Source organism: the organism of the source record quoted next, unplaced genomic scaffold, assembly GCF_019419815.1.
Source record: "Pyrus x bretschneideri cultivar Hongxiangsu unplaced genomic scaffold, Pyrus_bretschneideri_v1 Contig57, whole genome shotgun sequence".
In the NCBI taxonomy this organism is placed as follows: Eukaryota; Viridiplantae; Streptophyta; class Magnoliopsida; order Rosales; family Rosaceae; genus Pyrus; species Pyrus x bretschneideri.
The window spans coordinates 1,812,877-1,874,293 of NW_025999795.1; the positions used below are offsets into that span (position 1 = coordinate 1,812,877).

The 61,417-nt window shown below is 36.8% G+C and overlaps 6 protein-coding genes, 1 long non-coding RNA gene and 1 other non-coding gene across 14 annotated transcripts; 1 reads left to right on the forward strand and 7 right to left on the reverse strand.

Moving 5' to 3' along the window:
- Positions 1–14,136: 14,136 nt before the first annotated feature.
- TRNAW-CCA lies at positions 14,137–14,208 on the reverse strand. Its single transcript has one exon. It is a non-coding gene; the product is annotated as a tRNA-Trp (tRNA).
- A 565-nt stretch (positions 14,209–14,773) lies between these two features.
- LOC103943391 (histone-lysine N-methyltransferase ATXR6) lies at positions 14,774–17,075 on the reverse strand. The gene is made up of 6 exons (XM_009353690.3): positions 16,669–17,075; positions 16,449–16,529; positions 16,131–16,360; positions 15,367–15,467; positions 15,070–15,282; positions 14,774–14,983 (listed from the first exon to the last, which is right to left on the reverse strand). Exons 1-6 carry the CDS (start codon positions 16,943–16,945, stop codon positions 14,824–14,826), a joined length of 1,062 nt encoding a protein of 353 aa, XP_009351965.1. The 5' UTR covers positions 16,946–17,075; the 3' UTR covers positions 14,774–14,823.
- Positions 17,076–17,803: 728 nt separating this feature from the next.
- LOC125471106 (protein TOPLESS-RELATED PROTEIN 2-like) lies at positions 17,804–19,256 on the reverse strand. Its single transcript, XM_048571055.1, has 3 exons — positions 18,769–19,256; positions 18,505–18,635; positions 17,804–18,370 (listed from the first exon to the last, which is right to left on the reverse strand). The coding sequence occupies exons 1-3, from the start codon at positions 18,895–18,897 to the stop codon at positions 18,310–18,312; spliced, it is 321 nt and encodes a 106-aa protein (XP_048427012.1). The 5' UTR covers positions 18,898–19,256; the 3' UTR covers positions 17,804–18,309.
- Positions 19,257–27,130: 7,874 nt separating this feature from the next.
- Positions 27,131–28,875, forward strand: LOC103943390 (dof zinc finger protein DOF4.6). The gene is made up of 2 exons (XM_009353689.3): positions 27,131–27,292; positions 27,766–28,875. Exons 1-2 carry the CDS (start codon positions 27,269–27,271, stop codon positions 28,702–28,704), a joined length of 963 nt encoding a protein of 320 aa, XP_009351964.2. The 5' UTR covers positions 27,131–27,268; the 3' UTR covers positions 28,705–28,875.
- A 3,323-nt stretch (positions 28,876–32,198) lies between these two features.
- Positions 32,199–35,368, reverse strand: LOC103943519 (cyclic nucleotide-gated ion channel 1-like). The gene is made up of 8 exons (XM_048570971.1): positions 34,889–35,368; positions 34,692–34,789; positions 34,192–34,579; positions 33,824–34,069; positions 33,456–33,742; positions 33,244–33,358; positions 32,874–33,119; positions 32,199–32,715 (listed from the first exon to the last, which is right to left on the reverse strand). The coding sequence occupies exons 2-8, from the start codon at positions 34,727–34,729 to the stop codon at positions 32,329–32,331; spliced, it is 1,707 nt and encodes a 568-aa protein (XP_048426928.1). The 5' UTR covers positions 34,730–34,789; positions 34,889–35,368; the 3' UTR covers positions 32,199–32,328.
- Positions 35,369–35,509: 141 nt separating this feature from the next.
- LOC103943387 (protein yippee-like At4g27745) lies at positions 35,510–37,549 on the reverse strand. 2 transcript variants are annotated; one of them, XM_009353684.3, is made up of 4 exons: positions 37,424–37,549; positions 36,905–36,934; positions 36,652–36,785; positions 35,510–36,001 (listed from the first exon to the last, which is right to left on the reverse strand). In XM_009353684.3, the coding sequence occupies exons 3-4, from the start codon at positions 36,742–36,744 to the stop codon at positions 35,774–35,776; spliced, it is 321 nt and encodes a 106-aa protein (XP_009351959.2). In that variant the 5' UTR covers positions 36,745–36,785; positions 36,905–36,934; positions 37,424–37,549; the 3' UTR covers positions 35,510–35,773. The 2 variants fall into 2 exon arrangements, with proteins under 2 accessions (XP_009351959.2, XP_009351960.2); XM_009353685.3 differs by lacking the exon at positions 37,424–37,549 and adding an exon at positions 37,232–37,379.
- A 3,150-nt stretch (positions 37,550–40,699) lies between these two features.
- Positions 40,700–44,105, reverse strand: LOC103943388 (cyclic nucleotide-gated ion channel 1). 5 transcript variants are annotated; one of them, XM_048571228.1, is made up of 8 exons: positions 43,957–44,105; positions 43,764–43,871; positions 43,178–43,616; positions 42,823–43,053; positions 42,394–42,689; positions 42,190–42,295; positions 41,335–41,589; positions 40,700–41,232 (listed from the first exon to the last, which is right to left on the reverse strand). In XM_048571228.1, exons 2-8 carry the CDS (start codon positions 43,799–43,801, stop codon positions 40,807–40,809), a joined length of 1,791 nt encoding a protein of 596 aa, XP_048427185.1. In that variant the 5' UTR covers positions 43,802–43,871; positions 43,957–44,105; the 3' UTR covers positions 40,700–40,806. The 5 variants fall into 5 exon arrangements, with proteins under 5 accessions (XP_048427185.1, XP_048427186.1, XP_048427188.1 ...); XM_048571229.1 differs by having other exon boundaries at positions 42,394–42,582; positions 42,673–42,689; positions 43,764–44,088; XM_048571231.1 differs by having other exon boundaries at positions 43,178–43,587; positions 43,957–44,004.
- Positions 44,106–55,933: 11,828 nt separating this feature from the next.
- LOC125471131 lies at positions 55,934–60,261 on the reverse strand. Of its 2 annotated transcripts, none has more exons than XR_007253397.1 (8): positions 59,868–60,261; positions 59,431–59,507; positions 58,946–58,999; positions 58,554–58,615; positions 57,749–58,271; positions 57,212–57,354; positions 56,855–56,940; positions 55,934–55,957 (listed from the first exon to the last, which is right to left on the reverse strand). It is a non-coding gene; the product is annotated as an uncharacterized LOC125471131 (long non-coding RNA). The 2 variants fall into 2 exon arrangements; XR_007253398.1 differs by having other exon boundaries at positions 57,212–57,384.
- Between the last annotated feature and the right edge of the window lie 1,156 nt (positions 60,262–61,417).

A 61,417-nucleotide genomic window follows, 5' to 3' on the forward strand; every position in this document is an offset into this window, starting at 1 on the left:
GCAACCAAAGCTCCTGGTCCGCATGAGCATAAAAGGCGACAACCAAAGCTCCTCGTTCGCACGAGCCTAAAAGGTGACAACCAAACGCTCCTTGCCTGCACGAGCTGAAACTGCAAACGGCACCAAACGCTCTTTGCATGCACGAGCTGAAACTGCAAACGGCACTAAATGCTCATTGCCTGCACGAGCTGAAACTGCAAACAGCACCAAACGCTCCTTGCCGATCATCCAATCCTAGCTGATTGGAAAATCTCAGACGACTTGCCTGACGAGGAGGTGTTCTACATCAACATCTTCCCAACATGGACGATGTTCTTCGACGGATCCGCACGAGCAGACGGAGCGGGGGCATGAGTAGTATTCATGTCGCCACAAAGGCAAATACTATCTTACTCATTCCAACTGAATGAGCTATGCTCCAACAATGTTGCTGAGTACCAAGCATTGATCATCGGGCTCCAAATGGCGATCAACATGGAAATCACAGGTCTTGAGGTATATGGCGATTCCAAGCTCATAATCAATCAACTCTGAACTGAATATGAGGTGAGGAAAGATGATCTCGTCCCATACTTCCGGCTAGCGACCCAACTGCTACAAAAGTTCGAAGCTGTGACACTGGAACATGTGCCAAGAAAGGAAAATCAAATGGCAGACGCTCTCGCCAATCTAGCCTCGAGTATGACACTAGGAAAAGATGAAGTTGCAGACGTGCCAGTTTTCCAAAGATGGGTGATTCCGCTCGTTAATGAAATGTCACTAGATGATACAAATGTCATCTCAGTACTTCCAGTCGATGCTGAAGAGTGGAGACAGCCGCTGATCGACTACTTAGAGCACAGAAAGCTTCCAGATGATCTAAGACACCGTTCTGAAATACGTCGACGAGCACCTCGCTTCCTTTACTACAAAGGAACACTCTATCGACGCTCTTTTGAAGGAGTGTTCCTGAGATGCCTAGGTGAGGAAGAAGTTAATCTAGCCATGGAAGAAGCACATTCAGGTGTGTGTGGGGCACATCAGTCTGGACCAAAGCTACATTTCCGGCTTAAAAGAATGGGTTACTACTGGCCGAGCATGGTGAAGGACTGCCTGGAACACGCCAAAAGGTGCCAAGCCTGCCAATTCCACGCCAACTTCATACATCAACCGCCTGAACCATTACACCCTACAGTTGCTTCATGGCCGTTCGACGCATGGGGATTGGACGTTGTAGGACCAATTACGCCAAAGTCATCTGCAGGGGAAGCTTACATCCTAGCTGCAACAGATTACTTCTCCAAGTGGGCTGAAGCCATCCCTTTAAGGAAAGTAAAAAAGGAAACTGTTGTTCGTTTCATCAAGAAGCATATCATCCACCGATATGGGGTGCCTCGCTACATTATCACTGACAACGGAAAGCAGTTCTCCAACCGACTCGTGGACGAGTTTTGCGACAAATACAAGTTCAAGCAACACAAGTCTTCCATGTATCACGCTCCTGGCCCGCAAGAGCATAAACTGTGTACGGCAAAATCATCATCAAAACCATCACTCATTTGAACTACGTCATGACTTGATCCCTCCTCAACCAAGGGTACGTAGGCAACTTGAAACTTCAAAACTTCAAGTACAGTCACATCATCAAAATAAAAAAAAAAATAAAAAAAAGGGAAAAAACACATCTTGGTGATATATATGTTTTATCTGTATTTAGCACAATACACTGAATAAAATAAAGCATGTACATTGATCTCCGAGAAATTACAAGTGTGTACAAAAAAAAAAAAAAAAAAAAAAAAAAAAAAAAAAGATGAAGCTTTCACAAAGGATGTGTACGTGAAGCCCCACTACGTGGCAACACTCTCGGAGCAGGAGGCATCGGAGCAGGAGGCATCGGAGCAGAAGGCATCGGAGCAAGAGGCATCGGAGATAGAGCATTCGAGGCCTCAATACTTGGCGGAACGCTGGATGACCCAGGAAAAAGGTGCCTCTGGAAGAAAGACGCAAGCCTTTGACGGTCACTTTGCATTCGACCTTGAGATTCTTGCATCTCATCAAGCTTCCTCTTCATGCCCGACGAATAGTTATTTGCAAGCACATGCAAACTTCTATTCTCGTACTTAAGCTGTTTAATCTCCTGCTTAAGATCTTCCACCTCTGCCATCAATGATTCCACTTGACGAGACCGAGCAAGCAGGCGTTGGCCCATGTTGGACACAGAGCTCGCACACTGAACACTGAGAGCGAGGGACTCTTGAACGGCCAACTCATCGGACCGTCCTGAAAGCAGCCTACTATCTTTTGGTGTGAGGAGGTTCCTAGCTACTATTGTAGCTGTTGTTGCATTCTGCATCACTGAGTCTTCACCTGTAAGAGGACCGTTAGAAGATAAGAAAGACGGGCACCATACATTACCTTGACGCGGCGCAACCGGATCACTGCTGAGACTCAATTCTAAGCTAAGGTTCGATGGGTTAGCCATTTTTCAAAGGTGTTAAAAGAGATGGGTGGATGGAGTTAAAACTCAAAAGGCCGGAGATGATTTTCAGGAATGAGCAAACTTCAAAGTGTGCATGTTAGAGGTGATCAATACCTCTATAAAAAGGAAGAGGCGCTTGCTCAGAAATCGAAGGGTCGCTTATTCAAAAGTGAAGAGACATCGCTCTGCAAATCTCAAAAGCTGGATTTTCCGGCATAAGTTGACGACGCTTTCTCTGCTTTTCAGAAAACGCGTGCAGCTTTGTCAAAAGAGGCGCTCGTTCAGAAATCGAAGAGGCGTCGTTCAGAAATCGAAGAGGCGTATTCAAAGATCGAAGAGTCGTCACTATTTCAAAAAGCCAGATTTGCGGGATCAAAACGTTTGTCGACAAGGGTAAAAGAACAGTACCACCACTTGCTATTGGGAAATCCCTATATATGTCGACCTTCATCTTTTATGGCAAGGCAGACCTGCAAACAAAAAAAAAAAAAAAAAAAAAATGCCCAACTCTTCCTCACCTCCGAGAGTGCACTCCCAGCCCTGCTCTCAAGTACTCATCTTCAACTATTGATGTACCCCCAAAGAAGATACCAGATGCCTGGAATACAGATGAGGCAGGAGGAAACGGTAAATCGAAGCATGTGGAGACAAGCACAACAAATATATGTGTTGATTCATTCGCTGCTTCTTCAAAGGCAAAAGTATCTCATATCATCAAGGGCGAAAGCAAAGGTATCTCATATCATGCTTTTCCCCTATCTTTTCCTTTGCCCTTGTTCTCACCTGCCAAGACAAGGACAGAGAAAGCAATATGTCGGAACCTCCACTCAAACTTGCGCTGCCACCAAGAAGTGATGGTCCATTCAAATGCAAGGTTTGCATTCAACTCCTGCATCAGGAACAAATACTACAAGAGAAGATGCTAAACCTGCATAAGGAAATACCACTTCTGCAAAGGGGAGCAAGTAAGGCAAGTGAAAATGATACATTGAAGCATGTGGAGACAAGCTACAACTGCATATGCTGAGCTATCCTCTAACCCTCTTCAATACGAATTGGAGAGATTGAACAAAGAAACAGAAAAAAGGAGTAAGTTCAGACCTTCGGAGGAGACCAAAAGAATCCTCCAGCCCAATTCAAGATCAAGCCTCGATGGCCCTTGAAGAAATCACAAGCCCGATTCGAAATCAAGTGTTCTCCACCCTTGAATCAAATTCAACTCCAGATAAAAGGAGTAAGTTCAGGCCTTCGGGGGAGACCAAAAGAATTTCCAGCCCAATTCAAGATCAAGCCTCAATGGCCCTTGAAGAAATTTCCAGCCCAATTCAAGATCAAGCCCCAACGGCCCTTGGGTTGACATCTACATTAAGGGACTTCAAAACGCATCTTCTACATGTGACAAGCACATGTCTACGACGCGCCTTGAAGTGGGGGCATTTGTAGACATCGAAATTTCGGTGAAACAAATGTTCACCAATGCATTAAAGTTTTGACGTGTCAAGGCATACATGGCATACGCCACGTGTTGTACAAATTGTACACATGGCGTGTGACTCAACAAAATAGGGAGAAATACCCTTGAAGGATTAAACAAGTTTTTCTTCTCATTTTGGGCAATGACAAGGCAAGTACATATCAATCCATTGAGGATCAAAACAAGTTTTTCTTCTCATGTTGGGCAATGACAAGGCAAGCATACTTCAATCCATTACGGATCAAAGCAAGTTTTTCTCATTTGGGCAATGACAAAGCATACACATTTCAAGTTTAAAATGGTGTTAAGTGGGAAATTAAGCCATAAGTTACACCACTTCAAGTTTAAAATGGTATTAAGTGGGAAATTAGGCCATAAGTTACACCACTTCAAGTTTAAAATGGTATTAAGTGGGAAATTAGGCCATAAATTACACCACTTCAAGTTTTAAATGGTATTAAGTGGGAAATTAGGCAATAAGTTACACCACTTCAATTTCAATATTGCATTAAGTGGGAAAATTAGGCAATGGTGCTTGGAAAAGAAAAAAATATTTTGTGGTGGTGATTCATTCTCAAAGCCTATAAATAGGCTTCTCCATCAAGGTATCAAGCATCAAGGAATTCACAAATACATTTCTCTACTCCAAAATTGGGAGAGAATTCCCCAAATCCTTGAAGCTTTGAAACTCCAAAGCTCTCAAGAAAATCCCGAAGGATCAAGAAAGCACTCTTCATTCTTCGTCAAATCCTCCTTCAAGATCAAGCCCCAACGGCCCTTGAAGAACTTCCACCAACTCAAGATCAAGCCCCGACGGCCCTTGAAGAAAGTGTTCATTGTTCATCATCCGTTCATCCTAAGATCAAGCCCCAACGGCCCCTTGGATCAACAAACAAATCCACACATCCAATCAACCTTCAAGATCAAGCCCAAAAGCCCTTGAAGAAATCCACACAACCATTATTCAAGATCAAGCCCCAACGGCCCTTGAAGAAAGCGTTCATCATTCATCATTCGTTCATCCTAAGCTCAAGCCCCAACGGCCCTTGGATCAACAAACAAATCCACACATCTATTCTTCAAGATCAAGCCCAAAAGCCCCCTTGAAGAAAACCAACTGTTCATTCAAGATCAAGCCTCAACGGCCCTTGAAGAAAACCAACCGTTCTTCAAGATCAAGCCCAAAAGCCCTTGAAGATCCGCTCATCCATCAACATTCAAGATCAAGCCCTGAAGGCCCTTGAAGAAACTTCCATCAACCTTCAAGATCAAGCCCAAAAGCCCTTGAAGAAATCCACACAACCATTATTCAAGATCAAGCCCCGACGGCCCTTGAAGAAAGTGTTCATCCGTTCATCAACTGTTCATCCTTAGATCAAGCCCCGACGGCCCTTTGGATCAACAACTCATCCACAAACCTACACCCTACGAAGATAGAATCAGAGGACCAAATTTGAGAGAGATCGTAACCCCAAAATCATCAAACAAAATATTATTTTGTACACGTTATTCTTGTTTCTTGTTTCAAGGAATTTTCGTGTTCACAACGATTTCCATGCGATTATCCATTAATTATGCAGATTTACTGCATATTTAGGTTAAAAATTTAATAAAAACATGAGTATTTAGGAAAATGATTTAGTTTTTATTGCATGCACTCTTAGAAATCACGTTAATTAGTTCCAGTTAATTACTGCGGATTTGCAGGTGGGTAATAATTATTTAATAATAAATATAGCGTGATTGAAAAATGAAAAAGAAATAGGATTAGTACAAATCAAGTGGCTTTGCATTAGGTTATGTCGCTGTTAAGGCCATACAGACTCTTAAAAGTTAAAAAGTAAAAGTCGGCTTGTTTCCGTTAAACCAGGCAGTTTACTTAAAAAACTATTTCATGTGTTTCAGTTTGTAGCTAAACAAACCCTAGTAGTAGTCGGGAGGCAGCACAGCCTTTGTTTTATTTGCATTGATATCCTAAACTCTTTGACCATGTCTTAATTAACGTGCAATAGGGTAAGTTTTTGGCCTTCTGGTTGCGGTCACTCTTCTTTCTGAGAATGAGAGTTTTTGTAACGGTTATGTTTTACTATGGAACTTTGGATTTTCAAGTGACAACTGTTGTTTAAATTTGAGGTGGTGTTTTTGTGATTTGTGCACTTAGTAATGATTATGTGTAGAAAACTCGATATTTGTTGGAGTTGACTCGTAATATAGTTTTTTGTGGAGGATTGCAAGATCATCAAAAATGGTGCGGTATTTCCTTTGTGTGGTCGTTGCAATGGTTCGAGGGGTACACAATCATGCTTTCTTGTCGTTGTAAGGTCTTCAGGTGATAATACGTGTTTACCTTGTGTGTTTTGGCGGTGCTAGGTCTAGCTTATAGGACTTAGGGCTTGTGAGCTTATATTTTCCGTTGGTTTGGTGTGAGTCTTCCGTTATTAAAGAATTGTCCATTTGAAGAGTTTATTTGTGTTGCGTCATTTATTTTTTATTTTGTTTTGGTTGTGCTTTTGTGTTTGTTCGACTGATAATTAAAGGACTATAAGGACATCTTCATGATGTCTCATAATTGGGCTTCTTTCCCAAGGTTCTAAAAAAAGCTAGGCGCTAGTCGGGCGGTGGGCTAGCACCTAGCGTCTAGGCGGATTTAGGTAAATTTCTTGTATATCTTGTAAATAAATGCATATTGACACTTACAAAAAATTATACTATATGAAATCCATGGATAAGATAATAAAAGAATGATAAAATGCAAAAAGAGTATCCAACAAGTCCAAATTTTAAAAACACATTAAGCATGTATGTCATATAACCATAGTGAGGAGTATTGTAGGATGACACATGTACAACAAGTTCACAATTTAAAACAACATAAAATGGAAAATAGGAGGAAAATAAGGAAATTTAGTAATGTAAGATACTTATTTTTAGCATCCCGGAATTTAAGTTGATACACAACACACCTATTCTATAAAATTAACAAAATTTCAAGGTATAATTAGAACTTAGACTTTAAACAAATTTCACAAAAAAAAAAAATATATATATATATATATATATAAAATAAAAAAATTAAAAAACACCACCCAACCGCCTAGCACTGCCTAGCCCGCCTAGAGCCACCCCGATTTTTCCAGCTGTTTTGCCCAAAATCACCTCGGTTCCAAGGCGCCTAGCGCCTAGGCGGCCGCCAATGGCGTTTTTTAGAACACTGTTCTTTTCCCAAAGAGCGTCGTTTTTTGCAAGTTCATCATAAAGTGACGCAAAAATTTATGCTCGTAACGTCATCTTTCTATTTGGTTAGGAGTACATTTTTGCTCACCACCATTTAGTGTAGTGTATGCTCATCACCCTATTTATCACCGTTAGATGAGTTTGAATTTTGAGATTTGTGCCTATCCACTACATGAATCTCGAAATTCAAACTCATCTAACTGTGTTAAATATGGTGGTGAGCAAAAATTATATGAAGTATGTTTTGTATTGTCTTTCTATTGTGTTTATAATCATATAAAATTATATTCTTGATAGAAGATATTCTTCATTTTATTTGACTAATGAAATATTTTTTCTTAAAAAAAAAATAACGTGCAAGAGGAGAGGCTTCTTTTATAAATTAACCTGCAAATTAAATGAGGAAAAAATGATAAGTTAACTAATTAAACTAATTATTTTTAACAGAATTATTATTAACACTTCAAAAATCTTATTCTACACTTCAAACTTTCTATATTATGAAAGAAAAATACACTTTGTGAAGAATGTAGAATGAGATTTTTGAAATGCGAATAACACTTCTCATTTTTAATCATATAATTTACTAAAATAAGGAAAATTTGAGTCCCTAGTTCTGAACTAACAAAACTCGTGAGTAGGCGGCCTTTTTGTATTGTTTTCTCTGAATGTGATTTGTAAAAGTCACTAGACACACTTGCTTTTATGTATAATAAAGTGAAACATTTACACTTACGATTTACCTTTAGCTTCTACGACTTTAAGTAATTGGTGCCAATTGGCCAACATCATCATCATTCATCTTTTTGGATTAGGATTAAGCGTATAAAATTACCATTCTACCACACACACACACACATATATAGGATCGAGCAGATCCAAGTTTTAACGACTTATTTACGACTACGTCTTCAAAATTTAAAAACATTATCACTTTACATAAAAAACTTGAATTGTGTCACTTAACACCTTGAAACTTAAATTGTCTAACTAGTTCCCAAAAACTCAAATTAGTCTCACTTTGTCCTATGTCGTTGGTGCCAATTGGCCAACATCATCATCATTCATCTTTTTGGATTAGGATTAAGCGTATAAAATTACCATTCTACCACACACACACACACATATATATAGGATCGAGCAGATCCAAGTTTTAACGACTTATTTACGACTACGTCTTCAAAATTTAAAAACATTATCACTTTACATAAAAAACTTGAATTGTGTCACTTAACACCTTGAAACTTAAATTGTCTAACTAGTTCCCAAAAACTCAAATTAGTCTCACTTTGTCCTATGTCGTCCAAGTTTGTTAACGAACCTGTCAAAATTTCTGACATGGCAAAAAAAGTTCTGATCAATCTATTAGAAATGAGTGTACCCTAATCCTAAACCTATATAGTTCTTATCAACATTGATCATGCAATTGGGAACTTGTTAATTGTATCTTTCTTGGTGCTAGGATCAAGAAAAGGGTACTTATATTATCAGGAATTAGAGTTGGTAACGAGTAACATGCATCATGCATGAGCAAATACTTGCCTCGACATGACGCTATATATAATATGTAAATTCAAAACTATGATTGCGAATAAGCATAAATCCATCAAATCGAGTGTTTAATTATATTCAAAACATTCATCCTCGCATATATGCAGGGCATATGCATGGAAGAAATTTGCGGTTCATGCTTCTTCGGTATCTGACAATATGTTCTGTCCACACATGCTTGGAACCAAACATAAAGTTCCACGTGGCATGTAATGCACGTATCAAAAGTTGGTGTACCAACAAATAATATAACGATCGAAATACTTTAGGGTTTCATTATTGAGGAGCCAACATTACAACTCCAAAATTGGTTAGCCAGCAATTTTATGAGCTGGAACTTGTAAAGTTGTAAATGCAACAGCCATAGAGGTACATTACGTGTACGTAGCCGATGTTTGTGTGTGTATAGGTCCAGTTTCTTGGTAGAGATTACACTCTACTCTTTAGAGAGTGGAATACATATATAGCATAGTACTATCGTATTGTTCGTATGGTGACCAAGTATGGAGTACATTAGTTCTGTGTTTTTGCCCTTTTTGTGGCTCTAGATGCTATACGGGCTGTTATATAAACGATACATGGTTATCACAAAATAAGCGTTCTATCAATCTTTCGTATGTGGACAGCGAAGCGAAATCCCTCATAAGAATGAACTTGTATATGTATTCAATGTATATTTCAAATTTTGATTCATGCATGAGATTGGGGTCTGCCCTGTTTGCTTAGGCATGCAAATAAACATTAATTTCCATCGAGAAAGATCCCCGCGGCCACCAAGATATCTATCTTAATTTAATCATAGTTCTCGCATTTTAGTCCATGGTTTTGGAACTAGATCATTTCCAGACTTTACTATTCAAAGCTTAAAGATCGTAAACTTGAGCTTTTAGTTTGTGTGAAAGAGAGATCGTAATTCTTAATTTGTGTAAGGTATATTAGCAAAATGAGTTAATAAGGACCGTTAAATTCAACTTTAATGATCCAAATTACCTGATTCTTAGATTCGGACAATGAAATTCGGAAAATATCGATTTCTATGGTTTTGCATGGCGGTTTGTCCTTGTAAGTTGTGATTCTCTTAACGGTTGACCCATACTTTGATTTTTATTTTTTAATTGTTTGGTGAACTGTTTAATTAGAACTTTGGCATTGCATGCATGGATCAATATTTGGAGGGAACTTGTCAATCTCTCCCGGTTGGTGCGTGGCAACGTGGGTGTACATACTTATCATCGAAAAGGCCTCCCTTTCCTCCTGCTAGCTAATTTGGCACATGCATGGTGCCTTATATTAGTCCACAAATTGGCTGCCGACATCGATTAAATTATATATAAATATGTATTTGGTTTGTTGGTAGAGAAAATTATGTATGTGATAATCATCTGTACAAGTGTGCATGTATAGTTTTATGTTTATTTTCTCCTTCCATTGATGCGTCCGGGCCGACAATTGATGAACTAACCTTTAAGTAATTAATGGCTTCATACTATGTACAATCATCATTCAAATTATAGATGAGGGTTGGGCCTTTAAGTAATTAATGGCTTCATACTATGTACAATCATCATTCAAATTATAGATCAGGGTTGGATATGTTAGACATGACGACGTATTTTTTCAGCACTCATGTTCGAATCATTCTTTTTATAAAATTTGAAGAATAATATACGTATAAAATCGTATGATGAGGTGTAGATCTTGGTTTAGTCCAGTTTGTTACAGTAATATGCTTCATTCTTTACACTCAAGTTTGAATATTCATTCCAATAATTTGAATAAAGTTTATATAATTATCGTATTATTTGTTAAAATTTTGATATAATAAAGGTAAATTAAGATCAATTAAAAGTTTGATTTCGTATAAAGTAATAAAATAAAGAAGAGCTAAAATTATGTCTTATATAAATATCTACACCCGAAACTTCTAATTCATTTCATACAAAAATAATTAAGTTTCCATTGATTAATCTACCAAGCTTTAGAGAGATATGTCAACGGTCCAGTCCTAAACCCGTTAATTTTATTTTCGACGTAATTAACCACATGTGCAACTCAATAAGAGTGAGATTTTATCACGATCGACCTCATCACCATTAAAAATAAAACCATTCAATATAAGTTATGTATCAATTAGTCATGTTTCAAATGTGAAACTCATTATTCAACATAGCCCAACTAGCACTTGTATAATGGGGTTATGAATGTGGGTTTTTCTTGGACTACCAAGGTTAATGCTTCTGCATCATATATGACCTACACACGCACTAACAAAGGTGGATGCATTGTATACAAGTGAAAGTGATGAAAACATGTTGGCATTGGTACAATGTTAGCCCAATCAGTTGACTTTTGATGTAAAGACACACAAAATCTATCAATATCCATATCGAGAGAAGAACACTTGTAAGGCGTAGGCGACGGACAACATGTGAATATTCCTTAAATAACCCTTGTTGGTCCCAAAGAATGGAGGAAGCTGGGTTAACCGAAAGATGGTTATCGTAACCCTAATAATCTAGCTTATTAAACTCTTTACCACAACAGCCAAATTGAAGATGCACGAACCAAATTATAAGCCTTTAATCTTACGACTCTTATCTGTCAAGAAATGAGAAAAAGCATGAAAAACGTGAAGTAAAAACTACAAGTCCTACAACAAATCACAAGTGGGACATTTTAAGATTATGATGATATGATATTGATGTGTTTGGAATTCTGGGACTGACCATTCATATAGTTCCACGGCTATTGGTCCTTTCTCGGATATATTTTAGTAACTAAAACTTGAGTGATCGAGTCTTTGAGGTGTGGCAATGGGTTGTGATTAGCTTTACTCATTTAAACGCGTCTCGTTCGGGTTAAATTATAAATCAAATTTGATCAACTCGCAAAACGAGAGAAAAGTTATCAGTGTTATATATGTTTTTTTTGTAAAATATTTTTTTTTAACAAATGATATTATCTACACTGAGAATGTCAGAGAGTGAGTTAAGCCTTACAATGGGCTTGCCATAATAATTTGGTTCAAATTCGTCTGTGGCGAGAATTAAACCTAAGACCTCGCTTACAAGTGAAGAGGAATACCACTAAACCATAGTACATAATGGCTTGTAAAACAATATTTTAAACTACTCAAATTTATGACTATAACTCAAATTCGGATATAATAGAGAGAGCATTGCCCTAATTAACTTATCACATTTGTGTGTTTTTTTAATTTATTATTTTTAAGGAAGGACGAAGAGTTCGAAACTATCATAATAATTTAAGAGAATATGGAGTTTCGAAGCCCATAAGCATGGGTAGAAAATAAACACTCAACACCTTATTTTCTAAAATATTGAACTACACACATACTAATCGTTTACACATCATAACACATATGTTATGTTCAAGAACTTTTCCAATCATGTAGTGTCTGAAATTGTAATCATCATCTTTCTAGCTTGTGGTGTAGATCAAGTGTTAGATAGTTTTCCACCAAACTGGCTGATTGGATTGTATGATTGGGTCCATTTTGTACTGTATTGTTAATTGGTTAGCAAAAAGGAAAATGATCGCTTCGGACAAGTCGCCATTTTACATGGTCCAAAAATCATCAAGCAACCACAACTACATATTGTCAGACGCACTGATGGTACTTATGCTCCATTGAAGGAAATTCTCAATGAAATTGATCTCCTACCGTTAAATCGATTGACACAATGGAAAGTAGCTTAATTTTTTATAAACACGTTTAAGGTTTATTATTTTTCGATTTGAGATTTATACTCTCAATATTCATGTTATTAGTAAAGTAATTCAATTACAAGCTTACTTGAAAGTGCTTCTCTAACGTTAAAACACTTTTGGAAACCTAAAACACTTACAATAATTTTGATACGAATAACTTAAAGTATTTATAAATTATAAAAACACTTTTTAGTGCATTATTATGAAAAAAGACACATGTGATAAAGTACTTCCAAGGTCATTTTTCAAAAAAGCACAAATTTTAGAGAATGCCATTAGACTTTCATCTAAAATAAAAGGTTTAAGCTTTTTAGGTAAAACCATGTTAACTTCCATCCATTATAAAGGAGTAAATAAGGGATGCAAGTTCTACCATAATAAACGACATATTCTTCACACTGTGACAAGTTTATGAACTAATACTCACAAATTTTGATCCGAAAACCAAAGCTCCAATTCAACCAAAGTTCGAACTCAAATGCTTCAATTTTCCCATATGAATAAAATGGCGACCCTAAGCCAACAAAACTCCTTGTTTTGCGAGAGTCGCTAGGAAAAGTAAAGCAAAGAGCCATATTAGCGTAAGGTCACCCTTTTTGTTCATACGAGAAGTTGAAACATTTGAGTTTGAACTTTGATCGAATTGAAGCTTTGATCTTTAAACAATCTTTGGACTTGGGATCGTCCCTTCAATTTTCTCATATGAATAATTATAAAAAGAAATTGAATGGAACACCCTAATAATTCAATAATCAACCCTTCATTGGGATTGGAGAAGATCTGATGAAAAAATTCTGGTAATAGATACTACCTGTTGGCTGGAGACTCTAAGCACCAAATGTAAGTACACAAAATCCAGTTCAAATTTTCTGAAATTGGACCACAATTAGTTGGGGTGTACATGCAGTCACATTAATTATTTGTGTAGCAAGAAATTAGTGTTGTTGGTAGGACCACAATTGTAAGGGTGTGTCTGATCAAGATCTGACGGCAAAAGAAGCTTTTGCAAGCTGATCAGCTACCACTACTGCGGTTATGTTGGCTCCTGATTTTGGATCACTCTAAAAGCTTACAGCTACCAATGGTCCTAAATTGTGCTGCATATTTGAACTAGTTAGTATAATATTGGACATGGCTGCAAGCTGCCCTCATGAATTTCTTCACTCTCAACTCAACCACCGTCCATTTAATATTACGGTTTAATGGTATTCCTATTCATTTGTAAGTGAAAAGTTCTATGTTCAGTTCTCACCAAAGACGAATTTAAACCACATTATTGTTAACCCATTGTGAGGCTAAACACACCTCATACCTTTTAGTGTTGATAATATCGTTTGTTCAAAGAAAAAAAAAATCAACCACCAAACAATTATACATAAGGGAAGAGAGAGGAAGGCTAATAGGAATGAGGATGGACGTACTTATTTCCGTATTTAACGAATATTGGATGAAAATTTCAATTGTTGGTTAAATTTCTTAACAGTATTCAACACAAGAATTTTAATTTTAATTTTCTTTGAACAATAGTCATCTCCTTAATGACCTATCCGCTGTCACCTCAGTACTATTAATCCGATGTGACCTTTTATTTTGTCTTAGGAATCTTTTCAAAATAAAGAAAAGCAAAAAAAAAAAAAAAAAGTCGATTTTGAAAAGAAAAAAGAATTCAATTGTTGGTAAAAACTGAACCTGACGTGAATCGAACACGCAACCTTCTGATCTGGAGTCAGACGCGCTACCATTGCGCCACAGATCCGTTGATGTGATTGTCCCGGTTGAATAATACAAGGTGTGAGGAATGGATTTTTATGGTTTTTTGCTTTTATGGTTTTTAATAAAAATGGGCCTGCGTTCGAATTTTAGATATGGGCTGGAGTTATACATGAGGAGGGGCCTAGGCCTAAACTACCCAAACCTAAATTCCAGCTTTGCCCTTTCAAATGTTCATTTTCGTACAAGCAATATTTGAGAAGTTGTCCAAAATAAAAGCTCGAATACAAAAGTAAATACTCTTAATCACATAAACTACAAATCCATTATTTTGCATCAAGACGTTCAAATTTTCATTTGCAATTTCACAATTCTTAACTTTGAATTGAAACAATCAAATACCTGTAGTCAAATGCAAACGTAAATTCAACTAGCTAGCCAAGACAATGTTCCTACCCTTTTGTACCCGAGTTTGAGTCTTACTCCCGTAGAAAAGTTTAGAGGACAATATCGTATTGTTAAAATAAAATAGTGGTCTAACAGAAACTGTCATGAGTATTCAGTTAGCCTGTTCCTGTTAGGGCACATTAGCTTCATTGATCATGTCAGGGTACGCAAAGAAAAGCTTCATTTAGCTCTTTATCAGTAACATAAACAAAGGCTACACAAAATGCTCAGTTGGGTATTCATTCTCATATCCATTGTAATCATAATACAATCTCTCCCCCTTTGTTATATCTCGATTCGCAATCAGTAAAACCCTAGACTCGCCATTGACATCAAATCTTACACACTTCAAGTTCTGCTTCTTCCTCCCGTCCCTGCACCATACCACAGTAACTTCAGTTGTCACATAGTTATTTACACATGAGGGCAGAATATTAGTTTTGGAACGGGGATAGCTTACGGTGTATGATTATTGATTCCGTTGATGAAGCGCGCAATGTTACCATGCTTGTAGGGACAAATGACAAGGCTTTTTGAAGGTGTAGCTGCTGAAAGCAATGTCATTGTGCTGTCTCCATCGTCATTTTCGCGGTTCTTCAGATAATCCACATCTCCAACATATTCTGTGATTATTGTCAAATCCCTTATGTGTTTATCAGCCTCAACTGTGAATCTGTGAATGAATCATTAATACTGAATCAAGGAGTCCAGTTACATCAACTACAAGAGAGAATGTTTTGTTGGTTTGTAAACTCACCCTTCTTTAGGATCGAAAACAACCTCGAGGGGAGGACATTCTCCTCTCTCCATCATGCTTTTGCACAAATTCAACGTTTCAACATCTTCTTTCGACATAACCTGGAAGGCAACGATATCAGAAATGTACCTTTTGGATCACACTCAACTTAATAAGAAAATCAAATACAACATGCTAGAATTTCTCTTCAAGAATAATCAGGACACATCTATGAATTTAACATCATCCTTTTTTCGAGTGCCATACATTTGCAGACTCTTATTGACAAATTCTGCTAATGTACATTGTGTCCAGTTCAGGAACTTGTTCTAAAATTTTTATCGTTCCCATGTTCGGTATGGTAAGATGGAAACCACAGGGAAAATACTGGACATTGTCTACATGCTTTGGAAACTTTTAAGGAACATAACATTTAAAAAGAAACTTAGAAGCAGAATTTCGCCTCAAATAGAGCACACCTTACTAAGACTAGATTTGGCAGAAAAACGTAAAAGTGCTTATGGATGATAGAAACTCTTTCCAAAGAAGCACTTGCTAAATTTCAACCTGTTTCTAATAAAAACACTTCTATCAGAACAAGCTCACGAGCAGAAGTGCTTCCTACAGAAGCACTCACACTAGACAAGTCATCAAACTGAAAAATAATATGCATCAAATCAGCAGAATCCCAGAAACAAATACAGCTCAAATGCATCAAACAACTTGTCCTAATCAGTTAATTAAACATTTTATTTGTGTTGGAAAAACCACTGTTGAAAATTTACCTGCATTCCTCCTCGCTCAAGAGCTGCACAATTGGCCCACCTGGGCGCCATTCCAGGAATATAAGTGAGCTCATTGCTGAACTCAGTCCCCGTTGCCATCAACGCCGTCGCCAGCGACGCCATCTGCTCCATTCTCCTCGTACAATCCTTGGTCGGAATAAAGGGCAACAATTTCCTCTTCTTCTTCGAGACCACCAAGCCGCTCGCCCGCCTTCGCCTCTTTCGACAATCTACAAACAAAAGAACAAAACTTTCAGAGGAACCCAGAATTAAAACAAGAAAATAAATCCTAATAAACTGATTTTTCATAGAATTTACCTTGATTTATCTTCTGGGGCGATTCTGCAAACCTCTGAATCCGAAAAAAATCGCTGATTTTGGTTTGGTGGAGAGGGAAAGCTGTAAAATCAAGATAAAATGGAATCGAATCAATCAATCAATCACATCCGAGAAAATTCAACATTTAGCCTCCAAAAATCCCAAAATTCAATCTGGGTCAGAATAATTAACGAAAACTAGGGGGGAATTGGGAAATTACATTTGGGTTTTTCGTCGTTGGAGCAGCAAGGGCCGAACCACTTTCCTTTCGGGACTTGAGCAAGGATGGGTCTCAGGCAAAACATGTGGTACCCTCTGTTGCAGCTGCGACCGTCGCACAGGAGGAGCTTCGCCGGAGAGTCACCGGACCCACATTCCTCGCAGGACACGTCCTCGTCGGATTCGGAATCGGATGCGCTGACGTAGTCATCGTCCTCGACGATTTGAGCACGAGAAGGAGGCTTCGGGGCTTGTGTTCTTCTCCTCAACGCCACCATTCCCTTCGTTTTTTCCGGGTTCGGGCGAGCGAGGGCGTCGCGTTGTGTTATTTAACCAATGGGGAGATTTCCCGCCCTAATTTGGGTTCGCGGGAAATGAGGTTTGGCGCGCGAGCATGGGGTTCGTTTCTTAATTATTTGGCGCCACTGTTTCCTATCAGGGGTGGGCTTGGGCTGTAACATTTAAGCCTATAAAGTTGTGTGTTTTGGACCTTATTCCACCTTCTTTCGGGGACTTTTAATTTGTTTTTGAGCCTCGTTTGACTTTTAATTTGTGCTAATATCCTCCTGTTTGTCAATTCTGTCACAATTCTGTTAATTCAATCACGAGCAAAGGCACATACACCTAAAGAGCATTGATCACTTTAAACTAAACAACATCTAAAGAGCATTTTTTATGGCCTAGTGGTATTCCTCTTTATTTGGACGTAAGAGGTCTCAGGTTAAAATCTCGTGGATAGCAAATTCGATACCAAATTAGGTTGCCGATTGTGTGGCTTAGTTGAACTCCCCCTCCCTACATAAAAATATCGATGTACTCGAAAAAAAAGAAAAAAAAAAAAAAAAACAACAGAATGTGTCCGTTTGATGGCCTGCCCCTTCACTCTCATTCCACTCCGCCCGATGGGATTTACCTTCTTTACTTGTTCCACGTGAAAAGATTGTGCGTGCACAATATGTACCTTCGTTATGTATACGTATGTATTTGAGACATAAAATCAATGGTTTACAAAAGAAAATGTGAAAGTTATCCCACTAAAAAGGTGCTAACTATTTGTCCCTTTCGATCACTAGTGTACATACTATTGTTCTAAAAATCTCTGCCTAGGCGTTAGGCGGTTGATTACTACTCTGATTAATCCAACAGGCGTTTGAAAATTAAAAAATGACGCCTAGACCTGCTTATTACTTTATAATTTATATGTCATTCTATTTTGTATTAATTTATGTATCACAATACAGTTATGTATTTTTAGCATACACTTATTATATGATGCATAATAAATTTACTAAAATCCGTCTAGTCCGCCTAAGCTATGCCTAGGCGCTAGACCACAGCTTACCGCCCAATTAACGCCTACTATCTTTTAGAACTTTGTTACATACCCAACATAAGTTCATCTGGCGCCCATATTGCAGCATCATTCACCTGAGCTGTCTGAATCAGGAATGATTTTAAAGTAGAATCAGTTGCTGTTCTTGATCACGATACTTATTGCACCAAAGTTTAGCATGAAGGTGTCAACTACCCTGGTCTTGGTGAAAATATTGTAAGAATAAGACTTAAAATTATATATTCCTTGAACAATGGCTATGAGTTTTCTGATAGACCCAACCCCATCCTGCATGTAACCCATTACTGACTATATATAGACAACAGGAAAGCAAGTAACACAACTCCTACAAAGCCATAACGTACAGTACCTGCAACGTTGTTGATGCAGTTTGTATCAATAAACAAGTGATGGTCATTTGGCTACAAACAAAATGACTGAGAACTTCAGATCGAAAAATGAACCAAAAAACAAGTGATGATCAGACTATCCCCAAGTACAAACCTAGAAGAATAGTTTGTTGTTGTGGGTGGAACTCCATGCGAGCTCCTCACTTTAGATCCTTGACTAAGGGTACGGACAACAGCCTTTGGAGGATCATCTTGCGAATAGACATTGGAACCAGAAAGGGACACCTGAAAGACCATGGTGAGCATAGGTATTTTCGTCATTATTTGTACTAGAAGAAGGGTGAGTGAGATCTTACTGCTTATTACAAGTAACAAAACATGGTAATTGAGATTGCAAAAAAATTGTTTCTTGTCACACCTCATCAGCTTGGACAGTGCGAATACGCTTCATCAGGTGCTCTGGATCAGCTGATTGATAATCCATCCCTGTAACACCTGTACGGGTCCGTGGGTGCTTCCAGAAAGCAGCTGCACTAGAAGGCTGCATCCAGGAGGAGCTGCTGCAACAGTAGGGGTGGCGCAAAGAAGGATTAGTGCTTCACATTCACCCAGCAATGGCAGCAGGAGATGGGACGACAGCTGGTTGAAATGACTGCACAACGATAAATAGTCAACCATATCCAAAGTACTGTTAGAAATTGTTGCACTCTTTTATGCAGATGATTAGGTGCAACTTCCACCAGGGGCACCAATAGGAGAAAATGCGCCAGCCTTTGGAATTGGTCCTATAAGGGGACTATTTCATCCACCTACTCGCCTGAGTTCACTCATTTAACTCGGTCTCTGACTCCTTCAACTCGCTTGTCAACTCGGTTCCCGACTACGACGAGTCGAACGACTTATTTTATGAGTAAATTGAAGGTGATTGATGTCTACAATTTAAATGAGTAAATTGAAGGTGACAGCCATTGTGCACTAGGGTTTCATTGGCCCCGTACGTTGCCATTCATACTATTTTGATGTCTTCTTTTAATTTTTGTTTTGTATGTCTGTAAAATATTTATGCTGAACTGTTTCAAGTAATGTATGTTGTCATCCACATCAATTATCAAAACCCTAACAGAACATGCCCCCACTCTATTTTAGTGATTGATGATGATGCGCACCCATAGGTTATACCTTTCATTTTGTGGCCAAAACCCTTTCTGCCGAAAATGGAGAATATCCTCGTGTCTACAGTCGTTATCACGTGTGGTGACATTTTATCATTGGAGGATCGATATATCCTCTTGTGTCTATTTCACTTATCACATGTCATTCACATTCAAATATGTTTAATCATTCGGATCATATTCAATTTGTTGTTTTTAGCCTTCTCTTCCCGCCCTATAGTTTATGATTTTCACTTGCTGCAATATATTTATTGATGTCCCACAATTCATAGAAGTCAGCTTGATCAAGATATACAGCTAGTAATTTATGGGTTTGTTGGATGCTTAAGTGAAATTAGGGGACAAATTATCCTGAGTTAACGGCTTTAACACACGAAAATCTTTTTCAATTTTCAAGGAGGGAATGTTACAAGCTTAGCAAACTTATCAAATTTTTGTGATGTGTTATAAAATAATGTAATGTGAAACAAACACAGGCCATATAATTTGGGATGATGCTAGAGATACCATATACTTGAATCATATTTTATAGATCACATAATGTGGCGGCTGAAAGTTGAAATTCTTTAAATCACTAAAGAAAGAATTCAATCATCAACCGTCATATTATATGGTTAACAAAATATGGTCCGGAAACATTTCTCCCTAACATTTTCCAATAACTTGGTAAGGTTTGCTTTGTTAATTAATTATATTGTTTGGGTCCTCAAGTAATCCTTTAAATAAAGATTAATGTAACTTTTGGGTTGGGTAAACCAAGGCACCAAGAGTTGATATAATTGGTTAAGTGATTATTTAAAGGGAGTTTTAACGAAAAGTCCACGGTACTGCTCACTTTAACGAAAAATCACATTTTTACACTAAAAAGTCAATCCTGGTACTATTCACTTTACCCCTTATTTTATCATTTTCATTAAAACTCAAAGTTTTCAAGTCATTTTCATTAGTTTTCCTTTATTTAAATTAATTAACTCAAAAGTGGGAGGAATATTTTAGCCACCTAAACACTACTACGTTACATTTTTCTCTCATATTATAAAACACATATTTGTTTTTTAACTAATCTATCTCAAAAATAAAATGTATAAATTACGTCGCTCACACGTGAAATAATACATCAAATATTCTGAAAACAAATAAAAATTGTCCAAAAGTAGGCGTCAGGAAGCAATCCAAAAGTAGGTGTTAGGAAGGAAAACATGATATAGATGAAGATATATGGAAAAATCTTACAAGAACAAAAATACTAACTTTGATACTAACTTTGGTCAAGAATCCATTTGGCGTGGAGGAAGCTTTATTTGCTCTTCAAAGCTTAATGGATAGGAACGTGGTTGAATTTTTGAATGTTTATTTGGGCCCCACGCGTTTGTTTTTCTATTGTAAGTGGGTCCACCTAAGTTGGACCAACCTAGATAGAGAGAGAGAGAGAGGTTATTCTCGTAAAGATGGTGAGGTCCAAAAATGGAATGCTATTTCTGGTATTTAGATTCCAAATTTTCGCTTAATTAGGAATGCTTTCTCTTTGTTTGTTGCATGCGTATGCAACCCTTTGCCATTGTTGAAACTTGAAAGCTTTTAGTATTCTACTAGTGAAGTTATATACATTTTTACGTTTCGGTAATACTAGAGAGACAAATTATTTAAATTATATTTTGTAAATCATATAACGTGATTGTTGATAATTGAATTATTTTGGTTAATATGTTTATTTCATATTTGTGACACGTCACATGGTTTGCAAATTTGGTTTAAAAAGTTGGTCTACCTAACATTATTCTTTACGTTTTTTGTCAACCAAAATAAAGTTAAGCATGTGTTTTTCTAATCCAAAACCACATGGAGTCCAACCAGAAAAAGAACAATATAAAGTTCGAATTGGTGTTTTTGTTTCTTCAAAACAAGTTATAGTACGAGAGGCTGAAATCGAAAATAAGACTTCGAGCACAAAGCTTTTAATCACATAACTAGTCGGTTTAATGACTTCAGTCTTTATTTAGCTGGAGGAGATTCTAAGTTCGACTCACAATTATGCGAAAACAATATATAATCATAATAACTAGTGTGTTCAATACTAATTTGTAGCACAATTTAACAAATTGATGTAAAAATATCTTCATACATATCATATTATTTAAAAAACCACTTAAATTATTACAAGTAATATTCTATATTAATCTACATTAAAAGGAGATCTGCACTAAATTCCTAGTAGTTGATTTAAGTCTTCAAGCATGCTTCACTTCATTTCTCATGTAAATTTCTTATTAAGATGAGAAATGGAATGCAAATAGATTCCATTTTAGCTTTTTATCCGAACTAGTATGAAACATGAGTCATGCATCCGAAGTAGAATGAACATCATGAGTCATGCATAGGGGATAGGTAATAGGCCTTCATGGGAGTGTGGTGTGTAATTCCTATCAAATTTTCAAATCAAATAGTTGATGACAGACCAAAGGATATGAACGAACGACATGCCGTATGAAGCAATGGGCAGGCTTGAATCGATTGCAAGAAATGGTAACCCTATATAAACATTATTTATTCTTGTACGCACTTTAATAGAATCCGACAACAACTAAATTAATTATTTTCATGCATAAGAATACTAGATTACAATCAACCAACATTTATCAAACTTGAAAAAGAGTCAAAAGAAATGATACGATTCTCTTATTTTTATTTCTTGAACTGATAGATCTATAAATCGGAATTGTAATGCATATATTAATCAAACAAAAATAATGTAAGATTATAATTAAAAAAATATGTAGTTATTATTTCTCTTAAATTAGTAAAGCAGCATTTCGTGACTAATGAGAAGAATTAACAAGGCAAGAGAATAAAAGTAATTAATGCTATACTTACCATCTAATTATATCATAATCTGCACTATCTTTCTAAAAATTATAATTCACAAACTAAACATATATTATGAAGAAATGATAGTCGTTTGATTAGATACCGCTACTGCAGAAACCCAAAAATTCTCTCGTGACGTGCGGAAAGACACCGCCACATGCGCGCGCCCCTTCCCCATCTGCTTGCTTTTCAGTTGCATTGTTTTTTTTTTTAATTTCAGTTATTCGTTATTTAATTGATTCGATGGGATGGAAGTATGGATTAAAATGGAAACACCAGCGCAAAACCCTAAATATTCTCTCTCCTTCTTCGTCATCGTCGACACGTTCGCCACCACATGAGCTGTCCTCTGGTGGAAACCTCTCGGCTCCTGTAACGTGTCCACTGCCGCCGTTCGCCTTCTGCAGTCGCTTGCCGCCGTTCGCCTTCTGCAGTCGCTTGCCGCCTTCACCATTTTTGCAAAATCCCAGCGCCAGCTACTGCACCAGTTTTCTTGACATGTTTGGATTATATGCGTTATATAACTTATATTGACTAAGACCCTAAATCATGTCGTGTTCGGTGTAGGGCAAATTCTGTAGGTGGTGCCATACGTATATTTATTTTATCTTTCACACGTTTATTAATTTTGAGTCTTCAAATTAAATAAATTTAAAAAAAATTAATGAATAAAATTTAACAAAGATGTGTGAAAAGTAAAAAAAAAAAAAAAAAAAAAAAAAAAAAAAAAAAAGTGTAAATAGGATAACCTATTCAATTACATGCGGTGTTCTAAACCTTTCGTAATGTTTTTTAACTTGCAATATTACATTATAATGTAGTACTTTCTTCAAGTGTTAACTAAGTTGCTTATAAGTTCTTCTCGTATGTATTTTAGTTGGCATGCTTGTTTTAATTAATTCTCAACATTATAGAGACACTTACAAGCGTCTACTCTATATATTGTCGATAAAACATGTAACAATAGTTTACAAATATCTCCAATATTGTTGTCTGTGGTACTGTTGTCATTCCTTCGATATGCAGTTGTAATACCCCGTAATTAAAAAAAAATGGTTATATATATATATGTGTGTGTGTGTGTGTGGGGATAATTATTTTTACGTAATGATCTTATAAGATTTATTTTATACAAGAACCTACTTTCGATAAGTAAAATCATTTTTGCTATAAATTATTTCAAAAACTAACTTGTAGTATTTCATGTTCATATGTAATTAGAGATATTTTTAGTTTGAATTGGAGAACGGGATTATGATGAGTTTGGCTTGATAATTTTACCAAATAAGAATGAGTTGGCAAGTTTGTAATCATTAGGAATCTAAGAGTTAAATGTTTGGTGATGATTCATCCCCTCCAAAATTGGAGAGGTGAGATTCATATTCCTTAGACTTTGAACATGGCTTTTGAGTATTTATCCACATGCATGGGAATGATTGCTTCCAATTACAAGATGTCCAAGTGTTGCAAAACAAAGTGAAACGTGTCCTTAAGGCTTAATGGAGGATTCCATTTCTTCATCCATAAAAGCAGAGGGAGGAGAGAAACAAGGGAAGAACAACACACACCACCAACAACAACACACGGGGAAAAAGAAACAAAACCTCCTCTTCTTCATAGACCACTCTTCCCACCATTCTTTTCTTTTACCTTATGTAAAGGCTCTATGCCATCTTCATTGTATTTTTTTTGTAAATCTTACATAGTGAAAACATAAATGCATATGCAACCCTAGTGGACGTAGCCAAATTGGTGAACCACTTAAATCTCTATGTTCCTTTGTCCAATTGCAATAATTTGAGTTGAGCAAACCATTTAAACACTAAGTTATTAAATAGAAACATAATGGAAAAGGAGGATCGACAAAATGAAGAAATGGTACCATATTGCTTCTCATTTACATTAAAGATTATTATTTTGTTCATATTATGATTATATTACTCTTGTTACTAATCAATTTGATTTATGTTGAAGCTTACAGGCTTGTTAAAGGAAATGTGAGTATTGATATCTATGTGAACATGACATATACATATGCATTAAAAAGCAAGAAAAAGAGTTGTGTTGAGTTTGTAAAGTGTTTGCGTTGCGAGGACATTCAAGGGCTGAAGTTTGCCTTGAATATAAAATAATAAACCCTATATATGTCAGGCGTAGGGTGCAGGGCTTGAATATACAAATTGGTTGATTATAAAATAATGAAATCTTGTATATGTCAGGCATCGGGGGAAGGGCTTGAATATACAATTGGACTTCGGGGGAAGTGCCTGTTTAATAAAGTGGAAACTGAGAGTTTAATTACAAAAATTGGGTTAAGGGATGAACAGGAGTTAACTCGTATTCTAAGGTATTTGGAGCCAAATGGTATAAGCATGGTATGGGATGTGTAGACTTGGGTGCCTTAGAGCAACTCCAACGTTGCAAATGCCCCATAGGGCAACTCACTATTGAATCCACCAAGTGAATAGTATCTGCTTTTAATGAACAGTAACTGCCTTTTGCATCTCCACCCCTAAACTGAATAACCATGGTAATAGATAATAAAATATTAGTATTTTTTCCTCACCCAATCCATCAGACATCCTCATCACCCTTTCCCTTTTTCCCCTCATTTGACCGGTTCTTCCTCTCTCTCTCCCTCTCTCTTTCTTTCTCTCTATTTCTTTCTTTCTTTTTTCTTTCTATCGCTCTATTCTTTTTTCTTTCTTTATCTCCCTCTTTTCCAGCTCACTCTCATGAGCTCTCTTCCTCCTTCCTCTTCAAACCTTCAACAAATCAAGCTCAAAAATAATATTTTTGAAATACCTGGAACTCAAGGAACCCAACCATGGCCTTGCATGCGACACCGGTGCATGGTGCGAGGTCTTACCATTGAAGCCGAGAGCTTGAGCTCTCAATCTCAAACCCAGGTGACGTTTTTATCACTATCTTGTGTTCTTGAGCTTTAAATCATGTTGTATTGCAATTTTTGTGGTTTAATTCGAGGGCTTAATTCCCTACATGCATCCCATTCTTTTTCCAGATTCCGACAGAGGAAAATGGACGAATTTGAGCCGGGTCACCATGACGTCATCCACACGTCACACAGCCCTCAGGCTCTCGGGCCACCAATTCGAGTCAGGCCTCTCACTCGGGCCCCCCTCAGCCCACACGCCCGCATGGGCTGGAGATTGCAGCTGGGGCTATTGGGATGGGGAAGTCGCCAGTCCATCGGGCTAATGGTCCTCGTGGAGTTGCTCTTAGGTATGTGTTGACGGGATTAGAAGGGAGTGAGTACATTCATGCATCTCACTTGCATATATTTCATGCATTCGAAAGAATCGTTACAATTTAATTATTGTAGTTTTTGTTGTAAATTAATTTGTGCACTATAGTTATTCCATTGCGTATTCAACTTTCATCATGTAAGATTTTGTGATGTGATGTATTGTGTTTCAGTTATTAATCAATTTTATTTCAATTTTTCCACCATATCTTTGTTGTAAAATTTATTTCCATAGCTAAAATATGGCTCAACTCACACCCTAGCTCATGAATAGTCTTTATTCGCGGGTCGGGGCATGACAGCAATCTTGCAAAAAGTTGCAAGTAGCTAGCCAATACATATAGGTAAATAAAGAATTGAGATCTTCTCCGGATTTTTGAGTCTAGGGAGCTTAAAAACTTGAAGATCTAGACCGTTAAAGAGAGAGATTAGGACTTTTGATTTGTATAAGATGGACCAGTGTCGTGAACTAATGAGAATCATAGAATTGAAATTAAGTGTCTGAATCTCTTAGTATGTGCTCTGATTCATCCTTCACGTTCAAGAAAGACAAATGGAAAAGTAAAAAGAAGAAATTTGGTAAATACAGATAGGTAATTATGCAGTGCAGGAAAATTCATCCCTAGCTACCTTATTCTCTAGTGGTCAGAAAGAACCCACCAAAGTGTAAAGGGCATACGCACAGTAGATAGACTGAAATGGATTTGGATCATTACATTTTAGCCATTTTTCGTACATCGCGCGATTAGAAATCATTTGATTTGTTTTATTTAAAATTAAACATAAATAGTACTTGACGAAAATTGATCGAACAATGTACGATGAACGGATAGGATGTGAAGATCCCCACAAAAAGAATCCGAAGAGAATCCTCATCCAATAGAAATAGATATAGATATATATATATATTTATTTATTTATAGACTCCCACACGAAGGATGAATAACGATAGGAAAAGAATTTATATTCTACTAAACTAATTATGTGCATGTACACATTATTCTCAAATGTACGTACATGAACAGTAACTCAACAAGGTTGTCTCAGTTGGTAAAGTCATTGCCTTGTGTGTCTCTGCCCAAGGTTTGAGTTTCCCTGCCAACAATCTCCGTTGGTGCGTGATATGTAAATTCCTACATAAATGCATATAATGCTAGTGGTAGTTGACAGTTAAGAGCATATGATGAGAATAATCAATCTCTCCCAAACTTTTTATTACAAAAAAAATGATTTATATCCACACCTCTTCTTTTTCAGGCACGTTTGTTTTCCTTTGATTTTAATTTTTTTTATTTTATTCAATTCAAAAATAAAAATAAATATAAATATAAACGTGCATAAAAAATAGTGTGTGAATATTGTTCTCATGTATACACACCATGATAACGAAAGCAGTAAAAGACGAAACTACCCTACCATCTCTCTCCTCTCTCTTCTCTCTCTCACACATATAGTTGGCCAACACATGGAACCGCACCACATGTACCATCATCTCTTTCAGCATAGTGCTTCATCTTTGCCTTTAAGACTATCTGGGCTTGAAAAGTGGGTGGTTTTTCCTCTCTCAAAAGACTCCACATAGCTTTTTTTCTCTTCCCTTTTCTCCTCGTTAATCCATGGACACAGCTCACTGGCCACAGGTAAAGCGAAAACCTTTTCTTTTTTTCCTCTATGAAATCATGAAATTATCATCTAGGGTTGAGTTTTTCAAAGTTAATATTTAGAAGAAATATCTTAGCTTAATAGCTTTGGGTTTGGAAAATTATCTTCCTTCATATATAAGTTGGTTTTATAGTTGTATTAATTTGCTTTTCTTCTTTCCACTAATAGTGGCTGAATTTATATTGTTGTATCTTCCAAAGGTCTTTCATTTTTTGTCCTGAAAATTTAAAGTACTGCACTTTTTCTTTTCTTTTTCTTCTTCCCATCATCTGATAAAGTAGGTTGCTTTCTTTCCCTTTACTTTCTTCTCTCCATCTTTGTCTTAATTTTCTCGGAGTGAACATATATACTCTTTTTCTGTGGGTTTTCGATCACCAAAGTTATGGCCTTTTCTTGTCGCTCTTTTTTTTTTTTTTTTTTTTTTGGGTTTATTTTTATATTTTATTTTCAGGGTATTGGAGTGGTTAACTCCATGGAAGATTTTTCTTCTACAAGGCCAATCACAGAGAGAAGGGCAAGGCCTCAAAAGGATCAAGCTTTGAATTGTCCAAGGTGCAATTCCACCACCACAAAATTCTGTTATTACAACAATTACAGCCTCTCTCAGCCAAGATACTTTTGCAAGACTTGTAGAAGGTATTGGACTGAAGGTGGATCTCTGAGAAATGTTCCGGTGGGTGGAGGGTCACGGAAGAACAACAAGAGATCAAATAATTCCGATTCATCATCACCGTCCACGTCTTCAGCGAAGAAGGTTGCTCATGATCGTGATCACCATCTGACCCCACAAAGTAATTTTCCTTCTCAGTCTGCTTCTCAAAACCCTAATAAGATCCACTTCCAAGGTCAAGATCTCAACCTTGCATACCCACCAGCTGATCAGGAACATGACAACAATAATATTACCGAACTACCCTTTAGTATTGAGTCTATTGACAACAGAACCTACCACCACCAAAACCCTAGCTCCTCAGCCACTACTACTACATCTCATCATTTCTCATCGGCTATGGAACTGCTCAAAAGTACTGGGATTGCATCAAGGGGCCTGACTTCTTTCGTGCCGATGGCGGCGGTGGAGGTGCCGGATCATTCGAGTAATATCACAATGTTTTCATCTAGGTTTCCTATGCAAGAGTTTAAGCCAAGTGGGCTTAGTTTTTCTCTAGATGGGTTTGAGAGTGCTGGATTTGGTGGCTGTCTTCAAGGGGTGCAAGAGACTACTAATACTAATCATGCAAGGCTTTTGTTTCCTACTGCTCATGATTTGAAGCAGCAGATTCCGAGCTCTACTACTACTGCTGCTGATTTTGATCAGCACAATAATAGAGGAGGAGGAGATTCCGGTGGTGGGTATTTGAATGGAATGTTAGGTGGAGGATCATGGTAATTCAATTCCCATAAAAGAAACAAAAAAAGTAGTGATCTAGAAGAAAGATTGGTATTTGGTTTTGTTTTTCTTCATTTGCTTGGATGGCTTGTTTGGAATTGGAGTTGATAACGAACAAAGTAATAGGGTACATGAGTTTTTCTTCCCCTTTTTCATCATCAGTGTTAATTATACTTGATCTTCCTTGTTCTTTCTCTCTCTCGGTTTTCTAGTATGCTTAGGATATCCTGTACACCGGAGCATAGTAGAATTTTCGCTCATTCTCACCCTCCTTACTATTTTTTTCCCTTTATTTGGTCTTTAATCAATGTGCATGTTTGAAAATTTATTATTGGTTTTGCTTCAAAAGGGTGTCTCATGAATCATGAGGAATTCTTTACATATATTCATGAAAAGGTCAAGGAAGTCCCCTGTTAGGGTTTCATAACGCAGAGAAATTACAAGATTACTCTTATAGAGATTACTTCTTGATCATCTACCACGGCAGCGTACGATGCAGTTCTTTAGGATTTCCTGCTGAAATTCAATGATTTATTTTCATTACGTTTTCGGTTAGCTTAGCTAACAAGTATCGGTAATTAATTTGTCAATTAAGTTGTGTGCACAGAGATTAATGACTTATTTTATATGTTTACTTTAGTAGTTAACACTTGGATTTGTGGGTTGATTGTGTACGTATTTAGAGAGTGTATTAGCAGTTGAGGTTGGATTATTTATTGGTTAAGTAATATTAAAGGTGAGTTGGAATGATGGCTGTCAATCCCTTTATTAGCAAAAGTTTCTTCTTTTTGCTTGGCAACAGATGAGAAATGTCAGGTCTTTTCAGCAGCATCTGCGCCTTTGAGATTCTTCCACCCATTAACTCCACCACCCCCCACCTCCCTCCTGCCCTTCATGAATCTTCATCATCACCCACACAAGGAGATGATTTTTCAAGAACAATGAGTAGGTATGCAAGACCCAAACACTATTTATTTTATTAAATTCTATAAACCCTAAGCAAATCTGGGTCTGCCGTCAACAATATAAATTAGAGAACTCTGTGCTTTTAGGAACTTCATTTTTTACGGTAACAAAAGTGAGACGACAGATCTAAGGCTCATGTATAATATAAGACTACCTTTGCATCTAAGAAAACATGAAAAAAAAGGGGTGAATATGTAAGAAGTCTGTTATATGATGAATGCATAGTTCGGTGGTCCTGCACCTATTTTCAAAGAGCTCTCGAACCCCTTGACTAACTTGCACTCCCTTCGTTATTGACCCAAAAAAAAGGAACTTGCAGTACTCCCTTGTTGGCTAAGAAAAGTTTTTCAAATTGCGGATGCTTCATGTATCATAAAATAAGTAGAATAATACAAAAAACTATAGTGTTTTCTCCACTTATAGTATCACGTAGAGTACTGCTTAAATATCTGATACTTAAATCTCTCATTGGCTATGGAGGGCCACCACAAACATTCCCATCCGTCGGTCACCATGCTAGGGAATAATCTTGTCCACTCTACAAAATCCTCCCAGATGTAGACCCTCAGTCCTTAATTAATATAATATGTAATTAGATTCATGCATTGAGATAAGATAGATTGACTTTCTACTTTCCATATAGTTGTTCCATCTTTTTGTCTTGGTAAATCGATGAAACTAGCTACGGTTATAGCTCCTGTTGCTAGTTACAGTGATATATGTAGGTGGAGGTGCACCACCCCTTGCCAAAACTTAGGCATCTACAATCTACTCCACCAATCTCTCATAGCTTTTCACTTTAACGTTATTTTTTTCTCGCAAAACTTGTTAAGATATATGGAAAGATTATCTTAATTATGTCACTAATTCATCACATATCAATCGTCTTTTTAAACACAACAAACATTTAGATATGGGCTAGCAAGCTATTTTACATTTTTACTATAGTGAATATTTTCTTTCTTGTTTGTACGTATTAATGTCTATGATAAGCAGTCGAATTAAAGGGTACATTTTTTCTCACCACCCTCAAGTGTTGGTGATGTTCATCACTCTATTTATCGTTGTTAGATGTGTTTAAATTTTGAGATTTGTGTATGTTTATTACACCGATCTCGAAATTTAAACTCATATAACAGTGATAAATATGATAGTAAGCATCACAATCACTTGAAGGTGGCGAGCAAAAATATTCCCCGAACTTGTTTGTGCATTGGGATCATATATAGTATTAGGTAGCAGAAGTTATAGAACGTAGGCCGGATACAGTACGTACTACCTACACAATGCATGTATAATCCATCAACTGCATACATTCCTACAGTTATACATTTGTTCATTACCTTATGATAATTTTCCTGCTTTTTGGGTGATACTTAACCATGTACCAATTATATATTTCTCAAATCATCATATCACCTTCATTAGGGTTCTAATCACCACGTCTTCTGTAAAGCGTACCGCTGTTCAAATATTACAACTAGCTAGTTACATGTTAAATAAATTTGATTTTATGGTAGAATCCTAACTTTTTTTCAATATGTGAAAGTAAATTGGTCTTTTGACTGGTGTAAAAATACCACACACATGACTCTCAATTGCTAAAACCGTAAAAAAGTTTGATGGAATCAAGTTATCTTTGAACTGCGATAAATATCATCAAATTACTAGAACCTATATCACGGCAGTTAAAACTACAAGAACTATACTGTAACTTCATGCAGCATGGTCCGGCAAGTACTTTATGGTTGTCAACAGATTTGAAATCTTAAGCCCACAATCCGACCTGGGTCTTCTTTTCTCTAGCCAAGCCAGTCCAGCTCCTTATTCAGGATCTTCTTTTTGCTAGAATAAAAAATAACAATAGTAAAGGGACATGATATGACGCCTTGCGTATAAAAACCCTAAAAAACTTCGTCGCGTAGAAAAGCCCTATTACTCCTCAACTCAGTCCACCCTCTTACGTTAAGGTACTGCTATTCGGATGGCTCAGATGGCTCAGGATGATGATCATGCTACTCCTAATCCATCTGCAAAATCGCTGGAGAGTACACTAACTGAGGAGTACTCAGTTCGTGTTTTGATTACTACTTTTATTGTTAACTGTTGCAGAATTCGACTCTCTAGTTCAACTGTCCGTCGTGTAGGGAGGTTTTGATACGAAAAATGCCTCGGGAAGCAGTTCCGCTTGCATTGTGTTCGAGAACGTTCACTTGTAGAGTGATCATATTCAGGTTTGTAATTAATTAACCACTTTTAATTTACCTCATGACAAATGTTAGGTCAGGTATTGATCCCCTTCCTTTCTCTGTCAGTGAAACAAGGGGCTGTGCATAGGTTGAAGATTTTATTTGGATTTGCTGGCCTTAAAGTTGCCAAGCTTCATGAAAATCTCTCTGTAAAGCGTGATAAAAGGCTTTGGTAGCATGTAGTAACTATTTAAAGGCTCGTTACATACAGATGCATTACCGTTGTTTCTTTGTTACGATTGTAGAAGAAAGGTGACTCAATTTGTTGACTCTGAGACATTGCAGAAATTCTACCTTATAAGTAATTTTTTTGTGCATTGTAATTGCAAAAATGATTGCGATATTGCTTAAGAAACGAAAATAATTATTTGTGCATTCTTATAACTCATGCGTCCTTCATTCATGTAGCTCAATTCTCTCCTCGTATTTTTTCTCTGCTTATTTCCATGTCCTTGATCGTGAGCGTAAATCCTTCAACTTTTGTGCAGCACCTAACATTTTTGGTCGAGCGATAGGTGGTCGTTTCAGTTGATGCCCAAGCTTGGAGAAGCTCGTCTCCATAAAAATCACCTTTCTGAAAGCACTCATCACCAACAGTATTACCAGTGCTTGAAGAACCGCATCCATCATCACTTGTAGTTGTGTAGGTCCTCACTGTTCCTTGTGTGATGAATAACATCTTATCAAATTGCTCCCCCTCTCGAATAATAAAGGTGTCCGCCTTATAAATCACGGGCTTAAGATACTCGCATAATACTTCAAACCATTTCTCACTCAGATTTCGAAGCATCAAAACCTAGAGAAAGACGCATATATATGAGAACTATAAAGAGCAAGTCAATCGAAAATGTATTGCGCAGAATTGAACTAGGCCTTCTACGGCCGTGAGCATTCAAGCATAAGTTAATTTTTTTAATGATACAAATGCTTACTTTTTTTAATACAAAAGCTTACATTGTACAGTGTATTTAGGCAGAGATGTCGCTTGATAACCACTAAATCCTTCCAGGGAAGAATATAGTGGATATTTTTTATATCGACATCTTCATCATCTTTCAATCCTTGTAATGCAAATATCACGATCTTCTCTTTCAAATCCAAAGGGAGGTTATTCTCATCTAACCATGATGCTACCTGTGGACTTCTCTTCTTCTTCCTCTCCTTCTCCTTTGATAATGCAGTTGTCAACTGGAAATACATCTGTTCCACAACATGTAGGTTTTAGTATTTTCTATGCAAAAATTAATAAATTAACTTTCTTTGCTAACTTGAAGTTTTTGTATAATTGGAATTTTTATACTGAGACTCGGTAGTCAGTACCAACCTGCAAAATTGCATTGAGATATATCAAAACCAATAGCATGCCAATAACAGACATAAAAACCGCAAAGAGGTTTTCCCATGCATAGCTGCTAGTCTGTAGATTTTGCCCAAAAGAACTGCAAAAAAGAAACAGAAAACCCTAAATTCAACGAGCTCAAGCAAATCCTACCACTTCTCTTTAGATAATAATAATAGCAATAATGAAGAAAGAACCTTATATTTTGTAAGCCCCACCAAAAACAGCGCAAGAATTTCTGCGGAAAGTCTGTTGAGCTCAAGATACCAGATTGAATGGCATCAACAAATATACCGAAATCAAACAACGTTGCAGTTCGTGGATTTGCAGGGCATAGATTGTTTAGAAGCGTGACATTTCTAAATGTATCCTTGTCCTTACAATGAAAACCTCCAAGTTCACAACCGTTTTCACTTCGACAAGCAAATTTCCAGCAATCTATCGCTCGTTGAAACGAAAAAAAGTACCAAAGAGCTCCGAATACCTAAAGGGATGAAATGATGTTACAAGTTGCACAAAAAATGATTAAAAAAAAACTAAATAAGGAGCAAGGCAAAAGACTTACATGACTAACAAGGATGAAGTTAAAGAATATGAAAGCACTTCTAATCCAGAATTTGATAATCAAGAATTTGAAAACACCTTGAATCCATAATTCAGGAGTGTGTTTAGTTAATATCTTCTCGAGATTCTTACGATGATGATTAAAGCATAGAAACCGGGCCATGTATTGCAGCACAACAAGAAAGTTCAGAAACATCCTTGTCGACCTCGAGCCCCTTATTATTTTTGAGAAAGAGAGAATAATTACCTGCAAAAGCCATAATACATTCTTAAACCAACAATTAAATGACGATGTTGAATCAATTAGGAATACATGTCCTAGTTTGTAGTAATTAATATAGTTCGGGAAGGGAAAGGTTGATCTCTTACATGTGGAATAGGAGCAATATTAATTGGGAACAACCAAATTATCATAGCTGACGCATAACTCCTCCCCACTATAGCGATACCAACCTCAAGTGTCGCAGCCTCATGAGGCTCACGTATAGCTAGAAGCTGAAACAGAAAGTCATGTATGTAATACATGTCTGTGAGTGATCGCAAACTAAGAACCACTTTTGTCAACTTTTTGTCCAATCTGATACACTTGATGTCTTTGTTGAGTATAGGAACGTATAAGAATAAAGGATCCACTAACAAAGCTAACCCAAACGTTAGTACCAACACAGCATTCCAAACAAAGAATTTTCGATATTTTCCATAGTTGATATTGGCAGAACTCTCCCCAGTAGTTGCTGCAGGATTCCGATTTGGACTACTGAACAGAACACAAGAAACATGAAATGGTACCAATCAGGAACAAAAACACATTAAATTTCACAAGCCTAAGCATATATAATATATTTGTATATCTGGTTTACGAAACTAACCTCGAAATTTCAATTATCTCTTCCTCACGGGGATTCATGTATAACCCAAAGGAGCTTTCTCCAAGTATACCTCAAGGTTCTGCTGATACAGTTGACACCTGCAAAGATGGAACAAAATATTTTATGAAAAATTACTGACTAGTACGTTCTAGTCCATGCATGAATCCCGGCACCGAAGCGCACAACACCAGTAATACCTCAAATCAACGCCGCCTCAGATTGGGAAACGTTCTTAGAGTGGAAATTTGCAAACGAAGAGTCTCCTTTTATAAAAAAACAAGTAGTTATGTTCAATCAAAGTATTCAGTAAGTTTCGACGAAATTTACGCTCTTAGATGTTTCCAGTTTAGTATTATTTCAACCTGGCAACTATTTCCTAGAACCTTACTAGCGGAAAAATTAAGGATTCCGAGATTAGCTCTTATCAATGGGAATACGTGGACCTGCATAGAGATCTGGTGTCGCTTATTGACATTGACATTGTATACAACATGCTATGTTGTATCGACAGTCTCAAAGTAACCATTTTGCTGCTGGTTTTCACCTTGTTTGATTGTGTTTGTTTTGATCCCCTGCAGCTAGAGCCAATAACTTGAACGATTTTACCAACAAACTTCAACAAAAACATAATCTTTAAACAACAAATGAAGCATTACGACCTCAAAAAATATGACGCCTTGAGTGAAAGATGTGAAGCAACCAGACTCAAACGTTTTCCATGAGACAGTGAGCGCATCTGCTTCACTTCTGCGGAGGATATGCGCGTTTCGTAGTCTAATCTGGATATTGCTTTTCTCCACACACGTTAAAGCAGCATATAGAACTGATTAGTGATTATATTACAAGAAAAGAGCATACTTGAGAAATGCCATAGTTTATTTACAAATAAATTTGATGATCGATGATTTCCATCTACAACGTTTGCACAAAGCAGACGGCAAGAATCAAACCGCACAAAACAATGATAGAATGTCAAGGAATGCCAAGTTTCTGTACAAACACAAATACTACACATATAGGAACTGCATATTGGTACACTTAGCTTAATTACAGCAATCCGGAACAAATGGCAGGACCCTTTGCTACCAATCTTCCTTCACAATTTTTGACTTCTCAAATATGAACTTCCCTTCTTTGTACTTTTGCGATGCCTCATAAGCTCGTTCGTACTTCCATCCCAACACCTCACGGCAATCACCACAGTGGATATCAGCAACAGTGTGCAGACCAGTTAAGAGATGTCTGTCTTCTTTTGCCCCAACAACGACATTCATCGCGTGGGAGAACAGAAAAGCTCGGCCATGTCTTCCCTATAAACATGTTGGAAACAACATTGGACACAAGAAAATATGCCCACATCCTATTCTCACACTCAATAAATGAAACAAAACATTCGGATTTTTTAAGCAGACGCAGTACTTTCGTGTTACAACATTCAGCACAAAGAGCAAACTATGTGTCCTATTCATGTAAAAATGGAAAGTTATCTTCGTATGTTCATTGGTCCATTCGGTTCATATATTGATCACTGGCTTCACAGCCAAGAACCCTCATGATTAGTGACAAAGAAAAACGACGAACAAAAACCAGATAACCTACAAAGACAGAGTCAACACCCCAATTTCAATTCTTCTGTGAAATTTACCCTCTTCGTTTAAAGGACAGCGATTTTCAGACTCTCGTTTTCTCGTCCTGCACTCTTGTTTCTATGCATTGGTTCTCCTTTACTCATTCAATCCAACGGCTTGAGTGAAAAAAAAAGGAAGGTGTGCAGGCGGACGAAGAGGAGTGCGGAAATCACATGAAACCCTATGCAAATCAGTTTAAAGTTCTACAAAACTCAATGATCATTTGGGAAGAACTAGTAAAGCTCCAGAAAAACAAAAATTCAAATCTTATTTTCTCAACATATAAAAATCAAAGAAGAATGAGTGAACAATAATTATTGTGAAAACCTCACCTGAAAAGCCTTGGAAATTATATCATCGTGAAGGGAAACATGGTTTCTGCAATTACAACAGCTGTACAATCTAGGCCCTACCAAATCCGCCATTAACAAATAAATCCACAGCTCCAACCTCTAAACACCTCTCACTGCTCGGCAACCAGAGAAAAGCAAAAGAAACAGAGAAAACTTACACACAGGAGAGTAAAATCTGTTAAAATTAAAACATGAAACTATGGATTAAGAGAAAGATTATGAATTTAATTACCTGCAACAACATCAACGGTGACCCAGAAGCCTGCAAGCAAAGATATATTACCAACCGAATTAGCGTGCAAGATCCAAAAGTAAAATATTAAATTTCAAAATTGAATCATTGGGTTTTGAAAGAGACAGGATTTGCAATTAAGGGTAAGCAAATAGAACATTTAGAAGATTAAGATTAACAAACCCAGATTAAAAAATGATTAAACAAGTGATTAGGAAAGGGAAAGTTGGAGTCTTTGAAGTGAAATTCATGGGGTACGACAAAATTTAAAAAACATAGACCCATTAATTAATTGGGAATTAAAATCGGAAGGGATGAGGATCTGACCTGTTTAGCCAGTCACTAATTGTGATTAAAAAATGATTAAAAATTTTGATGCGAGCAGAGAGAGTTGGGAAATTGCTTTGTTCTTTACTTTTAGAATTGAATCAATTGATTGCTAGCAGTTAGCAGTACAATCAAAGTCGGGAAATTGATAGAGAAATTGCATTAAATTAAAAGAAAAAGAAAAGCACTAACCTTTTAACAGAGGAATGAGACTTGAGGGTTGAGGCTCATGTAAAACTCTATGAGAGAGATATAGAGAGAGAGAGAGAGATATAGAGAGAGAGAGAGAGAGAGAGTTTTCTGCAATATTTTGAGTAGGATGGACTCGGTTGAATCACAAGGAGCAGAGTTACGCGCGCTCCGACAGAGAGGCTTAACACGCGCAAGCTTAGTGGTGCTGTGCTACTGTTAACGTAGTAGGACAAGGACGTCACAAGGTAGCCCCTAGTTGGATTTGGATCGTCGCCGGATCCCTTCCCTAGGATCATAAGAATCAACGAATACAGACCGTTGATAAAAAATCATACAATCATAATTTTTTTTTTTTATATTTTTCATGCAAAATGATGATTTTTATTTTTAAAATATAAAAGATATTTAATTGGGACGACACAATTTTTTATCAACAGTCCATATTCATTGATCTCTAAGATCCCCAGGGAGGGGATCCGGCGAGGATCCAAATCTCCCCTAGTTTATCCCAAGGGACAATGATTGTCTGCCCTCCACTTCCGGTCACGGTTAAGTCACGTCAACATTTTATATTACTATTTATTTTTGTCTGATTATCTTTATGAAAAAAACAATATAAAATGTTGACATTGCTTAACCGTGACCACACAAAATAGGAGGACACGGGGAGGGCACCGGAAGTGGAGGGCGGACAATCCTTGTCCTATCCCAAGTGTGTCAACTGCTATTCCAAGGGTGGAGAATTATATAAAATGAGTGGTGCTATCTACACATCTTTTTTTTATCTTCTGCACATCCTGTTAACTTTTTTATTATCTTTAATTTATTTAATTAGATGGTCGATAATTAAAAGCAGTATAAAAAAGATAAAATAGGATGTGTGAATAATATCACGCTGTGAAAGATGAACATTAAGACGACAATGTCTCAAATTACAAAAATTCTATTGTGTCTGGGAATTTATGTTTGATCGAGAACTTAATGGAAAAAAAAATAAAGGAGTTTTTTTATGTTTGGAGCATTACTATCCTGACATTTCCGTCTATATAATTCTTTTTGTGTGTCAATAATTTAACCTGTGTTTTAACTAGTCAACAATATTAACAAAGTACATTTTGCAGGAAAAGTTGAAAATACATTTTGATGGTAACAAGATAAACTGATATAAAAAACTACCGTTTGTTACATAGTTGGACTACTTCAAAGATGTTATTTTTTAAGAGAGGATTCTCGCAGGAATATGTTTGCAAGGATTCTGAAAATCTTTTAATCATATTCGTTTATCGTACATTATGCAACTAGTTTTTGTCAGATACTATTTATATTCAATTTTAAATAAAAAAAATTTATAATAATTTATGATTGCATGATATACTGTGAAAGTATGTGATTACAGGATTCCGGATATCCTCACACAAAAAATCCGACAATAATGCTCCTGGGTTTTTTTTAGCCTTGTATCTAGAGACGTTCGCGGAAAGCAAAGCATAAAAATAAATTATTATCATCAAGTGGAGTTTTGAATTCGGTATGCACCGGTCAAAACTCAATTACCCACATGCGGGGAGCAAATAAGATAAGTTGGAAAGCAAGGAACTATAATAACGAATGGGGGATTTCATTAAAAAAAATGGTAACGAAAAAATATTTGAAAATTTTGAGTTTTAATTTAAAATGATAAAAAAGTGTTATAAGTAAATAATACCATGAATGACTTTTTAGAGTACTAAAAATGTCATTTTCGTTAAAAGTAAACAATACCGTATTTCGTTAAAACTCTCTTTCATTAACAGAAGTCCATATATTACCAGAAAATCTCCCCTTTCCAACTTTAAGATTTTCCTTTTCCTTTTGATGCAATCTTTATCATTGCTCTTTTGTTACAGATATAAAACATCACCTTATTCTTATTGATAAATCATCCACTGCATAAAATCATATGAATTATAACACACATTAGTTTCTGCGCAACATATGCAGAGAACCAACAAGAAGAAGCACATATTATCCACAAATGATCGTAGACCTTCGAAAATCCAATTATTGTCCGTAGTAGGTAATGCGCTGTGATGGGGGACACAGCGGAAGTTATAGAGCAAAGGGATCACGATCCCGATCTTGTCATGCAGCAAATTATATGGAATTGTGAAGATTGGCCAAGTGCTGTGATTTTAGTTTAGAATCCCGAACAGATTAAACCCGTTTGACACAACTTCCAATCTGATGTTCTGCGGCTCTCGCGCAAAATTAGGGTATATCCGATCACTCTTTCCATGCCTTTACATCACATATGCATGTGGCAATAGGTTATTGTATATAAACTGAGAGCAAAAAAATGGAGGAACATTTGAAAATCCCTAAAATACCCTCACTTCATACACAAAAGCAATGAATAACTGTCTAAAAAAACAAGGTTAAAACGTAATAATGTGAACAACTGCTGTATCACACTCACTCCATCTATTGAACGTTCAGATGAATTAAAAAATAGTTATTTTGCCTCGTGCAATTGAACTTGAAGCGAGTGAATTTTCTCCTCTTTATATCAAGTGTTAGGTGTCATTTAGTATTACAGTCTAGTAGTATTCTTCTTCACTTGTAAGTGAGAGGTTATAAAACCACATTATTGCTAGCTCATTGTGAGGGGTTAGCCCACTTGCATAACCCTTAGTGTAGATAATATCATTTGTTCAAAAAAAAAAAAAATCAAGTATTAAGCTCAATCGTGTCGAGTAAATCTACAATTAGTAACGTCGAACAAGCTCTTTTGCCCTTGATTTGAGTGATCCCCAAGTATCAATCTGCCGTTCATCCCATTTACCCTTGGTTCACTACTCCTTTATCCTTCATCCTCCCTCTTCCGTTTTCCACAGCCCAGTGGCATGTTTACCCCATTTCCTCCTAACCCCTGCGCGTATGCTTTCTTTGACGGAGGCAGATTGTCTGCTCTCCTGTTATGTGCCATCTCCATCCCCTTATATCTATGCAATCGCAGTTAAATTACGTCATCATTTTATATTCTTATTACTTTTTATCTTATTATCTCTATAAAACAAATTAATATAAAATATTAATGTGGCTTAACCGTGACCGCACAAAATAGAAAAGCATAGGAAGGGCACCATTTTAGGAGGGCAGACAATCTGCCTCCTTTGACTGCAACCCCTTTTTTCCTTTTATCCATTTCCCCCTTTTTCCACAAAATAGAAGGGCATAGGAAGGACACCATTTCAATATTTCAATGTAGTGTCGATGGGGATAATACTGCAGCAGAAGAGACAGAAACGCATACTCAATTTACAAATGCTGACATGATCTTGCAGAAAGGTTTACGAACTTGCTTAAGAAACGAAAACAATTATTTGTGCATTCTAACTTATAACTCACGCCTCCTCCCATTCAAGTGGCTCAATTTTCTGCTTGTATTTTCCTTTGTCTGCTATGTTTATGCTTCTTTCCATGTCATTGATCGTAAGCGTAAATCCTTCAACTTTTGTGATGCACCTAACATTTTTGGTCGAGTAGGAGAATAACCTTTTGATTGATACCCAATCTTGGAGAAGTTCTTCTCCATAAAAATCACCTTTCTGAAAGCACTCATCACCAACAGTATTACCAGTGCTTGAAGAACCCCTTCCATCATCACTTGTAGTTGTGTAGGTCCTCACTGTCCCTTGCGTGATGAATAACATCTTACTAAATGGCTCCCCCTCTCGAGCAATAAAGGTATCCGCCTCATAAATCACGGGCTTAAGATACTCGCAGAATTCGTCAAACTCTTTCTCACTCACATTTTGAAGCATCGAAACCTAGAGGAAGACGCGTATCCATATGAGAAATATAAAGAGCAAGTCCAACAAAAATGTATTGCCTAGATACAAATGCTTACTTTTTTTAATACAAAAGCTTACTTTGTTTAGTGTATTTAGGCAGAGATGGCGCTTGATATCCATTAATTCTTTCCGGGGAAGAATATCGTGGATATTTTTGATATTGATATCTTCATCCGCGTTCAATTTGTGTAATGCACATGTCATGATCTTCTCTTTCCAATCCAACGGGAGGTCATTCTCATCGAACCACGATGCTATCTGTGGACTTCTCTTCTTCATTTCCCTCAACTTTCTGTTCTCCTTTGATAATGCAGCTGTCGACTGGATATACATCTGTTCCACAGCATGTAGGCTTTAGTACACTAAAATTAATAAATTAACTATCTTTGCCAACTTCAAAGATTCTGTTCAATTTGAATGCTTACACAAAGTAGACGGCAAACGGATCGGGTTTATTGGATTTAAATCGGGTTTGACCCAACCCATTAGGCTAACACATTTAAAAGTACCCAAATGAAAAGTTTATAAGTCTTGCAATTGGCCCCATATATATAATAAACCTTACCAGAGAGTAATCAATAGAAATTATCATTTCATGTGCATTGCATCTGATTCACCTGTCTGCATACTACTACGGTTAAGCCTAATCTTTCTAAACCTGTTTAAAACCTGTTATGGTTTCTCTTAATAAAAACATTAATAATTTTGCATACGGAAGAAAATATAGGGAGTCGCTAATGGGGAACAAATATTCAAGGGGGACTGGCATAATATAGGCTCAATTGTCGACCCAAAATGACCCGTTAATTAACAAGTGATTAACAGGTTCACCCGTTATTAAACATTCATCCAAATACTAATTTTAACGGGTGGGTCAGGTCAGGCTTAAAATGCCAGGTCTAATATTACAAAGACCCGGTAGTCACTACCAACCTGCAAAATCGCATTGAGAACTAATAGCAGGCCTGTAACAGAAACAAAAACCGCAAAGAGGTTTTCCCATATATAGTTGCTAGTCTGGAGATTTTGCCCAAAGGAACTGCAGAAAAAGAAACAGAAAACCCTAAATTCAATGAGCTCAAGCAAATCTTATCACTTCTCTTTAGATAATAATAATAGCAATAATGAAGAATGAACCTTATATTTCGTAAGCCCCACCAAAAACAGTGCAAGAATTTCTGTGGAAAATCTGTTGAGCTCAAGATACCAGATTGAATGGCATCAAGAAATATACCGAAATCAAACAACGTTGCAGTAGGTGGGTTTGCGGTTGCAGGGCGGCATAGATTATTCAGAAGCGTGACATTTCTGAATGTATCCTTGTCCCTGCAATTAAAACCTTCAAGTTCACAACCATTTTCACTTCGACAAGCATATTGCCAGCAATCTATCTCTCTTTGAAGCGAAAAAAAGTACCAAAAAGCTCCGAAAACCTAAAAGGACATTGACGTTAGAAGTTAGATGAAAAATTGCAAACGTTCTACCATATTTTTGGCAGAAAATGACGTTAATAAACTTATGGAATGATTAAAATAAACTAATTAAGGAATAAGGAATAAGACTTACTTGACTAGCAAGGATGCACGTAAAGAAGGTGAAAGAAGTTCTAATCCAGAAATTGAAAACACCTTCAATCCATATTTTGGGAGTGTGTTTGGTTATATTCTTCTCGAGAATCTTCCTAAAATCATTAAAGCGTACGACCTGGGTCATGTAATGCAGCACAAGAAGAAAGTTGAGAAACATCCTTGTAGACCTCGAGCCCCTTATTATTTCTGCGTAAAAGAGAATAACCACCTGCACTCAAGCCATAGCAGATTCTCAAACCAACAATTAAATGACGACGATGAATCGATTGGGAACATTTGTCCTAGTTTGTAGTAATTGATATAGCTCGGAAGGGGAAAGGTTGATCTCTTACGTATGGAATAGGAGCAATAGCCAAAATATTAATTAAATTGCATCGCCCCAGAGTTTCCTTAGCTGATACCCTCCTCCCCACCGCGATACCAACCTCAGGTGTCCCAACCTTATGTACAGGTACAAGCCCACCGATAATGGCAGAAAGGTAACACATGTCAGCGAGCAATCGAAAAGTAAAAGCCACTGCTGCCAATTTTTTGTCCACTGTAACACACATCATGTCTTTATTCACTACAGGAGTGTATAAGAATAAAGGATCCACTAAGACAGCAACCGCCCACACTAATACAATCACAGAATTCCGAACTTGAAGAAATTCCGCATTCGGACCAAAGATTTCGCAAAATAACAGTGGGAGCTTTTTAGTCGGTCTATTTCTTCCATAATCGATATTGGCACAACTCTCCCCTGTAGTTGCTGCAGGATTCAGAATTGGACTACGGAACATAACACAAGAAACAACAATTGCACCAATCAGGAACAAAAACACATTAAAACTTCACTAATCAACCAGAGCAGTAAGCATAATATATTTCAATATGCCGCAGTTCGATCTATTTGCGTCTCTGGTTTGCCAAACTAACCTCGGAATTCCAGTTCTCTCTTCCTCGCTGGGATTCATGATGTATAAGTTATAACCCAAAGGAGCTTTCTCGACCTATACCTCAAATTTCTGCTGATACAGTCAGTACCTGCAAGTATGGAACAGAATATTTCATGAAAAATTACCGACAACTTCCTGAAGCCCGGCACCGAAGCCTTCAACATCAGTAATACCTCAAATCTGCGCCGCCTCAGATTGGGAAGGGTGGAAATTTGCAAGGAAGAGTCCCGTTTTAGAGAACGCAAAGTAGAGAGAGAGACTTTCGCCGAAATTTCCAGCGCCCAAAGTAAGGTTCGGCGAAAACTGATGCGTATGGTGAATTCCCGTTTTGCCCCTTTCTCATTTCTCTTCCGTTCGTGTTTACTCCTAAAGTGCGGTTTGTGGAATTTTTTAAGATCTAGTTTGGTATTACTCTGCTTTGAAAAAAAATTATTTTTATTGTGCTGTGAGAGTAAATATATGTGAAATAAAACAACAAAGTGTTTGGTAAATTTTTTTGTAAAAGTGCTTTTGAAAAAAAAACAGTATTATAATGTTTGGTAAACTTTTATATAAAACTGATGTGAAAAGAAATCGATTTTTCAAAGCTGGGTTTTGCAATTTCTTGTTTTTAGCTTTTTTTCACCCAAAATTGTGAAAAAAAATTAAAACTGAATGTTTACCAAACACAAAAAAGCTCTCAGCATTTTTTTATGCCAGTTTTTTTTTTTCAGAATCACCTCAGTACCAAATAGGGATTGTCACATCCCGGCCCAGGACGGATCACTTCCCGGGCCGACTCCACCATCGTAGCACGATATTGTCCGCTTTAGGCTTACCATCCCCTCACGGTTTTATTTTTGGGAACTCACGAGCAACTTCCCAATGGGTCACCCATCATGGGATTGCTCTAGCCCCCTTCTCGCTTAACTTCGGAATTCCTACGGAACCCAAAGCCAATGAGCTCCTAAAAGGCATCGTGCTAGGTAGGGATGAGAATATACATTTAAGGATCACTCCTCTGGACGATGTGGGATGTTACAATCCACCCCTCTTAGGGGCCCGACGTCCTCGTCGGCACACAAGCGACCATGGTTAGGCTCTGATACCAAATTGTCACATCCCGGCCTGGGGGGACCACTTCCCGGGCCCGCTCCACCACCGTAGCACGATATTGTCCGCTTTGGACCCCGACCACATCCTCACGGTTTTGTTTCTGGGAACTCACACGAGAACTTCCCGATGGGTCACCCATCCTGGGAATGCTCTCGCGCGCTACTCGCTTAACTTCGGAGTTCCCATGGAACCCGAAGCCAATGAGCTCCCAAAAGGCCTCGTGCTAGGTAAGGATGGGAATATACATTTAAGGATCACTCCCCTGGGCGATGTGGGATGTTACAGGGATGGGCAAAATACCCGCAATTATGGGTAACCGTTTAGATAAATAAACGGTTTTGGGTATAACCGTTTATTCATGAAATTTAAATGGGTGGTTATGGGTATTAACCGCGGTTATAAACGGATAACCGTTTATCCATTTATTTTATATATGTAATGTTGAATATTTTAAAAATAAAATTATATATATATATATGCGGCTGTTTGACAGGGGATGAGAAGTTGTGTTATTAACCCAATAATCACATCTCTTCAATTTGAATGTTACATCTTTTGATTGTTGCTGAAAAGAAATGATTCACGGTCAACAAGTGTATTTCTTCTTCTAACCATATTCTCTATCGGCAAAACTTAAATCAATGCTATTGACTATGGTGCATGGTTTATATAACTAATTATAATACAATGTAGCTGATTATATATATATATGTTAATACTTTATATTATGGGTGAAATAATCCAAGAATACCATATTCTAAATAGTTTTCTTAACCAAATAATGCTTGGCAAATATTATATTACCTTCATTAGTAATAGTTAAAAATATCGCCCGTGAACTATTATTTCAATTATTGGAATAGTATAAGGACTTAAAAAATTAAAATACAGAAATGTATGATAAATGTTACTTATAACAGTGTTTAATTGTCAAAAAAAAAGAAAATTATGACAATTTTTTTAAAATTTTTAAGTTGTTAAAAACATGTAGACGGATGAAAAAGGGTTAATGGTAAAAAAAAAATATAAACGGGTTAAAAAGGGTAAACGGGGTAAACGGTTATTAAACGGTTACGGTTACGGGTATGGTTAACCGTTTATAAACGGTTATGGGTATGAGTATAATCGTTTAGGCAATTACCCAACGGCTAAACGATTATGCGAGTATGAGCATAAACAGTTATGGGTAACTAACCGCGGTTACCCGCCCACCATAACCATTACCTATCCCTAGTACGAAAACCAGGCATGCTCTTTCCAATTACATTAATCCAGTTTATTATTATTATTTCAACCTGGCAACTATTTCCTAGAAATCACGCAATCTCCCACTTTTGAATTAAAATTTAAAATCGAAAAAATTTAGGTTTTAATCCATAAACTATTTTTTGCTCTAACATTCAATTTTTAGCTCGAAATTAATTGTACCAACATTTTAACATAAAAATATTTTGATTTCGATAAATATTGAAAAATCATTAAACCAACACAATGAAAATTGCTGAACACTATAAAAGAATATAAAACACATGAAATAATATTTTTTTAATTATTTTAGTCGTTGGATTTAAATTTTGACTGTTAGATCTGATCTGATTTGATCTTAACCGTTGAATTCAATAAATTTATAAATACAAAACTAATAAATAATACATATATATGGTGGGCTAGCACATTAACGCATGATTAATTATGAGTTAAATTTGCCCCAAAAAATAAATTTTGAGTTAAAACTCATATTTAGCTTGTCATAGACCAAGTAGTATAAAAATAATAAAGCTTTTGATGCTGTCATGCACTAAATCATTGACAAAATTGTCTTTGAAATTCAAAATATTTTTTAATCATTTTTTTTCTTTCCCCGTTTTTTTTTTCTTTCTTTTTCTTTTTCTTTTTCTTTCGACACGTCATCCTCTCCTTTCCCCCACCCCCTTTTTTTTTTCTTTTGTTTTTTTCAGTAATGGATACCCACACCCTTTAACTACTCCACGCCTTACCCACACCCTAGCCACTTGGCTAGCCCCAGTGGCTTACCTTTCCACCTCACCTTCCATTTTCTTCTCTTTTTCCTTTTTTTCTTTTCCTTTCATTTTCTTCACTGTTGTGACTCCAAATTATTTGGACCGTTGAATCGGACGAATTGAAGAAGATCAATGGACAAAAATTAATAAAGATGTTCGAGAAGGATAACCACTGTGTAGCGCCTAGGTGCCACCTAAGCAGCCGCCTAGGCCAATTTTTAAAACACTGTTTATAGTTCACATCACTGTTGCTCGCAAGATGAACATCTTTCTGGTAGATTTATCATACGTGAAAACACCGTTTTCCCATAATTCTTTTAGCTCATTGACCAACGGCTGCAAATAAACATCAATAAATGTATCCGGATCTTCGGTTATCAACATAGTCATCATGATATATTTTTTTCTAAGTGAATTTGAGGCAGTAATGTGACATCCCGTCCCGGAGTTATCGGAATCGTACGCGTGAAATTACCATTTTACCCCTAGTTACTTTGTTATGTTGTTTGGTTGTTTGTGTGGTGTTGGCAAACTTGGGCCACACACACACACACACATACACTGTCTCACTCACCCTCACCCTCTGTCTCTGTCCCTGTCACTCTCTCTCCCTCCCGTGTCTCTCTCTCCCCCTTCTTCTCCACCTTATACGTACGGACATACACACACACACCCTAAAACGTCACAGATCGAGGGATCCAAGGCTACCATTGAACTCGTGGAGCTGAGAGGAGTCTAGTGGTGCCATTTTCAGGTAAGAATCTCGACGTTTTCACGTCGATTTCACAAGGTTCGTTTTGGGTTACTATTCATGCAAACCTAATCTAGGATGTTTTTGGACTTTTTAAGCTTGTAGTTGTGTTAGTGAGGCCTCAAGGAGCTTGGGAATGCTTCGTTGGGTGAATTTGGACGTCGGGAAAGCTTAGTTTCAAAGTTGGCCGAACTTGGATCGTTGTTGCAGGTGAGATTCTTTGATTTTTAGGCCTTAAAAGTAGTCTAACGTGATTCTACTAGTCCTAAGCTTCATTTTGGTATAAAGAACGTGAAAAATGGTTGAAAAACGAGTAAGAAAACGAAGTTTGAAAAATTTCCAGTTTTCCGACGACGGCGCCGGCGACGGCGCCGGCTCGCCGGAGAGGACAGGGGAATATTCCGTTAAGTTTTAACGGAATATTCCTACAGGACTAACGGCGTCAGTTAGGGAATATTCCGTCAGTCAAACGGCACGTGGCCGCGCGTGGGGGGCGCGTGGACCCGTGCCATTCCAGGCGCGTGGGGGCGCGTGACGTGTCCAAAATTTTTTTTAAAAATATGGTTGTGATCGTGAGGTTGTGTAGGTCACGTTGGTATATTCATTTGTCCATTTTGAGCAATGTATGAGAAGTTATTTTGAATGGACGGTTATGTGCTCTAAAGTTAACGTTTTTATAGTTAATTCGCATATAGGTGACACGTATCCCGAGGACGAGCGTGCACATTCGAGGCAGGGGGGCTACGACCCTTCTACATACCAGTGAGTGGGCTTTTGTTTTCCGTATATACCTATATACATGTCTTTTCCCAGAAACTAATATAAATGCCTCGTTTTACGCTATTAATTTTCATATGATTGATGGTTATGCATGATTAGTGGCATACGAGTTGATTTATATATTTATTCTTACGTCGTTTACATATATGTTGGTGCTGTGGCGGCTTAGGTAAGTGTCAGGTAAGTTTTGTTTACATTCGCATTAAATAGTGATTCGAAGTGATTAGAGAGCTCATAACCTGCACCCCCGGTGTTAGTGCTCCCGCCCAGAGTAGGGCACAGTCTTTCACGTGTTGTTCACCTCCCGCACCACACGCTCAGCTTGAATCCAAGTTAGGTGCACAGTCCTGTCGTACAGACCACTATAGGTGGTTCCGACTCGTAGGTGACCCGCGATTACTCGCACAGCCTTCACGTGATCGTAGCACTAGAGCGTTATATGTATTACACCCAGACTTGTCGTACAGACCACTATAGGTGGTTCCGACTCGTGGGCAGGTTTAGGGATTGAGTCGTGATCTGAGCTCTAGATTCAGCCGTACAGGTCACTTAGGGGACTCCGGCTGCCAGATTATTATGCTATTGATGTGATATACATACCCGAGCACTTGCATGTTATTATGAGGCGTTGAGCATGACGGCATACATTTGAGCATGTTGGCATACACTTGAGTATACTTGGCATATTTATACCTACGTTTATATATTTATTTTCTGGGAAGTATACAGGTTTTACGGCGAGGGGTTATTATATGTTTTATGAAATGGTTTTCTAAGAGATTTATTTTGCCCACTCACGCTTTTGTTTTTGCGCCCCTCCAGGTTCTAGTAGCTTAGCGGATTCGGTGGTTTTCCCCAGGGACGTCCCGGCATTCTGACAGACCTTCACCTATGTAGGGTCGCCTACGGGCGCACTATTGTCGTAACATTTATATTTGGGCTGCTGTATGTCTTAGGCTCTGAATTCAGTGTTTTAATTGCACTAGCACATATCCTACTACTTTTTAGTTGCTAGTTTTAAATTATTCGTACTTTTCTATTACTGTTTCTAGCTTCCGCACTGTGCACATGGCTACGTCACTTCCACGTGGCGGCCAGCATACCCCGATCTCGGTTGGGGTGTGTCAAGTAAAATATACGGAATTGTGAAGATTGGCCAAGTGCTGTGATTTTAGTTTAGAACCCTGAACAGATTAAACCTATCTGACACAACTCCCAATCTGATGTTCCGTGGCTCTCGCGCAAAATCATGGTACATCTTATCAGACTATTTCCATGCCTTTACATCACATATGCGTGTGACAATAGGTTAGTATATATAAACTGAGAGCAAAAAAAATGGTGGAACATTTCAAAATCCCTAAAATACCCTCACTTTATACACAAAAGCAATGAATAACTGTCTAAGAAAACAGGGTTAAAACATAATAATGTGAACAACTGCTGTATCACATTCATTCCATCTATCGAACATTTAGATGAATGAAAAAATAGTTATTTTGCCTCGTGCAATTGAACTTGAAGTGAGTGAATTATCTCCTCTTTATATCAAGTGTTAGACGCCATTTAATATTACAATCTAATTGTATTCCTCTTCATTTGTAAATGAGAGGTTATAGAACCACATTATTGCTAGCCCATTGTGAGAGGTTAGCCCACTTTCATAACCCTTAATGTAGATAATATCATTTGTTAAAAAAAATAAAAATTCAAGTATTAAGCTCAGTCGAGTCAAGTAAATCCACAATTAGTAACATCAAACAAGCTCTTTTGCCCTTGATTTGAGCGATTACCAAGTATCCATCTCCCGTTGTTCCCATTTACCCTTGGTTCTTTACTCCTTTATCGTTCATCCTCCCTCTTTCGTTGTCCATGGCCCAGTGCCCTGTTTGCCCCTTTCCTCCTAACCCCTCTACGTATGCTTTCTTTGACGGAGGTAGATTGTTTGCCCTCTTATTATGTGTCTTCTCCATCCCCTCTTATTTGTACGGTTACGGTTAAGCAACGTCAATATTTTATATTCTTATTACTTTTTGTCTTATTATCTCTCTAAAAAAATTTAATATAAAATGTTGACGTAGCTTAACCGTGACCACACAAAATAAAAGGGCATAGGAAAGGCATTATTTTAGGAGGGCAGACATTCTACATCCTTCTTTGACTGCAACCCCTTTTTCCTTTTTATCCATTTCCCCCTTCTTCCACTTTTACCCCATTTTTCCTTCCTTCCACCTTTCCCTTTGTTTCCATCCTCCTCTTCACTTTTTTCTGGTTTCCCCTTTCTTACCAACAAACTTCAACAAAAACATAATCTTTATACAAAAAAGGACGCCTTGCGTGAAGGATGAGAAGCAACCGGAGTCTTACGTTTTTCGGGAGACAGCGAGGGCACTGCTTCACTTCTCCGGAGGATATGTGCGTTTCGTGGTCTAATCTGGATATTCCTTTTCTCCGCACACAGTAAAGCAGCATCTACAACTGATTACAAGAAAATAGCATACTTGAGAAATGCCATGGTTTATTATTGCTACCTTAGACCAACTCCAACAATGGCTTATAACCTAAAATTCCTCTTCCCCCAAAACCCACTCCAACCCATGTGCTAGACAAAACGTAAAACCCAAAACTCAAAAGAAGGCCAGATACCGGCCCTTTTTTAGGCCAAAAGTCATTATGGGCCCTACCTGTTGTGAGTGAAACACGGGCTGTGAAGCCCAGATGCTTGAGCCACTCGCCCAACGCGCAGCAACGCGCCAGCCGGATTCCCACGGGGACCCCACCCACGTTTTCACTCTCCTGATTAATTGATAAGTAATTATTAATTGTTAATCGTTAATCATGATTCTCTTATGGGACACGTGTCAATCTTTAGAAAGGGTGGTAAACATATCTTAGAGTTTACCGTGGTGAGCATACCTTAGAGTGTAGGATGGTGAGTAAAAATGCTTATGAATTATTTCTGGATTAACTTCAAAGACTAAACTGAATTAGCTTGATATGAACTAAATAGTATAAGAATAATACAATATTTAATGCAGTGTTGAACTAATTCCACACGTCCCTTTCTTCTTCTCTCTACCAGTCCCGTCTACCTGACCTTTTTCTTTCTTTTTAATAATAGATTCTTTTTTCGGTTTACCGTAAAGGTTTAGTAGTCGATACTAAGACTTAAACGACCCCTTACCTTCCATGTTGCTTCCTTTCCTTTTCTTTTCACTTTCTCCTCTCTAAAAAACAGTGTTTTTTATGATATAATAGGAGTTCTTAAGACTTGAATTATTGTAATATCTCTTTGAGCTAATTTTTTAGGTGATCCCACCACTTATTTTGCCAAGAAAAAACTTTCATCACCCTTTTTTTCTCTTTTTTTTTCTTTTTACTTTTCTTTGCTGATGTGACTCCCCTAAATTATAAAAAATTTGACAAAAATGGTCCATTTTTGTCTTAATTGTACCAATGTATGCCATTTTAAAATAAGAAAGTTTATGAAAAGTTTTAAAAAGAATTATTTTAATGAAAAATGATAAATACAAGTGTAGTAAATAGTACCAGAAAAATGTAAAAAGTAATTTTTCGTTAAAAGTAAACAGTACATTATTTTAAAATAGCATATATTTTATGTAAAGGTTGTTTTAAGTATTGGGAGTGTTGACGATCTTTGCATATGACTAGCGTCACTTTGACCATATTTCTGATGCAGGTTCTCAGCTGGACCTGTATCTTGAAGTAAATTTCTGCTGATAAAGTTGGTACCTGCAAGGATGGAACCAAATATTTCATGAAAAATTACCGACTCCATTCCTCAAGCCCGACACCGAAGCGTTCAACAACAATAATACCTTAAATCTGCAGCGTGGAAATTTACAAAGGAAGACGCTTTTTAGAGAACGCAAAGTAAGAGAAGCTTCGCCGAAATTTCCTCCGCCGAAAGTAAGCCTTGGCGAAATTATTTTAATCATATTTTTTTTTCTTTTCCCGTTTTCATTTTTCTTTCTTTTTCTTTTTCTTTCCACAAGTCATCCTCTCCTTTCCCCCACCCCCTTTTTTCTTTTTCTTTTCTTTTTTTGAGTAATGGATAGCCACACCCTCAACTACAAGAGATTTTTCGGTGGACGGAAACACGAAGCGGTACACCACTTGTTATTATACAAATGGTGAGATATATGTGTTAAAAATTTAATAACTTCAAAAAATACAATTTTTTACCATTTTTTATAAAAACACATGATGCACCTTTCGTGTTCCGATTAGAAGGAAAGAAATTTCCTCAACTACCGTACGCCTTACCCACACACCTGCCGCTTGGCAAGCCCTAGTGGCTTATCTCTCCACCTTCCCTTCCATTTTCTTGTGTCTTTAGTTTCCTTTCCACACTCTCCTGTCTCCTCCCTCAAAACCGCGTCTTTCATAACCTTTCTTTTCTCTTTCTCTTTTTCTATTTTTTTATTTTTTTTTATTTTGCTGTTGTGACTTCAAATTATTTCGATCGTTGAATCAGATAAATTGAAGAAGATCAACGGACAGAAATTAACAAAGAAATTTGAGAAGGATAACCACCGTGTAGCGCCTAGGTGCCACATAAGTGGCTGCCTAGGCCAATTTTTAAAACACTGTTTATAGTCTATATCACTGTTGCTTGCAAGATGAACATCTTTATAGTAGATTTATCGTACGTGAGAACAACATTTTTCCTTAATTCTTTCAGCTCATCGACCAACGGCTGCAAATAAACATCAATAAACGTGTCCGGCTCTTCGGTTATTAACATTGTCATCATCATATATTTTTTTCTAAGTGAATTTAAGGCAGCAAATTCTATGGAATTGTGAAGATTGGCCAAGTGTTGTGATTTTAGTTTAGAACCCCGAACAGATTAAACCCATCTGACACAACTACCAATCTGATGTTCTGTGACTCTTGCGCAAAATCAAGGTACATTTGATCAGACTCTTTCCATGCCTTTACATCACATGTGTGTGGCAATAGGCTAGTATATATAAACTGAGAGCAAAAAAATGGTGGAACATTTGAAAATCCCTAAAATACCCTCACTTCATACACAAAAGCAATGAATAACTGTTTAAAAAAACAAGGTTAAAACGTAATAATGTGAACAAATGCTGTATCACATTCACTCCATCTATCGAACGTTCAAATGAATTAAAAAATAGTTATTTTGCCTCGTGCAATTGAACTTGAAGCGAGTGAATTTTCTCCTCTTTATATCAAGTGTTAGGTGTCATTTAGTATTACAGTCTAATAGTATTCCTCTTCACTTGTAAGTGAGAGGTTATAGAATCACATTATTGCTAGCTCATTGTGAGAGGTTAGCCCGCTTCCATAACCCTTAGTGTAGATAATATCATTCGTTCAAAAAAAAAAATCAAGTATTAAACTTAGTTGTGTCGAATAAATTCACAATTAGTATCGTCGAACAAACTCTTTTGCCCTTGATTTGAGAGATTCCCAAGTATCAATCTCCCGTTATTCCCAACAAAAATGTATTGCCTAGATACAAATGCTTGCTTCTTGTAATGCAAAAGCTTACTTTGTTTAGTGTATTTAGGCAGAGATGGCGCTTGACATCAATTAAATCTTTCCAGGGAAGAATATAGTGGATACGAGAAAATATGCCCGCGCGTTGCCGCGGGACTTGAATGTATTAGGCGCAATAGGCATGAATAGTTTCTACAAAAAGCAACTAAAAAGACATAGCACCTAAGAATCAATGAACAACTGGGACATCTTACTCATATGTGAGTCTCAATCCCTAGTGAACAAAAGTACTATTTCTTCTTCAAATTGAATCGAAATCATTGATCAAGCAATTAAACATTCCTACTGGCAAATAATTGACCCCCAAGAGTTGAGTAGATATATAGTGACTGGAAAAATACAAAGTGAGCACCAATGATACTGCACCAGTACAAAGAGCATCACTCATCAGCTAATCTAGCTTGAAATGATAGGGAAAGAACCTTGACTAAGATCTTCAATCACTGAGACAGCCCAAATGAATAGAGAAAAACACAAATAATAAACACGGGGACAAAGAACCTGAGAAGCAGAAACAAACTTCTATGCACAAAAAATTTGTGCAAGTAAACAAACATCCAGTTGTACTGAGACTTTAATGATCCATGTTTAATAATATAACTTAAACCCAACCATGAATTTACAAAAAATTTAGGTAGAATTATTGACATAACTCAGAAAAAAAAAAAAGACTCAACTTTGCAATTAAATTTCTTACATAACTTAAACCCGACAAATTTAACTAATTAGATTCATCCACAAAATAGATTTTAACATAACCTCAAAGAGTTTCTTCTAACCAAGTAAACCATTACTCAACAAAAAACATGTAGACAAAGCTCTTATCAAAATCATAATATTGTAATGAACAGGAACTTCGCTACACACTTTTCCAAAACGAAGGAAAAATCTACTTTGTAACTTAACTTAATATACGAAACCACCAATTTAGTCACCTAAAATTCATAACCAACAAAGAAAACAACTCCAAATCCTCAGGTTTACACATGTATGAGCCAAAGGTCAAGTTTTTACAAAATAATCATCCCACAATATGAAAAAGCAGATCGAAAAATTTAATTTAAGGTTCAATTTTTACAGACACGGATCATTTTATACACTATAAGCATACATAAAAACATAAAACTTGACAAATTTTCATTAACTTATCAACGAATACAAAGAACTTAGTGGGTCCTGATGAATGAAAAATAATTCAGAATTGTTTTTACATCTTTATTATATTCTAAGTTTTTCACGGAGCCAAATTAAACCAACATGCTTAAAAGAAAAATTTGATACCTGTAAGGCTGGAGACTGCTTTCAAGGCCTTTTTATTTTCTCTGTCGTTATGTAAATCCAATTTCACTACCACCTTCTGCAGAAAGAAAACAATTTTCAATTAAAAAATTGTTTTGGGAGAGAAATGGAAATTCATTAATACAAATACCAATACCGATTTCTGGGATTTTAGGGTTCTGTTACCCTTGCAACTGAAAGCGTAAAAATCCCAAAAAAATGCCAAGAAGCTTAAGCAGAAAAAATCATATTTTCAACAACCAAAACCCAACATCGATTTAATCATAAACAAAAGAAGAAATTAAAATCTAAACAAAGTCACAAATTAACGAATTGAAAACCCACAAAAAAAAACATAAAATAAAAATAAGCAACTGACTTTAAAACAAAGAATAAATACACAGAACAGAGAAGAATACCCAAAATGAGAGAAAATGAAACAAATATATAGAGAGACAACCATCCCCAAAAACCTGACCTAACTGTACTAAGATATATGGCCAATTAATTGTTCAACCGGTAATGGATTGCTGGATATTCTTAGCTGCCCTTGTAGTTCCTGTTTGTCATATTCGAACACAACTCAGGAAAAATAAATATAAACACAAAGAGGGAAGAAGATATAAGACAATTACCTATTTAGTGAGTTCTTGGACCTATTTAAAGGGTCACTGGAATGAAATGAAGCCAACTCTGCAACAGAGAAGCAAACTAAAAGTCAAAATCCAGAAATTCAAGTTTAGCTCAAATCAAATATAATAACCAATTAAGTGAACCTTTGCTTGCTATATATGGATATGCATGCTATAAGAAACCATTCATTTGTAGATCATATAGCATCATCAGTATTATACTCATTGTTTCATGTAATCAACCTAGTACATGGGGAAAACACAGAAAAGGGAAAGTAGAAAAGTAGAAGACATAATACTTGAGTATTTGGCAGAAATAGTTAGCTTTTGAAAAAAATTGCTAAACTGTGTTACAAATTCAATCGTTAGAGTTGTTAAAATTCACTTTCATCTGTACAATTCAAACTTCCACACATGTATTCGTACAGTTTACCAATTGGCACACACTGCTAATTGCCAATATAGCAAGATAATGAATTCCGTTAACGAAAAAAAAGGATATGCAACTTAACTTACCATGCAAAAGAAGCTCCATAAGAGTTCAAAAATAATACTCACTTAAAACAATGAGTACATTCTAATCCAACAAATACTAAAACAGAATAGTGCCAGCATAACGACTTGGCACGTTAACCTTTAGGACATCTAAATTATCATATAATTTCCAATAGGTCACGATAGATTTTAGGGGCTCATAAACAATTAGCCTAATCTTTTTCTTTCATCTTGGCCTACAATATTAAAATGCAACCAAATCTTCAACGTCAAAAATGAGAAGATGACTTTGATTTCTTTATAAGAAAAGTCAATAACCTTCCAATTGGCCGATGCTTATCCAATAATCCAAATATATTTGTATTGAATTATGATATGACACCGTAAGTTTCAAGCATTTAAATTAAATTTGTAGTAAAAAGCGTAGGCAAATGAAGAATAATGTTCTCTTCCATATCTCAACCTTATGCTTGCAATGTATCCTTTGCTTCTTTTTTGTCTTCAGCATCTACAGTTCTTTAAGGCAGGTTTTGCAGCGTCTGCATTCACCTATATAGGGTTTAAAATTTTTTAGTCAGAGAGTAAGGAGAAACAAAATGAAATGCTCCAAGGGGTAAACCCCAGCAAGCAATAAGAGTATATTTTGAATGCAAAATGGCAATTAGGAGTCATAAGTACCTTAAAAAAATACTTCTGAAGCGCAAACAGTCCCATATAAGGGTAAGAAAATTAATAGAGCAGAGAACAAAGTACTCACTATAAAACATTTTAGTTCTTTAAGAAAAATAAAGCAGGGTTCAAAAAGGATAATGAAGCATACCAGTAGGTTCCCAATATCAGATAATGATTTCTTTCTTGGCCCAAGATTGTCATTTGATTCTGCCGGCTTCTGAACTAAAGCATTCTGAAGTAGCATTGCACCTTAGGAAGCCACTGAGCTATCCTTCTCCACTTCAGTTGTATCTAAGCAGTTCAAAATGCCATCAGCCGTCTCTGATTGTGACAACTCATTCAACTTAATTTGGTTATCATTTATAGCCTAAATCAAACTACAACTTTATCCCGTGAAATCAAGGAAAACTACCTGTGTCCAATTTCATGTCAACACCTCAATTTATATCGCATCCAATTAAACTACTACAACAACATACTGACAAAGTGAACATGGAAATTCATATACCATTTGACAATACCAAATCAAGCAATTTCTAAAGACCATAAATAGATCCTACAAAGCAAAAACCCTATCTCATATGCATTAAAGCGATTAACAAACTCTCGGTGAATCATCATAAAATTAACCCAATTTCTCAATTCCAAAAACAGGAAAGATTAAGAAAGGGTTCTGAGTTCTCACCATAACCAAAATAATCATATTGTTTCAGTTTGAACTCGGGTCAATTTCCATCATCTGCATTAACAAAAACAACAACTTATGTCAGTGCATTCCACCATAAATCAATTCCTAAAATCAACTGCATATCACAAAGTTACCCAAAAGACACAAAATACCTGAAAATTACTATATTAGCACTCCCTCCCCCCCAAAATCAGAAATCTAGAAAATAGAACTTGATAGCATTGTACGTAGAAAGCAAGGTATCAATAATTTAGGTGGTTTCCCAGGACAATAATGAGCTTGCAGAGATCATATTCATACATGGATGCACAAACACACAGAGACACTACAGAGACCATTTGATGAAAAAAAAAAAAATAGAGATGCTCAGAGACTCAACACACACTATTTATAGATCCATGACTTAGAAATTCTCAGATCTGGTTAAAATTAATAAAATAAAATAAAAATTAAGGGATGTGAAATAGCTCTTATAGTCTGGGCTCTGTTACCCTGATTCCTTCACCGGCTTGAGGCAAACCTGAGGAGATCGGCAATTAAAGGATAAGAAAACTGGCGGCCATGTTTTAGTTTTGTGATAGAGAGAGTTCAAGAGAAAAAAGAAGAAGGGGATACCCCTTCCCTTCTGAGATCATCTATAACATCTGAATTACTTAACACCCATACACTATATTTACACAACTACACTAATCAATACTCATAACACATCAATGGTCCAACAATTATGGAGCTCGAAATTTCTATGAGGGCCAATCAAATCATAAATTAAAATGAAAACATGTAAGTAATTAAGAATTATTACTTGCTCAGTCAGCTCCTTCTTGTCACTTCAAGGATTATTCAATTCAACCTGATTCGATCAAACTGCATCACTCAACAAAACAAACAAAAAATAAATTAAAAAAAAAAATCAGGGGAGCTAAATAAATATACACTGACCTACTTTTTGGCTAGAAAACCCAAAAAGAGCAATTAAACAGCAGTGCATAATGACGGAATTTCTATGAAAAAATATGAATGAGTTTTCAATTAATAATTGAGCCCGAAATAAAGAAGGCCTTTCTCATCTTGATGCAGGGCGGATAACAAAAACATTATGTATGGATTAATGTATAATATTTGAGATCCTATCTGTTTTTTATTGACTGATGTTTCAACCCAGTCAGCTAATTCATATCACACATCCATACATACCTGAGAACGCTTATTCCCACCACCATAATGTTGTTGCTTTAGTATGTTTTTTCACTGAGAAGAAAAGGAAAGAGCATCATGAAAAATTTAGTTCCAATATACCTGAGAACAATTCACATGTTATTACCTTAAACAGGAGTTAAAATTACTCACCCTTTTTCTTTTTCATCACACCAAGACAAAACTAAAGGAAGACTTCTAATCCTCTAAATTAGCAAATAGTCTACTATCCTAAATTCCTAATCCCACGTGACTTCGCTGCCCCATGCCTTTGTCCCCTGTCTCCCATTAACTAAAAACACTCCCAAATCACATCAGCCAGCCATACAACAAAGCCACTGGCCACATCAAATATTAGGCACGATTTAGGTAACCAAATTCAACGAATAGAGTTTGGATAACGAAATGCAAAGAACACGATACATAATTGTAAAATTCAAGAACATGATTCAGAGGATTTGAACTATATTGTGTTGAAAACTTACCGAAGAGCGACGATTCCAGGTCGGTAGCGGTCAGGCTTCTTGACTCATCCAGTTGTGGGTGCTGATTTTATTGAAGCCTCAAAATTAAAACAATTAGCAACTTAGATCCAATAATCTGATTGTTTCTCGGAAAAAATAGCTTGCAATTATTGACCCAACACAGATTTTGCAGCATTAATTAAGAGAGAATTATAGTTTTATTTGCTTGTGACTAAATCTTTCTTGTTTTGTGGTAATTTGTATAGCAGACAGCCAAACAATATATATAATTATTCAAACAGATTAAGACTTGTAATCAAATCAAATCGTTTCTGGTGCAGCTGCTGAACAATGAAGAGCCGAAGCGACTCCTGCTTTTGAGTGACAGAAAACTCTGCAGTGACTCGAACAAAGAAATTGAACTAATAATAACAAAGAGTTGGGATCACGATACTCACCAAGACCAGATCGAAACGAAGCACAACCTCTCTCCCCCTTGAAATCTGAAATCCCCACCCAAAAAACCACGCATGGGCCTCCATGACGCAAACGATGGAGTAAGACGACATAGGCGAGGGAAGGCAGACGGCGGTGAGAGGAGGATAGGATGGACGCGAGACCGTCTGTGTCATTCTCGTCGGGTCTGTGAGACGGAAGAGGCAAGGAGGGTTTGAGAATGAAACGAAAAAGACCGCCTTTACCATCGTTCTTCCTTCCCACGATCATCAACACGTATGCATCAAGACTAACGGCAGAGAGGGCCAGTGGTAGTCTTGTAAATAAACTGAAATGTCTTACAAAACACTGTTCATTTCTACAGTGCAATTTTGCCAGCTTCTTTAGACTAAAGTAACTAGTCAACAATATTAACAAAGTACATTTTGCAGGAAAAGTTGAAAATACATTTTGATGGCAACAAGACAAATTGATATAAAAAACTACCGTTTGTTACATAGTTGGACTACTTCAAAGATGTTTTTTTTTTCTTTTAGAGAGGATCCTTGCAGGAATCTGTTTGCTAGGATTCTGAAAATCTTTTAATTACATTCGTTCATCGTACATTGTGCAACTAGTTTTTGTCAAGTACTATTTATATTCAATTTTAAATAAAAAAATTATAATAATTTATGTCTACATGATATACTATAAAAGTATGTAATTAAAGGATTTCCGATATCCTCACAAAAAAAAAACCAGGCAATAATGCTCCTAGGTTAGCCTTGTAACTAGAGACGTTCGCCAAAAGCATAAAAATAAATTATTATCATCAAGTGGAGTTTTGAATTCGGTATGCACGGGTCAAAACTCAATTACCCACATGCGGGGAGCAAATAAGAGAAGCAGGAAAGCAAGAAACTCTAATAATAACGAATGGGGGATTTCATTAAAAAAAAAAACTAACGAAAAAATATTTGAAAATTTTGAGTTTTAATTTAAAATGATAAAAAAGTGTTATAAGTAAATAATACCATGAATGACTTTTTAGAGTACTAAAAATGTCATTTTTGTTAAAAGTAAACAATACCGTATTTCGTTAAAACTCTCTTTCATTAACCGAAGTCCATATATTACCAGAAAATCTCCCCTTTCCAACTTTAAAATTTTCCTTTTCCTTTTGATGCAATCTTTATCATTGCTCTCATGTTACAGATATAAAACATCACCTTATTCTTATTGATAAATCATCCACTGCATAAAATCATATGAAATATAACACACATTAGTTTCTGCGCAACATATGCAGAGAACCAACAAGAAGAAGCACATATTATCCACAAATGATCGTAGACCTTCGAAAATCCAATTATTGTCCGTAGTAGGTAATGCGCTGTGATGGGGGACACAGCGGAAGTTATAGAGCAAAGGGATCACGATCCCGATCTTGTCATGCAGCAAATTATATGGAATTGTGAAGATTGGCCAAGTGCTGTGATTTTAGTTTAGAATCCCGAACAGATTAAACCCGTTTGACACAACTTCCAATCTGATGTTCTGCGGCTCTCGCGCA

Coding starts and splice junctions, on each gene's coding strand:
- LOC103943391 (XM_009353690.3), bottom strand. CDS start 16,945: ATGGTGGCGTTGAGGAGAAGAACACAAGCCCCGAAGCCTCCTTCTCGT. Junction 16,530..16,668: donor CAACGACGAAAAACCCAAAT/GTAATTTCCCAA, acceptor TTGATTTTACAG/CTTTCCCTCTCCACCAAACC. Junction 16,361..16,448: donor GCCCCAGAAGATAAATCAAG/GTAAATTCTATG, acceptor TTTTGTTTGTAG/ATTGTCGAAAGAGGCGAAGG.
- LOC125471106 (XM_048571055.1), bottom strand. CDS start 18,897: ATGCAGCCTTCTAGTGCAGCTGCTTTCTGGAAGCACCCACGGACCCGT. Junction 18,636..18,768: donor GCACTGTCCAAGCTGATGAG/GTGTGACAAGAA, acceptor ATGGTCTTTCAG/GTGTCCCTTTCTGGTTCCAA. Junction 18,371..18,504: donor ACAACAAACTATTCTTCTAG/GTTTGTACTTGG, acceptor ACAACGTTGCAG/GTACTGTACGTTATGGCTTT.
- LOC103943390 (XM_009353689.3), top strand. CDS start 27,269: ATGGACACAGCTCACTGGCCACAG. Junction 27,293..27,765: donor ACACAGCTCACTGGCCACAG/GTAAAGCGAAAA, acceptor TTTTATTTTCAG/GGTATTGGAGTGGTTAACTC.
- LOC103943519 (XM_048570971.1), bottom strand. CDS start 34,729: ATGAATCCCCGTGAGGAAGAGATAATTGAAATTTCGAG. Junction 34,580..34,691: donor GAGATAATTGAAATTTCGAG/GTTAGTTTCGTA, acceptor TGTTCTGTTCAG/TAGTCCAAATCGGAATCCTG. Junction 34,070..34,191: donor ATATTGCTCCTATTCCACAT/GTAAGAGATCAA, acceptor TGGCTTTTGCAG/GTAATTATTCTCTCTTTCTC.
- LOC103943387 (XM_009353684.3), bottom strand. CDS start 36,744: ATGGCGGATTTGGTAGGGCCTAGATTGTACAGCTGTTGTAATTGCAGA. Junction 36,002..36,651: donor TAATTTCCAAGGCTTTTCAG/GTGAGGTTTTCA, acceptor ACATGTTTATAG/GGAAGACATGGCCGAGCTTT.
- LOC103943388 (XM_048571228.1), bottom strand. CDS start 43,801: ATGAATCCCAGCGAGGAAGAGAGAACTGGAATTCCGAG. Junction 43,617..43,763: donor GAGAGAACTGGAATTCCGAG/GTTAGTTTGGCA, acceptor TATGTTCCGTAG/TCCAATTCTGAATCCTGCAG. Junction 41,590..42,189: donor TTCTCAATGCGATTTTGCAG/GTTGGTAGTGAC, acceptor GCTGTGGAACAG/ATGTATATCCAGTCGACAGC.